This window comes from Schistocerca gregaria, chromosome 2 (genome assembly GCF_023897955.1).
Source record: "Schistocerca gregaria isolate iqSchGreg1 chromosome 2, iqSchGreg1.2, whole genome shotgun sequence".
Lineage (NCBI taxonomy): Eukaryota > Metazoa > Arthropoda > Insecta > Orthoptera > Acrididae > Schistocerca > Schistocerca gregaria.
In genome coordinates this window covers 393,213,341-393,285,429 of record NC_064921.1, presented here as the reverse complement: position 1 = coordinate 393,285,429, position 72,089 = coordinate 393,213,341, and the positions used below count along the sequence as shown (strand labels likewise).

The 72,089-nt window shown below is 40.9% G+C and overlaps 2 protein-coding genes across 2 annotated transcripts; both read right to left on the bottom strand.

The window, feature by feature from the left end:
* Positions 1 to 19,101: 19,101 nt before the first annotated feature.
* Positions 19,102 to 20,398, bottom strand: LOC126321946 (uncharacterized). The gene has a single exon (XM_049994242.1). The coding sequence runs from the start codon at positions 20,396 to 20,398 to the stop codon at positions 19,250 to 19,252; it is 1,149 nt and encodes a 382-aa protein (XP_049850199.1). The 3' UTR covers positions 19,102 to 19,249.
* On the bottom strand, positions 19,102 to 66,805 carry LOC126321962 (m7GpppX diphosphatase). The gene is made up of 5 exons (XM_049994243.1): positions 66,192 to 66,805; positions 65,827 to 65,972; positions 56,014 to 56,238; positions 55,810 to 55,927; positions 19,102 to 20,675 (listed from the first exon to the last, which is right to left on the bottom strand). Exons 1-5 carry the CDS (start codon positions 66,538 to 66,540, stop codon positions 20,512 to 20,514), a joined length of 1,002 nt encoding a protein of 333 aa, XP_049850200.1. The 5' UTR covers positions 66,541 to 66,805; the 3' UTR covers positions 19,102 to 20,511.
* Between the last annotated feature and the right edge of the window lie 5,284 nt (positions 66,806 to 72,089).

Below are 72,089 nucleotides of genomic sequence, written 5' to 3'. Positions count from 1 at the left end.
ACCCGCATTCCTATTTTCCTATTCATTATTAAACCTACTCCTGCATTACCCCTATTTGATTTTGTGTTTATAACCCTGTAGTCACCTGACCAGAAGTCTTGTTCCTCCTGCCACCGAACTTCACTAATTCCCACTACATCTAACTTTAACCTATCCATTTCCCTTTTTAAATTTTCTAACCTACCTGCCCGATTAAGGGATCTGACATTCCACGCTCCGATCCGTAGAACGCCAGTTTTATTTTTCCTGATAACGACATCCTCTTGAGTAGTCCCCACCCGGAGATCCGAATGGGGGACTATTTTACCTCCGGAATATTTTACCCAAGAGGACGCCATCATCATTTAATCATACAGTAAAGCTGCATGCCCTCTGGCAAATTACGGCCGTAGTTTCCCCTTGCTTTCAGCCGTTTGCAGTACAAGCACAGCAAGGCCATTTTGGTTATTGCTACAAGGCCAGATTAGTCAATCATCCAGACTGTTGCCCTTGCAACTACTGAAAAGGCTGCCGCCCCTCTTCAGGAACCATACGTTTGTCTGGCCTCTCAACAGATACCCCTCCGTTGTGGTTGCACCTACGGTACGGCTATCTGCATCGCTGAGGCACGCAAGCCTCCCCACCAACGGCAAGGTCCATGGGGGGAAAAAGTCATTATCATTCTTAAACACTTTCTACCTGTACTGGACTCAATAGATTTGATATACAAAGAGATACCAGTACTACCCAAGCCTGATAGTACACAGATAGTGTCACAGATTTACGGACCAACATGTGAATAACGGACTAGTAGTACAACACTGATGGCAGCCTTACCCCACAAAGACCTTTGGTAATGGTAATCACAATAGCTATGGTAAAAGCCATTAATTAAGGGGCCGATATAAAAAAAATGGGCAAAAACTTAACAGAAACAACTACAAAGGGCAAGTAGCATATGGTCAAACTGTAGAATATGTACAGACACGAGGTACCGGCAACAATCAGCCGATCGCTTGGCAAACACAAAACAATACCAGCCAGCGAATAATCCACAGACACCGGAATTCGGCCAGCAAAGTGACGCACATATGCGGAATAACGCGCAACGGCAAAGAGAACTTTAGTCGAGTAACTCACAGGATACTAATTGGCGTAATCAAACACCAACAGTCCATATACTAGAAGTTACATGTAACCCACAGACCGATGCCACCGCGATGCCAGTAAACTTGAACCAGTCACGATAGATCCCCCTTCTCTGATCTGGGAGGAGAGTGGAGGCACGGATTTGATCGACACTTGCTTCATCAAATACGATCAAGGTAGTGATGTGATAAATGATCTGTATCAAAGTAAAGAGTATACATAGAAAAACTTGACAGAGGGCAAAGTACAAGCTACTATTAAAGCCAAACTATTTGACTTTGCTGTATCCATTGTGCTTGACACAGGTGCAACGACTAATTTGACATACAGGGATTCTTTCAAGAACTGAAGAAACGTGGGTGTATACACACACTGATAGTGCAAAACTGCAATGTACAAACTGCCATGGGTCAGAAATCGAAAGGAGCCACAATAGAAGCCTCAATTTTCATCCAATTGGGACAGTTTGGTTCCTCCCACAGGTGGTTTGAATCCTCCCTCAAGCATAGGTGTATGTGTATTGTTCTTAGATAATTTAGTTTAAATAGTGTGTAAGTCTAGGGACTGATGACCTCAGCGGTTTGGTCTCATAGGTATTCACTCAAGTATGAACATTTTTTGGGACAGTTTTCTGTATGTTTCAATTTTTTGATACTAGAGAAATGAATAGTTGATTGTTTCGTCGGTATGGATACATTTAGGGCATACTAAGTACAAACTGATATGGGAAAGGGCCAACGTCATTTCACTGTGTGCAACCAATTATTTGCAGTAGACCTAATCAGGGGAAGTACTAATAAATGTAAAACTGAAGTTACTCAGGACTTTGAGGCTCCTTTGATAAATCTCATAGTTATGTTTGTCAACACATACAATAACGAAGTCAGCAGCAGAAGAGGTAAATGTCAACACAATAAATACAAAGGTAAGTGAATGAAAGTGTTTGTCTCAAGAACAGCAAGCGGAACTTAGGGAACTGATGAAAAAAAGGACCAGGCATTGTTAAGAATTATATGCACAAAATGGAAGTATATCCTTTTTGTTCTACTTCATACCCTATACTGTGGCCAAAAAGGGAAGCAGTAAGAAAAAATATTAAAAGAGTGCTTGAATGAGACATAATACAACCATCATTTTCCCTTTGTTGTAGTCCTATTTTGGCCATAAGCAAGCCAGATGGCAAGGTGTGCTTGGTCCTCATTGTGCATAACTTTAATAAGATTATTGTACCAGTCTGAACACATCCAGACAATTTAGAGGAACAGCTTATGAAATTGAATGACGCTAAATTTCTTACTATATCTTGCTGCAGTTAAACAATCGAGTACAGTATAAGTGGTAAACTGAATAAGACGTCGCACCACACCTACAATACACTTTATATTTCAGATTTATAATGTAAATAGAGATGCACACATGACAAACAAATTTTGTGATAACACAACAGCACACTGAAGTGAATAAATACATGGTTGAATATATGAAATATGTATTAGTAGCCATCGAGCCTCTACACACTTATCTATGAAGATTTAGCTTTAAGTTAGTATTATTTTTTTTCCTTCTTCTTCCAGGGAACGATGCATCAACACATCTGAAAGTGAAGGATAAATTCTTGTAGAGTGTTAGGTACCATATAAACATAAGAAAGGACCGCGCCGCAAGATGAAATAGTTACAAGTTTATAATACATATGAATGTGATAGCGTGGAAGTATGTGAAGAAGGAAACAGCTGGAATACGTCACTTATCACGATGCTGAACTAAGTTTGAGTAGTATCAAATAATCAAGGGGTGCAAACCTAACTACTGTGAGAGTTGACTACCCATGAAAGCGGCAAACACTTGATTTACACTGAAGAAGCAATTATTGACCAGCTTCCATTATTTTCCTGCCCAGATACGCCACTATTCAAAAACTATGTGCATACCTGTACATAACCACAGAACGAAGTATTGCTTCAGTAGGGAAACATTTAATAACACAGGAAGAAAGTAGTAGGAGTTAAAACAATATAGTAGAGGGACATGGCTGGATGACCACAAGGCGAAGCCAGCTACTCTGCAACACTAAAACTTCTAGCCTAAAAGTTTAGGCCAGAGACCAGACATCATCTTTAAAACATTCGTTACACTTGTCCCATCATTAGCTAAAATAGAGGACAGATCCCCGCAAATATTTGCTTCTGCCCTTGCATCACTAAATAAAATGCACTCTGTTAAAATATGGTGGATAGAGATGTGCATGCCACAAGCATCACAAAATGGGGGATGCTCTCACCGTAGTACAAAGCTATGTGTGAGAGAGCAGTGCCCAATTCTAAGACTTCATTCTCCCTGAGCAACTGGCAGGAGAAACTCCACAGCCAGGTTGTTGGCTACACCAACCACAGCTTATTGGCCGTCACTGCCAACTATTCCCTGTGCCACAAATGCACACACTTCCTTTGTAGTGCAGGAACGACAGCCTCCAAGGGAATAGGACAATATGCCACATCCTGTCCTCTGCAGGTCTCCTTGGCAGCCAGACTGGCCTGTTCAGTTTCACATATCCCTACATGACATGGCACCCAGCAGAATCACAGCTGCTTACTCTGCCGTTGGAGCAAGTACAGTTTGTCATATATCAGCTGGACCACCACCTCAACTGGGTACAGGTTCTGTAACGATTGTAAGGCACTACGGGAATCAGAGCAAATGAGAAACCATTTGGCCCAAACACGACGCATCTGCTCCAATGCCTACAGGATCGCGTGGTGCTCCGCTGAGAAAATGCTATACCCAGCAGGAAGGAGAATCCTGCTGTATGGTCAAGGAACACGACAGAGCAGCCAAGGGATTCCCTTGTTAGGAGCCACCAGTGTACACTACCATGAAACTGTGATGCATATCTAAAAATGTTAAAAAACAGAGATTGAAATGTAAAATCTGATGTACGACCTTCCTCAAAATTCTTTAAGTCTAAAATAAGTCTGGGCCTATGGAAAAGCCAAAGGGGCAACATTTGCTCCCACCATGATGTGAAACATGAAAACCGGCCACATCCATATCTAGGAGGTAATCCTATGCACGAATCTCAGAGGGCCTTCTTGCCTGTTGCTGGTTACAAAAAAGCCTTTCCAGCGGAGTTTGAGCAATGATATGATAGGTGGATGTGTAAGGTGTGGACAGTGTTTTATACACCTGGTGCACCGAAAGTAGTCGTCGCCTGACGTGAACTGGCGGTTCACCAGCCTGTGCGCAGATGCTTGATATCGGGCTTGTTGTGAATGCCCCAATGGCCAACCGAATCCCCTGATGGTGCACCATGACCATCTTCAAATAAGAGGGCCACACAAACACACACACCGTGCACCCACAATCGAACCTGTCTGCTCCCCATGTACTGTGGCCAAGACATTTTAAAATACTTAAAGCCTTCAGCGACATTTTTTCAGGTCAAGATCTGGTAACCACGTAAGCTCAGAGTGAAATATTAGGCCCAAAAGCCTCACTGTATCTTTAAAAGTAAGGTCAGTGTTCCTCATTCTCAACTCAAAGTTTAAAATGGAACGACAGTTAAAAAGAACACACACAAACATCTCGGTTGAAAATGTAAAACCACTCTTCTGCTCTCATTTATCCAAGCGTCGAATAATTAGTTGCAACTGATTTGTTGTCGTTGCGAGGCTTGCAGAAGAGGAAAACAGAGAAGTCATCCACAAACAAAGAACACTGGACAAGACTTTTCGCTATTGACGTAATGCTCTTAATAGCTATGGCAAAGAGGGTCACACTTAAAACGCTATCTTTAGAGACACTGTTCTCCTGCTCAAAGTGATCAGACAGGACATCACGGACTCGGTATCTAAAATATCGTGGCGAAAGGAAGGACTGAATAAAAATGGGGACGCAAATCCAATTGTAAAACTACTCCAGGGTAAGATGCCGTCAAGTAATATTGTAGGCCTTCTCGATGTCAAAAAATGTACCAAGAAGGTGATGCTGGCGTAGGAAAGCCTTTAGTATAGCTGCCTCCAGGTGGGTCCAAGTTATCAAAGGTGGAGTGGTATCTCCTGAACCCACACTGAAAACGACTAAGGAGGTGCCTTGATTCCAAAATCTAGACAAGGCGGCAGTTGACTGAGCTCCAATGTCTTCCCCCTGCAGCTAGTGGGGGCAACACTACGGTAACAACTTGGACATGTATGGTCTTTCCCAGGTTTTAAAAGAGAAATTAAAACTGCCTCAAGTCATGAGTTGGAAAAGTGGTCTAACGCCCAAATGGAATTAAAAAGTGCGAGAAGGGTCGCCTGTGAGGTGCCCCACGAGCTTCAGACACCGTAGAATCCAGCTCCCACGTGAAAAATGGGCAGCTGTAATCTTCATCAGAGGTGGACTGAAATTCTAAACTACAACTCTCAGCAACCGCTCCCTGGAGCTGGAAAAGTGGATCCTGACTGGCTGTTGCAGTAACTGTGACCAAATACGACAACATAGTCTGGGCAATGTGTCTTTGATTGTTTTGGACAGTGCCATTCCCCATTACAGCAGCCATGGGGCACCTGCCTCCTCTCCCAGAAAATCTCCTGAGGGTCTCCCACACCACAGAACTTTTGGTGGAACAATTAATGGTGTTCAGGAACTGTTGTAAAGCCTTCTACATCTACATTTATACTCCGCCAGCCACCCAACGGCGTGTGGCGGAGGGCACTTCAGTGCCACTGTCATTACTTCCCTTTCCTGATCCAGTCGCATAGGGTTCGCAGGAAGAACAACTGCCAGAAAGCCTCAGTGCTCACTCGAATGTCTAATTTTAAATTCGCGATCTCCTTGGGAGGTATAAGTAGGAGGAAGCAATATATTCGATACCTCACCCAGAAATGCACCCTCTCGAAACCTGGACAGCAAGCTACACCGCGATGCAGAGCGACTCTCTTGCAGAGTCTGCCACTTGAGTTTGCTAAACATATCCGAAACGCTATCACGCTTACCAAATAACCGTGTGACGATAGGCGCCGCTCTTCTTTTCATCTTCTCTATCTCCTCTGGCAACCCTGGTACGGATCCCACACTGATGAGCAATACTCAAGTATAGGTCGAACGAGTGTTTTGTAAGCCACCTCCTTTGTTGATGGACTACATTTTCTAAGGACTCTCCCAATGAATCTCAACCTGGCACCCGCCTTACCAACAATTAATTTTATATGATCATTCCATTTCAAATCGTTCCACACGCATACTCCCAGATATTTTACAGAAGTAACTGCTACCAGTGTTTGTTTCGCTATCATATAATCATACAATAAAGGATCCTTCTTTCTATGTATTCGCAATATATTACATCTGTCTATGTTAAGGGTCAGTTGCCACTCCCTCACCAAGTGTCTATCCGCTACAGGTCTTCCTGCATTTCGCTGCAATTTTCTAATGCTGCACCTTCTCTGTATACTACAGCATCGTCCGCGAAAAGCTGCATGGAACTTCCGACACTACTAGGTCATTTATATATATTGTGAGAAGCAATGGTCCCATAACACTCCCCTGTGGTACGCCAGAGGTTACTTTAACGTATGTAGTCGTCTCTCCATTGAGAACAACATGCTGTGTTCTGTTTGCTAAAAATTCTTCAATCCAGCCACACAGCTGGTCTGATATTTCGTAGGCTCTAACTTTATCAGGCTACAGTGCGGACCTGTATCGAACGCCTTCCGGAAGTCGAGGAAAATGGCATCTACCTGTGAACCTGTATCTAATATTTTCTAGCTCTCATGAACAAATACAGTGAGTTGGCTCTCTCATGATCGCTGTTTCCGGAATCCATGTTGATTCTTACAGAGTAGATTCTGGGTTTCCAGTAACGACATGATATGCAAGCAAAATCCACACGTTCTAAAATTCTACAACAGATCGATGTCAGAGATATAGACCCATAGTTTTTCCCATCTGCTCGACGACCCTTCTTGAAGACTGGGGGACTACCTGTACACTTTTCCAATCATTTGCAACCTTCCGTTCCTCTATAGACTTGCGGTACACGGCTGTTAGAAGGGGGGCAAGTTCTTTCGCGAATTGGTATCCCGTCAGGTCCAGTGGACTTTCCTCTGTTGAGTGATTCCAGTTACTTTTCTATTCCTTGGACACGTATTTCGATGTCAGCCATTTTTTCGTTTGTGCGAGGATTTAGAGAAGGAACTGCAGTGCGGTCTTCCTCTGTGAAACAGCTTTGGAAAAAGGTGTTTAGTATTTCAGCATTACGCGTGTCATCCTCTGTTTCAATGCCATCATCATCCCGGAGTGTCTGGATATGCTGTTTCGAGCCACTTACTGATTTAACATAAGACCAGAACTTCCTAGGATTTTCTGTGAAGTCGGTACATAGAATTTTACTTTCGAATTCACTGAACGCTTCACACATAGCCCTCCTTACGCTAACTTTGACATCGTTTAGCTTCTGTTTGTCTGAGAGGTTTTGGGTGTGTTTAAACTTGCAGTGAAGCTCTTTGTTTTCGCAGTAGTTTCCTAACTTTGTTGTTGAACAACGGTGGGTTTTTCCCGTCCATCACAGTTTTACTCGGCATGTACCTGTCTAAAACGCATTTTACGATTACCTTGAACTTTTTCCATAAAAACTCAACATTGTCAGTGTCTGAACAGAAATTTTCGTTTTGATCTGTTAGGTAGTCTGAAAACTGCCTCCTATTACTCTTGCTAAACAGATAAACCTTCCTCCCTTTTTTTATATTCCTATTTACTTCCATATTCATGGATGCTGCAACGGCCTTATGTTCACTGATTCCCTGTGACAGAGTCGAAAAGTTCGGGACCGAGATGTTATCTCCACGAGTCGGTTCTCTCTTTAATTGCTCAAGGTAATTATCGGATAGTACACTCAGATTAATGTCACTCAATGCTCTGTCTCTACCGCCCGTCCTAAACATCTGAGTATCCCAGTCTATATCTGGTAAATTAAAATCTCCACCTAAGACTATAACATCAGAGAAAATTTATATGAAATATATTCCAGGTTTTCTCTCAGTTGTTCAGCCACTAATTCTGCTGAGTCAGGAGGTCGGTAAAAGAAGCCAATTACTAACCTAGCTCGGTTGTTGAGTGTAACCTCCACCCATAATAATTCACAGGAACTATCTACTTCACTACAGGACAAACTACTACTACCAGCTACAAACACGCCACCACCGGTTGCATGCAATCTATCCTTTCTAAGCGTTGTCTGTGCCTTTGTAAAAATTTCGGCAGAATTTATCTCTGGCTTCAGCCAGCTTTCCATACCCATAACGATTTCAGCTACAGTGCTTCCTATCAGCGCTTGGAGTTCCAGTGCTTTACCGACGCAGCTTAGACAGTTTACAATTACAATACCGATTTCTGCTTGGTCCCCACATGTCCTGACTTTGCCCTGCACCCTTTGAGGCTGTTGCCCTTTCTGTGCTTTCCCGAGGCAATCTAACCTAAAAAACCGCCCAGTCCACGCCACACAACCCTTGCTACCCGTGTAGACGCCTGCTATGTGTAGTGGACACCTGACTTAGGCTCACTCATTTTTACTTGGCATGTAACATGGAAGTACAAGTGCTGGTGGTGGGTGATTGTACTCTGAAAAACGTCTGTGTCAAGACATCGCCCTTAAGAACAGGTTTCTGTGCCATGGAAGCACAAGAAATGGTAAAGAATGCAGGTTTCATCGCCTTATATTAGTTTTGGTTGCAGCATAGGTGATCTGCTTCGTGACTTTTAGTTCTTGAATTTTTCGTTCCTCTGCAAAAACAGGACACTCATGGTTCCACACAGGGTGGCTCCCAGAGCAGTGGATGCAGACTGCTGGAGATGGACAGTCAATCCCAGCTTCATGGGCTGCCTTTCCATATTTCCCACAGGTCGCCTGACTGCCACAACTCAGCATTGTGTGACCAAAACGCTGGAATTTGTGGCACGGCATAGGGCTAGGTACGTAAGGCCTAACCTTTAAGTATGAGGAAACCTGCCATAATGTGGTCTGGCAACAATAGAGAATTAAAGGTCACAATGAGGGTAGCAGTCTTAATTTCTCCATTATTCTTGCACATCATTTGCTCTACATCCACTATCCCCTGTAATGCCCATTCCTGTTTAAGTTTGGCTATGTCGGTATCCACAATGTCACGGCATGTGACTACACCCTTGCTACAGTTAATGGAGTTACGTAGTTTTACATTTACATCATATCACCCAATTTTTTGGTCTTCATACGTAGTTCCACCTGTTTTGGCCTGTTAGTCTCAACCAGTAGAGAACTATTCCACAGCCACTTAATGGAGGTCATGCTTCCAAGAAGTACTTCCAAGCCCTTATGAATGTAAAAGGGTGCACTTTTTCAAACGGCCCCTCCTTCCTCTTAATGACCAAAAACAAATTTTGATTTATGACTCCTTGAGCCTTGTTACTAAAACTCAATTGATGCAGGTTGCCATGAGGGCTAGCCTCCCTCATTATTCGGATTGGTGTGAATACTGCCAAGCAGTATACCCTTCCAATTGAGACAAGGAGATGATTATTACGAGGATTCCATCTTGGTTCCACGAGCAGCCTGGAAAGCCCAACATGCCTCTGTAAATTTATACAACTGAAATTAGAATTAATTTAATACCTTTAGCTGCTGACGGGCATTGATATATATACCAACGCCCGTCAGCAGCTGAAGGTATTAAGTTAATTCTAATTTCGTTCTAGATGGCTGCAGGTCATCAATGGTGTCTGTTCTTTTGGACATGTTCGAAAGAACAGACACCAAATACCTATACAAATTATACAACTTAGGTGCAGCAGGTTCCCCAGAGGTTGCCTGCTAATGAATGCTCCACCTCAACAGCCATACATCTCATCAGTGTGCAGCACACCTTGAGATTGAAGGGTTTTTAACATCCTCACGATCAGGACCGTCAAGTAAAGATTTCTATTCCCTGCGCCACACAACATTCCACTGCCGCACCATACAGTGCTCATTGGAGCATGCCCAGAGTTTACAGTAACAGATGGCAGCACTTACCAGCCCACAGCTCAGGAACCCTTGGGTCGCCAAGCCTGTACTCAGCAAACGAATGCTGAGCCCCTAAGGACTAAGCTTCTAGTTATTAGCATATTTTGTTCAAAGTGGTTCAAATGGTTCTGAGCACTATGGGATTTAACTTCTGAGGTCATCAGTCCCCAAGAGCTTAGAACTACTTAAACCTAACAAACCTAACTAACCTAAGGACATCCCACACATCCATGCCCGAGGCAAGATTCGAACCTGCGACTGTAGCGGTCACGCAGTTCCAGACTGTAGCGCCTAGAACCACTCGGCCACTCCGGCCGGCATATTTCGTTCCTATGAACATACTGCAATATGTATCTAGTTGCATCTGTATGTACTGTTATCTATAATTACGACTCCTTATACATACATATGCAATGCTTTTGTATACTGGATCATCACAACACGAATCAATAAATAAAAATCATTACTTGAATCATAAAATATGATATTTAGATTAATATAGTGTGACTCGACAAATCTGGGAATTTCATAGATGCCAGAATCCACTAGAACATAGATTGCATTTTTCTTATCTTTTCGCCTTATCAGGTAGTTCAATTTTTATTTTTAGTAGTCTGTTGAGAAGTTACACATACTCTATCAGTAACGTTGTTCCTTGATGACACCAGGGCGGTGCCCTCCCAGTAATATCCATCACGGTAAAGGTTGCACTATGTACGAACCTTGAATAAAAAATCGACTCTTAATTTCCATATACCACGACCTGTATAAGCAAATTATAAATGTTTTTAGAATGGTTAGACTACCAGCTCCTGTAGGCGAATGATCAACGTTTTTGGAATGGGCGGGTTGCCGCACTGTCTGCCAACCGTCGCAGTGGTTTAAAGCCAGATGATGGACGCATGTGTAACAATGGGGGTGCTGGGAATGGTTGGAGACAGTGATGGCGTCCGCGCGAAGCAGACGAAGTATTAGCAAACGAGTAGCGCCGCGTCTGTGATAGTAGATCTGTAATTTCGTTCTGAATCTGATTTGAAAGTGCGACCTAGTGACTAACTGATGTGTTAGTTTACTGTTTAAAATGAATGCTGTAAATAGTGTAAACAGTATTCTAACTACCAGTAGTCAAAATCTTAATTTTGAGAGAAAGTTGGAAGTGAAAGGTTAGGAACCGCCAGGACCTGATTTCAACTTTATATAGACTCAAAATACGTGCAAATGCAAAAGTATTTTAGCAGAAGATTAACTCATTTTTTTGTATGAACATGCGGACTATTTGTGTGGATGTGAAATAAGAAACGCTTTCTTCTTTTACACGTATCCAGTAATGAATGTTGCAGAACTTGCTTGGACAACAGAGAGGAAACGGACATTGAACACATAGCTAACAAGGTTAAAAACAAATTAATTAACAATTTTGAACATGGTCGATAATGCAGCAACCGTAGACGAAATTTATAATACTACTTGAAAATACAGCTCTTCGGTTGCACAGGTAAAAAATTTTCAACTTTACCTAGGTTTCAACTGCTCTAAGGCAGTCTTCATCAGAAGTAACAAAAAATTAAGATTACCTAGAACAGAGTTTTGGAATAATATAAACATTATTAAACATAAGCTAACTGCTTCGGTACAGTAGACAAAGCATACTTACATAGAGTAAATAGTTATGAAATGGTTTAAAGCAACACTGCTCACGTTAAAGATAAAATATATTTGTACATTATAAAATTTTCCTAGGAATGCACAACTTGATTAAGACGCGCCGCTAAGGGTCGCGTGTGCTGCCGGCACTGTAAGCAGCATCAGACTGACAGACGCGGGCCGTTGATGTTAGCAAGTCGGCACCTCGTATCGCGCCATCTAGTATTGACTGCTTGTAATTTACAGTGACAACAGCTGTCAGAAGCATTGGAACAGGAGTGCACCACGTACTGTGCTGATTACATTATGTCAGATAGTATATAACAGATCGAAAGTTGAACAAAATATGTTGTAAAACGGGGGGAGAGAGAGAACAATATTTAAGGCAGCATAATAGCAATATTCCGCGTTAAGTGATTTTAAGCAAGGGCTTTACACCATCGAAGAAATTTTTATCACGCAATTGTAATTGCTCATTGAGGATTAAATGGCCGTTACGTGAAAAATATTTGAAAATTTCCAACTGTTCAAGAATATCAAATTTCAAGCCTTTCTTTTCCGTATGTAAGATACTAATATCATGAACATCTTTAGGTTTGTATCCTGTGATAAGAAGGTTGTCAGCGAATGACGAATTATGTACGTTCGTACCTTTTTCCCTAATAGATGCTCTTTATATCTAATCGAAAAAGCTCGTCCAGTCTGTCCTATATAGTAAGCTGAGCAAGTGTCACAGGTGATTTTATAAACGCTTGAGTTTTGCAGAGGCGACCGTCTTGGTTTTAAATTATGGATAAGATTATTTTTGAGAGAGTTGTTGGTAGAGAAAACTTGTTGCAGCCATATTTATTTTCAAGGAGACGTTGCTATCTGTAGGTTATTGGCCCTACATACGGTAAAGAGAAGTATTTCTTCAAATCGCTAACTGATGGTGAGTGACGTAGAGGGGATATAAAATCTGGTGCTACAGATTAAAGCTGAGGATTAAATGGGTAGATCACTTTATTAATGAGGTATCGAAATGAAACGAGGAGACCAAAAATTTGTAGCACAACTTACCTACAAGAAGGGATCAGTTGATAGGGCATGTTCTGAGACATCAAGGTGTAACCAAGCAGGTTCAAAAGTTTGTAGGTTGCAGTAGTTATTCAGAGATGAAGAGGGCAGCAAGGGTAGAGTAGCATGGACAGCTACATTAAACCAGTCTTCACATTGAATACCACAAGAACAACAATAACCACAGCTTGCTTTGAATGTTACACTCCTCATACTCTGATATTAGACACACAACTGTAATTTGCACATTTAACCCAAAACCCCTGAAATTTGTGGAATTACACTTTTTTAAAAACCTTGTCAGTTTGATATTCTAAAATTGGAATCTCTGTTTGATCCCATCTTGATGCCGCTCTTATTCTGAATTTTATAGCTCCACTCTAAATATTGACCTGCATCATAATTCTTCAAATGTGTCATCTCTTGCCTCAATGCTTACCTCTTGCTTTTGAGTTGCTGTTGCTATTCTTTCAAAATTCTTAATCTTTCTGCAAATGAAACATTTTTGCCAAAATTAATTAGTTTCTCAATTTCAGTGTTCTCAAGCATGAATTATACCTGTTTCTGTGAATTGCTTGTGATTTCATATTTGTGCAACTTACACTGTTTCATATCCTATTTGTACCCATTTTAACCCCTTAACGTTCTGATTTTTAAAAATTATGTTCCACATATACAAAAAATAGCTTTTGAAGCTCAAAATAATGAGCTACAATTTTCTAAAGAGCACCAGTAATAAAATCCAGAGTATACTTGTGCACTGGTCATCACTAAAACATCCTGAAACTTGAAGTCATTTTTTAGTTTCCATGTAACTATCATGTCCAACCATGTATTTCACAATGATTTCCTGTAAATATAAATTTTGAAGGAGTTGGCTGGGGCACAGTAGAGGTATTTATCTCTCACCACTGGTGAGCACTTCACTCAACCGACTAACTGTTGTCACTGAGTCCTAATGAAAAAACACCACATTCTTCAATTTCTGAGCTGCTAAATTCAATGTGCCAAACTCAGGGTCACTGTAGCCATCCTTGTTTGAAAACATTGCCAAAACAACACTAAGGCTATACATGTACAACCAGATCCTCTACAGCGATTGAACACTTAACTATCACTGCTAAAATAAATGTAAGGAGCGTTGTATTTTTTAAAGGTAGGTCCTTAAATCTACATCTACACTCCGCAAGCCACCTGACGGTGTGTGGCGGAGGGTACCTTGAGTACTTCTGTCGGTTCTCCCTTCTATTCCAGTCTCGTATTGTTAGTGGAAAGTATTGTCTGTATGCCTCTGTGTGGGCTTTAATCTCTCTGATTTTTATCCTCATGGTCTCTTCGCAAGATATACTTAGGAGGGAGCAATATAATGTTTGACTCCTCAGTGAAGGAATGTTTTCGAAACTTCAACAAAAGCCCGTACCGAGCAACTGAGCATCTCTCCTGCAGAGTCTTCCACTGGAGTTTATCTATCATCTCTATAACGCTTTCGCGATTACTAAATGATCCTGTAACGAATTGCGCTGCTCTATGTTGGATCTTCTCTCTCTCTCTCTCTCTCTCTCTCTCTCTCTCTCTCTCCTATCAACCCTATCTGGTACGGATCCCACACTGGTGAGCAGTATTCAAGCAGTGGGCGAACAAATGTACTGTAACCTACTTCCTTTGATTTCGGATTGCACTTCCTTAGGATTCTTCCAATGAATCGCAGTCTGGCATCTGCTTTACCGACCATCAACTTTATATGATCGTTCCATTTCAAATCACTCCTGATGCGTACTCCCAGATAATTTGTGGAATTAACTGCTTCCAGTTGCTGACCTGCTGCCATTCCTTGCACCATGCGTCAATTCGTTACTGATCCTCCTGGATTTTAGTACAATTTTCCAAATGCCTGAGTACAATCAGGATTTTAAGTTTCAATCAAAACAATAAAAACATGGTAGGTCAGGGTCAAACAATGTAAACTCCAGGTAGGAGTATCAACATATAGGAAACTACAGACTGCTACTTACCATAAAGAAGACACGTCAAGCTGCAGAAAAGCACTTACAGAAAGTTTTCGGCCAAAGTCTTTGTCGGTAAAACACACACACACACACACACACACACACACACACACACACACACACACACACACACACACAGATTTGGGGAATGTGAAGGAATACCAGTGTATGCGTGGGGAGAAAGACAAACACCCTCTGGTGGAGCATGCAGGGACTATACTCCCAACAGGTGTAGCATCCGGAGGTTATGGGGCAGGCAAGAGCAAGGAAGGAGAGGATTGGGAAAAGCAGGAAGATGGCTCAAGTAGAGAAGCTGTCACTGAAATCAAGTATGTTATGTTCAGCTGCATGTTGTGGTTCTGTGTGGTCTTCTTTGCTCTTGGCCACAGTTTGGCAATGGCCATTCATCCTGATGGACAGTTGGTTGTGGTGAGCAGCTGGTTGGTAATCACACCAATATAAAAAGATGTGCAATGATTGCAGCAGGGCTGGTAAATGACATGGCCACTTTCACACATCACCTGGCCCCTGATGGGGTAGACTAATCCCATGACAGGACCAGAGAAGGAAGTTCTGGGTTGGTGGATTGCCAGGTCTTGTACGGAGGTCTTCGACAGGGATATGGTACTCGTGGCATGGGCTTTGGATTGGGAGTGGGATAGGGATGGAGTATGATATTGTTGAGGTCAGGTGGGCGAAGATAGACCACTTTAGGAGGAGTGGGAAGTATCTTGGATACGAGAGGCCTCATTTCAGAATTTAATGATAGTTAATCAAAGACCTGGCAAAGGAGGTGGTTCAGTTGTTCCAGTCCTGAATGGTACTGGGTGATGAAGGAAACACTCCTTTGTGGCTGGTTTTTAGTTGTGGTAGGAGAATTGACGGTGTGATGGTAAATGGCATGGGAGATATGTTTGCGGACTAGGTATCGGGGATAGTGCATATCTCTGAATGCCTCTGCAAGACCCTAAGAATAATGAGCAAAAGAATTCTCGTCACTGGGAATATGCCATCCCCAGGTGGCCAGGCAGTACAGGACGGATTTTTTGGTGCGAGAGGGATGCCAGGTGTCAAAATGCAAGTATTGTTAATGTGCCCAGAGGTGCAGATATGGAGTCATCTGGGAGGAGGTGGTCAACATCTGGCATGCTGGGCTGAGAACTACGTGAAGCTGTTGGAGAGAAGGTGATGGGGTTGTGAAGGAATGAAGATATTGTGTCCTGACCTTGAGTCCAGATCATGGAAATATCATCAATGAACCTGAAACTGGTGTTTTGGACGGCTAGGAAGGTATCATCTAGATGGTCCATAAAAAGATTGGCATAGGAGGGTGCCATGCGGATGCCCATGGCTGTGCCGCAGAATTGTTGAAACACCTTACCTTCAAATGAGTAGTAGCAGTGGGTTAGTACAAAGTTAGTAAAGTGTATGAGGAATGACATAGTGAGTTTGGTGCATGAAGGATGTTGGGGAAAGTTAGTGTTCAATAGCAGTAAGACCTTGAACAATAAGGGTGTTGGTGTATAGGAAGGTGGCATCAACAATGACGAGTAGTATTAGGCAGTGGGGATGGCAGTGTGTCAGTGAAGGAAGTGGTTGGTATCTTTGATGTGGGGGGCTAGATTGTGGGCTATTGTTTGGGGATGTTGGTCAATGATGGCCAAAATTCTTTCAGTGGGAGCACAATAACCAGCCACAATGGGGCGTCCAGGGCTGTTGGGTTTGTGGATTTTGGGGAGCATATAGAAGGTCCTTCAGGGGAAGGTTCTGTGAAGGGCCAAGGGCTTTAAGCAGGTATTGGAGGCCGTGTTCTACTAGTGCTTTGAGATCACTCTGATAGTTTGCAGGTGGAGGAGTTAGTTGGCAGAGGCCTTCTGCCAAGTAGTCACTGTGATCCATAAAAACAATGGTGGAATCTGTCTGCAGATATAGGACAGTTAGGTCAGGGTTTGTTTTGAGGTTGTGTGTCACTATTCTTCCTTCTACTGAGAGATTGGCATTCTGATGAAGGGACCTGGGGAAGGATGGTGAAGATACGTTGGAGGTGACCAGCAGATGGTTAGGTGGGTGGATCGCAGTTGGATGGGGGGTAAAACTGGAAGAGGCAGGGTTCAACCATGAAATTAGGGTGGTTTCACTCGAGAGGGCTGGGGTGGTGGTGTAAAAGAAGTACTTCCATTGCAAGGATCAGGAGAAGAACAGTAGAACTTTGACAAGTCCAGCATGGTTAAATTTGGGAGTAGGGCTAAGGGTGAGGTCTTCGGATAGGAGAAAGCTCTGTAGAGTTGAAGGTTTTGGCAGAAAGGTTAACAACAATGTTACAGGAACGTTTTGGCTCTGGATTTGGTGGAGAGTTGTCAGGGAGTTTTGGGTGATGTGGCAAGTTGAAAAGTCAGCTAGGCAGCATGTAACTGCTACGAAGGGTGAATGAGGAGGAACACCATGTACAATAGAAGGTTGGATAGCGGTGCCCAAGCAGCAGTAGGATTTCAGCAAGTTGGATAACTTACTGAGGTAGTGTCTGGAATGCTCCTCCAGGTGCTGGAGAGCAAGGGATTCAATTTCAGAGATTTGATGTACTGAGTAGGGATTGCAGATCAGTAGTACCTTGCGGAGGTAGCAGAAGTGGTTCTGGAATGCCTGTGCCTTGGAGATTTGTTTTTGCAGTAAAAGGTTTGTGAGGGCCTGAGGTTGGCGGAATCTGAAAAGGTGTAGGTCACTGCGAAAGATAGGGTGAGATGCACAGAAAGGAATGTTTACAGTTAGGCCATTTGGAGGGATTCCATGGTTCAGGCAGCATTTGAGAAATAGGATTTGTGGCTGGGTTTTAGACAGGGAAAGGGATACTTTTCTGAACTGTCACAGAAAGATGGAGCAAGAGTCCATTGTGGCAGGAATGGTGTGAAGGAAATGGGAGTAACGAATAATGCAGAAATGGGCAAAATAGGTGTTGATGGTTGTGAGAGGGCAGGATATGTGAAAAGACACCCAGAAGCATGCACAGATATGCATAAATACATGAAACCACATGAAAGTATGCACAAATATGTTAAAACGTACATAAATCAAAATTTTGTGTGGCATGGGCAGGCATAAAAAAAAAAAATACAAATGCTTGAGTAGGTCAATATGAGGGAAGAATTGGGATCAATAGGAATGAATGCAATTTAACTATCGAAGGAAAGAATCTGGGGCATTAAAAGTTGCATCAACAATCTGCACAGTCATGACGTATGTGTTGTGAACTGACGATCGTTGAAAGTGTGGCTTGGGAATAGATGCGGTTTGGAAGGTAGTCAATAAACACAGGAAAGAAGAGAGAGAATGGATACTAAGGAGTAATGCTATAGAGAAGAGTAACGAAGGAAAACACCACCTGGTTCCCTGTGGCACAACATGCAGCTGAACATAAATTTTATTTCAGCAACTGTTTCACTATCCAAGCCGTCTGGATCCTTCCCTCCACTATCAGCTCTTCTGAACTGTGCAGATGGGAGTTATCCTTATAACACATTCTCCACTCCCATAATTATACCCCTTAAACTAACAGTAAGATACTGTCCCCACAACTTCCACACAAGTTTCCACCCCCTCTGTCCTATCATCTCCTTCCCATGCTCATCACCTACCCTGTTTATTTGCAGCCCTCTGCCAACACATCCACCCCTCCTAGTCCCACTCCTTTCATTATTCGCTCTTTTTTCCCACCTCTCTGCCCCACAACCTCCTGACACTGTGCCTATTGGCAGTCTAGTACTTGCACACTCCACCAGACAGTGTGTCTCTCTCCCTATCCATACACTACTATCCTTTCTGCAATCTCACACCCCTCCAGATTGCTACTTGCATCCCACATGATGTTGCTTTCTGGCCTGAGATTCCAGAGTTTGTGGTCATGTGTATGTGTTAGTTGTGTGTACACAGCTGTATATAGCAAAGTATACAGGGATTTTTTTGTATAAAACAAGCTTCTAATGTAGTTACTGTCCACAGTTAGTAATACTACTGACATAAGTACACCATAAAATGTAATTTGTCCTACAGCAATGTGTTACTGCTTATCCAATCAAATAAGAAAGGACAAATCTTAGGGGCTACAACTATCATAAGATACTATTGATAGATATTCATCAATATGGACACACTGAACATACTAAATTCATAGTGTTTAAAATTTCAACTGCACTCTTAATTCTACTCAGCTACATAAAAATTAATAGGGATTATGTGAATAAACAACTACTGCAGCTGTTTCAAGTACATGAGCAAAAAAATTCTGTTTTATTACATTAAGATCGCAACAAACAGTCTGGTTGTTATCACACAACACTGTCACTCTGAAATTAAAAGAGCATTTTAAGGTAATTATATTTTCATCAATGTTGGAAGTAAACTGTATCTACAATTCAATATATGCAACAAAGAAATCTTCAACAATCTTGTAAGGTTCTGGAATGTATTCTGTTTGTTTCATTAGATGCTGTAAACCAGCAATGAACATTTGCTTTGCTACATCAACAGTATGTACATTCCTGTCATTCTGCCATAGCCCTACACAATCTGAAGCACACTCCTGATATTTATACAAAACTTTCATAGTATTCATGGACTGCAGACTTGTTTCTGTTACAATAGTCACAGCACTATTAGTAACTGATTCACTTACAGCAGAATATTTTCCATTCAAATTACAATGTACATTAAGGAATTTGTCTAATGCCCACAGGAGAATATAGTGTGTATTACTATCTGACACAACACACTCAATTAAAACTTTACCAGCAGAGGCAGGCATGCCTTCAAGAGATTCTTTCATTACATTAAGGAAGTCTTCTAGGGGTTGTGATGTTGTTGTCACGGCACCAAATGACACAGTGCAACTCCAGAGTTTTGCAAAATCTTTATTAAGAGTACCTATCCACGACAGACAACGATCACATTTAATTACACTTGCACTACTGACTTTAAGTAAATGTGGCTTAATTAAGAAATAATAAGAACCATACAAGCAGTCACACGAATTACACAAGGGTGGGGACTGGAGATTATTCTGCTGACCATGAGCATGACAAAAATAATCTTCAAATTCCAAGAAACCACTAGGTAATGGCAGAAATCTTTGGAAAGTTACAGATGACACTGATACCATATTAGAGCAACACTTGCAATGAATATCATAAGACTTTCCTTTCAGCAACATTGGAGTGAAAACAAACTCATTATTTTTACAATGTAAATTTACAAGTGGTAGCACTTCTGAAGCAAATGAACCTGTAACAGCATTGTTTGGTTCAGTTAGCAGTCTAAAGCAAACATAATTGCTATGCATATTTAAATTTGACAGACTGCAAGGAATGAGAGAACATGTGGCTACTTTTATTTTTTGTGAAACTGTAGTTTTATCAGCAATCTTTGTCAATAATATTAGTGATGCCTTCACACAAACTTGGAAAATGTCACTCTTCCGAATTTTTTCTTTTAAGATAATATATACATTGCAAGCTCTCAAATGCTCCCTCACCTCAACAATAATGCACCTTGTTAACATTTCCACACACACACACACACACACACACACACACACACACACACACACGAAAGAAAGAAAGAAAGAAAGAAAGAAAGAAAGAAAGAGAGAGAGAGAGAGAGAGAGAGAGAGAGTCACTCAGCAGTTCTCTTTAACAGGTTCTTCTCTTCATACTTCTGGAACAGGCTGTCACTTTCTTTTATGGCAAATGGTATTGTGGCCTTCTGATAGTAGTCTGACATCAATTCTATATTACTCACAACTTCACCCAGAAGATGGGATTTCTCAGCATATATACCTGAAAAGTAAAGAAAAGTATATACGGAAAACCAGATTTTGATATTAATTCTTAGAAAACTATAACACAAATTATGGACAAAAAGAACAGAAACAATTCAATTTGTCTATATTTTCCAACAACAGAAATAAAATAATTTACAGATGAGGCTTCTAAAGATAAGTTTGAGCTTACAACTGCTGCTGAGCACATACTTTATAATGTGTAAACAGTAAATCATTTCTACATGACATTCTGTAAGCAAAGATTTCTCTGAAGCTGTTCACTTCCAGAAAAACTGATTTCTTCCTCCTCTTTTTCTCATCATCATTATGCTCACTGAGTTTCAGCAATGACATGTCTATTTGTGCTCCACCATTCTTTCTCTCTGATTAATGAAATTACTTCTTACACATTGTTTCTTGTTTATACATTGTAGGACATATTCTTCACTTATTCCATCTATCTCCAAAAATCTTATGTAACACCACATTTCAGAGGCCTTTAATGATTTCACTTGTGTGAAATCACTCCCTTTCTGCACCACGACAGAACTATGTTTGAAACTGATAACTTCCATTAGCCTATTTTTGTCTCAATAATGGTACTTTTGAAAGTTCAGAGACACTTCTCTTCATTGAAAGCCCTTCTGTCTTGATGAATCCTTGCTGCTACACCACCATTATTGCATCTCCTTTCTTCATTTATTCTACTTACAAGATAGAAAAATATGTGCAGACCATTAAAGATTCTTTGCCAATATATTTTGTGCAACTGGTGTGCGCCCAGCTTATTAACACACTTTACAGGGGAATAAAAGCAACAGAGCACAAAATAATTACTCTAAGGGGGCAGAAATCTGTAGATGTGATATACACGCACAGACACACAGATGATTGTAATTTCAGAAAAAAATGGACAATTTATTCATGACAAAAAACTTTACAAATTGAGCAAAAACCAGTAATAAGTTGGTTCACCTCTGGACCTTGTGCAAGCAGACACTTGGCTTGGCACTGATTGACAGTGTTGTTCGATGTCGTCCTGAGGGATATCTTGTCAAATTCTGCCCAACTGTCCTGTTAGAACATCAAAATTCCAAGCTAACTGGACAGCCCCACCTAATGCTCTTAACTGTTCTCAACTGGGGAGAGATTTGCAACATTGCTGGCCAAGGCAGCATTTGGCAAGTGTGAAGACGATCAGCAGAAATTCTCTTTGTTTGTGGTTGGACATTATCTTGCTGAAATGTAAGCCCAGGATGGCTTGCTTTGGAGGGCAACAAAGAGGCTTAAGTACCACTATGTTGCAAGAGTGCTGTGGATGAGAACCGAATGGGTGTTGCTATGTAAAGAAATGGCCCCCACGGACTCCTGATTGTCAGGCCATATGGCAGGTCACACACAGGATGGTCTCCCACCACTGCCTAGGGCATCTCTAGGCACTTCTTCATTGGTCATTGGGCTCACTTCAAAGAGGGCCTCATCACTTAAGACAATTATACTTTTTTTTTAAAAAAAATTTATGGGTCTTAACTGCTAAGGTCATCAGTCCCTAAACTTACACACTACTTAACCTAAATTATCCTACGGACAAACACACACATCCATGCCCAAGGGAGGACTCAAACCTCCGCCAGGACCAACAGCACAGTCGATGACAGCAGCACCTTAGACCGCTCGGCTAATCCAGCGCGGCACAATTCTAATCTAGTCAATGAGATTTGAAGGCACACAAGTTAAAGTACACTTACACACTGCATTTTAGATAGTGGCAGCCAATCTAGCTTCAACAGCACAACTGGAAATTGTTGTGAATCACCCACTGACAGCCAATGTCAGTCTTCATTCACTATATCACACTCTTGCCATCTGTATTGAAAACCACATGCAACAATGCTCATTTTATATATTTCGGTTTGAGAGTTTTCTTTCATTTTTGAGACATTGGCCAGTACCAGAAGAGTTCGAAAGGCAACACGTTAATAACTGACATCTGGCCACTCCAGCAGAAGGATACGACGATCTTCCCACTGAGTTACTAACTGGAGCCAATCACTACTGCAAAATTGTTAAGAACACTGCACTGATATGTGTGTCCCCACCATTGGCTTTATTGCCTTCAAAATTCAGATGGATTCCTCGCAGAAGCTTCCCAAGGATTTTTGTAAATCAAGCTGCCATGAACTTCGTAAATCAGCTGTTCACAGAAGCACTTGACACCATTTTGAAGCTTTTAGGACTTATAAACAATAGTAATATGCGACGATCAGTATCGGTCAATGAGTGCGAGAGACTCAGTGCTTCTTGAGGAATTTCTCACTTTCTATTCTAATGAGGTCAGTGAAGACTAGCCTGCCTTTCACAAAAATCAGCAGCCATTCTTTCACTACATTCAAAGTTCCTGAAAGAACTGTAGCACTCTTTCGTTTTCGAATGCAACATTTTGCTGTCATAGCAGATACTACCTAGGCCTTTTTTGCAATTAGTTCTGCATCTAGATGACAGAGACCTGACGACATTTCTTTGGTATAGTGGCCATAATCGCAGAGCATATGAAGCAAAATATAAGCCCTTCCAAGCCTATACACATTTAGGTACCAATATGCATCACAAACTTTAAAGAGGGAAGCACTTGCACCCTTGTTTTTGTGATGCCTCAGAGCAACCATACGGTGCGGTCTTTTACATCCGGTGTACTGTAAATAGTGGGTGTGTAGCAGAATAGCAGGTGGGAAGAAGACATTGCTCCCGCAACTGGAACTATTGGTAGCATTTATGGGAACATGACATCTTTGTTATTATTGCAGAAGTCAACCATCTCGGACATAAGTAAAGCAACTCTTTGGACTTACTCCATGGCGAAACTTGCTTGGTTAACGGGTAACCGCTATAATTGAAACTTATGCATTACCTCCACATCCCAGTGAAGCCATTTTCCAGGCAGAGAGAATCCTGTGGATGATCTGTTAATAGAAAGAATGCCTCATACCTTAAACACGATGGACAGATGGGGGTACGGTCCATCTTGGCTTTCGCAACAGCCCTGCCTCACTGGCCAAATGAGTATCTCGAACCTATTGATTTGCCAGAAACCAATGAAATCCACTTATCCGGATGAAAACCATCAGGTCACAGTACTTTTAATACTACATACTGACATTCATTTACATTATCTTGGAGTCAGAATCGTGTTTTCAAAGCTTAGTCCCTCCTCCTAGATACTATATGCCCATTGCATGATAAAGAAGGTTATTCATTTATGCCATCCATCGAAAATAGCATGCGGTGTTGACAGTCCAGAAACAGGAGCTCCCAGCTGACTTGGTAACACTGCAGAGACCCTTCCAAATGACTAGTGTTGATTTTGCATAGCCACTGCATGCCAAAGTAGGAAATATTGCAACTGAATGCTATACCGTACTGTTTACCTGTGTTGCGGCTAGACTCGTTCATCTAGATCTAGTCAACAACACATCAACAAGTAAATGTCATTGGCACTACGAAGATTTAGATATGGCATTATCTACAGTGACAATGCTCAAACATTCCACACAGCCAACAAAGAAATAACAGAATGGTGATAAAATCCACCAATATCATCTTCAATCAAGCTTAAATTGGAAGCTTATAGCTCCGTGTGCAGCTTGAGGGAGGATTCTGGGAGAGTGGTAGGCTCAACCAAAAGATGTCTCCAAACTGCAATCGGGTGCTCCAGTATGGGCAAAGAAGGGATACAGACTGTGCTCTTTAATACCTAAGCTGCAATGAACTCAAGGCCCACCTCTCAAATTGACAACGAAGTACTTACTCCAACATCCTTTCTCATGGAGGAGACTTAATAGCAATGCCAACGAGACCAGAGCTATCTATCTTAAAAGACAAACTGCTCGTTGGCTTCTGCCTTCAACTCTTCGGCCAATGTTCGTCTGATCATTTTTCTGATGTTTCACTTGCACAAATGGCTGTCACTGTCACTGTTTCACCCTCCATTGCTGGTGGAGGACTGGTGCTGAGCTCGCAGCCGCAAACTATTTGTACCTGGTGCGCCAACATACAAGGGCAGTTCTCTTTCTACCTGTGACAGTCATTCACTGCAGCACAGGAAGCCAGGATCAGTTTACCTTGACGCTTTCTTCTTTCTTGTTGATGCTATTCTCATGTTTACGTATTTCTATAGCTTTCCCCCACAGCCAGAACACCCGTGTCGGCAAATTTTACTACATGGTCAGTCTCACAAAGCATGTGCTCTGCCACAGCAGATTACTCCACTTGCCCCAACCTGCAATGTCGCTTATGTTCTGTGCTCCTGGTGTTGATGGAGCGTCCAGTCATTCCAACAAACTTTTCCGCATGTGCATAGTATGCAGTATATTCCCGACATTGCAAGTGGGTCTCTTTTCTCCTTTGCTGATCTGAGACACACTGACCTCCTTTGTCGGTTTGTAAATAGTCTTTATGCCATGTTTGCGCAATATACGTCTGATTCTGTCCATCACTCTGGGAATGTATGGCACAAAGTCTGTACCTGACATTTCTTTCTCTGATTTGTCACTTTGCCCAGTGTTTGGCTCCGTTTTCCTTCTAATGTAACTTGAGGAGTACCCATTGCTCCACAAAACAATTTCCAAGTGTTGTACTTTGCACCTGAGGTGTTGTGGCTCACGTATTCATCTTGCTCACATTATGAGCGTATTAATCATGCCTCTTTTCTTGCTCAGGTGGTGATATGGTATTTTATGTTGGCATGGAAGCTGTTCAAGGGTGTTAGGAAGTCACTGAGCTGTTCTTCAACATGGCTCCACACAACAAAGCTATCATTGATGTATCTGTACCACACCTTAGGTTTACAATGTGCCAAGTCCAGTGCTTGTGCTTCGATACGTTTCATGAAGAAGTTGGCCACCACTGGACTACGAGGACTACCCATGGTGATGTCTTCCAGCTGTTCGTAGAAATTGTCATTTCACATGAAATAGTTCATGGTGAGACATGCATGAAAGAGCTTTGTGATGTCTTGTGGGAAAATGGAAAAGGTGTGCTCAGAGACATACTGAGTGGCCCAATGAAACATCAGAGCTGACCAGGAAGTCATTTGGTGCAAGTTTTAGTTTCTTCAACTTCTCAATGAAATGTCCCGATTCCTTTATGTATGTGTCAGTCTTCCCCACATGTGGCTGGAGCAAAGAGGCCAAGTGTTTCGTCAGTTTACATGTTAGTGAGTAGAGAAGTGCTAACAATTGGTCTTAGTGGAATATTATTCTTATGGATCTTAGGTAATTCATAAAGCCGAGGTGGTAGGGCTCCTATGTTGTGCCGGTTCCTAGGAGCCGGTTCCTCTGTATGTCCGCTGGCAGAGATGACACTTTGATTAACTGATTTGTATTCCTTGTGATAAGCTGTGGTGGATCTGCGCTTACTTTTTGGTACATCATCGGATCTAATAGGTCCCAGATCTGCCAATAATCTTCGGTCTTCATTACGATGGTTGTATCGGCAGGCGGTACCGAAACATACTTGTCGATATTAATGTTTTAATAGCTTGTACCTCTTCTTTCTTCAGGCTGCAAGCTGGTGGGTTTGCTCAGTGCAGTACCCTGGCTGTTTTGGTGCATATTTTGTCTGCTCTTTCACAAGGAGGGGTCAAAATGGCTGCTTCAGTGTTAGCAATAATGTCCTCCATAGGTACAGTTCTCAGGATGATAGAGAAATTATCTCCATTCTGAAGGAAAGACACTTCCTCTTTGGTCAATTGCTGTTTAGTGAGGTTGACCACTGTGCGTGACATGTCAAGAATCACCTCGTCAGCCTGCTTCCAGAATCTTGCAAACTTTTTCTTCTGTCGCTCAGTGCAGCCCATGAGTTCGTTCTGCATTCTCTTGTGGGTGATGCTGTCAATCTTGTCCCAGTCGTCTTGATGGTCTCTTCCACTTGGTTGATGGAAAAGGCCCAAAAGTTCCTCACCTGTCTTTGCCAAGTCTCTCCGTGTTGTATGAATTCAATCGTGAAGAAAAGGTCGTTCCATTTTGTCGTAGATACGATGTGCTGGTGGAGAGAAGGATCCAAATGGCTCAGGCAGTGAAGCAATCATTGTTATGTTCAGCTGCATGTTGTGCTACAGGGTGGTCTACTTTACTCTCTTCCACAATTTGGCTGTGGACAGCTGATTGGTTGTCATAACAACATAAAAAGCTGTGGAACGATTGCACCAGAGCTGGTAAATGATATAGCTGCTTTCACAGGTGACCTGGCCCCTGATGGGGTAGTATAAATCTGTGACAGGGGAATAGTTAGCGCTTGGTGACGATTGGGCATGTTCTGCACCTGGGACTTCAACAGAGATATAGTCCTTGTCGCAAAGGATTGGTACTGGGACTGAGAGTAGCATAGGGATTGACTAGGATGTTGTGAAGGTTGGGTGGGTGACTGAACACTTAAGGAGTGGTGGGAAGAATCTCCATCAGGACATCCCTCCTTTCAGGGCATGAGGACACGTACTAGCAAAGGGCTGTTCCAGTATGGGGTTGTACTGGTTTATTAAGAGGACAATCCTTTGCGGCTGGTTCTTGGGGGTGATGGAAGGACTAGGGGTGTTAGGGAAAATGGAATGGGAGATCTGTTTGCTGACTAGGTATGGGGGATAGTGCATGACTGTGAAGGCCTTGGTGAGACCCTTAGGATACTGAGCAAGGGATTTTTGTCATTGCAGACACATTATCCCAAGGAAGTCAGGCGGTATGGGAGGTTTTTTTTTGTGTGTGAAAGGAATGCCAGCTGTCGAAATGCAGGTACTGTTTGTGATTGGTAAGTTTAATGTGGACAGAGGTGCAGATGCGGTCACCAGAGAGGAGGTGGTCAGCATATAGAAGGTGGCGTGCTGGGTTGAGGAGGACCATACGAAGATGTTGGGAGAGGTATTGAGGTTGTGAAGGAACAAAGATAGGGCATCTAGGCCCTGGGTCGAGATCATAAGGACATCATCAATGAACTTGATGCAGACTAGGAGTTTGGAATTTTTAGAGTCTAGAAAGGTCTCCCTCCTCTAGATGGCCCATAAACAGGTTGGCACAGGAGGGTGCCATGTGAGTGCCCATGGCTGTGTCATGGTTTTGCTTGTATGCTTTCCCTTCATAGGTAAAGTAGCTGTGGGTTACGATAAAGTTAGTAATGTGTATGAGAAATTACATAATAGGTTTGATGAACAAGCATGTTGAGAAAGGTACTGTTCAATACCAGTAAGACCTTGGGCATAAGCGGTGTTAGTGGGCAGGGAGGTGAGATCAACAGTGACGAGTATGGTGGAGGGGGATGGTGGAGATTTGGTGAAGGAAGTGGTTGGTGTATTTGATGTAGGAGGCTAGATTATGGGCTATTGATTGGAGATGTTGGTCAATGAAGGCTAAAATTCTTTCAGTGGGGCCACAATAACCAGCCACAATGGGGCATCCAGGATTGTTCGGTTTGTGGATTTCGGGGAGCATGCAGAAGGTGCGTGTGCTGGGTGTCATAGTGTTGAGGAGGGAAATTGATTCAGGGGAAAGAATCTGGGAAGGGCCAAGGGCTTTAAGCAGGTATTGCTGATTGTGTTCTACCTGTGGGATGAGATCACTATGGCAGTCTGTAGGTGGAAAAAATGGAAAGGAAGTCTCATGCTTCTTGACAGAGCATAGGGGAACGATGCGGGAGACCATCACCGCCCCACTCGGCAAGGTCCTAATGGAGGTGGTCTGCCGTTGCCTTCCTCTGACCATAAAGGGGATGGATGATGATGATGACACAATAACACCCAGTCATCTCGAGGCAGGTGAAAATCCCTGACCCCGGCAGGAATTGAACCCAGGACCTCATGCTCGAGAAGCAAGAACACTACGGCAAGACCATGAGCGACGGACTTGTAGGTGGAGGAGTTAGTTAATTGGCAGAGGCCTTCTACCAGGTAGTCACTGTGATTTGGAACAACACTGGTGGAACCTTTGTCTGAGGGTAAAGGACAATTAGGTCTGGATTTGTTTTGAGGTTGTGTATGGCTACTCTTTCTTCTACTGAAAAATTGGTGGTCTGAGGAAGGGACCTGGGAAAGGATGGTGAAGCTAAGTTGGAGGTGACCAGCAGGTGGTTTGGTGGGAGGATCACAGTTGGATGAGGGTATGAACTGGAAGAAGCAGGATTCAACAGTGGAATTAGGGTGGTTTCACTTAGGGAGGGGGGGGGGGGGGGGGGGGGATGGTGTGAAAGAAGTGCACCATTGCAGGGATCGGAAGAAGAGTTAGGTCTTTGACAAGTCCAGCATGGTTAAATTTGGCTATAGGGCTAAAGACGAGGCCTTCAGATAGGACAAACTTCTGTAGAGTTGAAGGTTTTGGCAGAAAGGTTAACAACAGTGTTACGGGAATGGTTCTGCTCTGGGTATGGTGGGATGTTGATAGGGAGTTTTGAGGGATGTGTAAAGTTGGAAAGGTCAGCTAGGCAGGGTTTTTGGTTCTACAAGGAGTGGACGAGGAGGAACACTGGGGTAGGATTGGTGTTGGATAATGGTGCCCTGAGGCAGCAACGGGATGTCAGCAGGTTGCATCTGGAATGCTCCACCAAATGCTGGAGAGCAAATGATTCGGTTTCAGATATGTGATGCATGAAGCAGGGACTGCACAGCGGCAGTATTTTGCGGAGAGAACAGAGTCAGTTCTAAGAATACCCATGCCACAGAGATGTATTTTGCAGTGCCAGGTTTTTGAGGGCCAGGGACTGGTAGAATCTGAAAAGGTGAAAGTTATTATGCAACGAGGGTTGGGATTGAGAGGAAGATATATTAATGGTTTGGTCATTTCAAAGGACTCCAAAGTTTAGGCAGCATTTAAGAAATAGTACGTGGGGCAAAGAGTCGACCACAGTTATGAATTGCAGTGACTACCTGGCAGAAGACCTCTGCCAATTATACTACTACTCCACCTATAAACTGTTTCCCTTCTCACCTCTGACACCATGACCACTCACCTTCTACATGCTCCCCAAAACCCACAAACCCAACAATCCAGGACGGCCCATTGTGGTTGGTTATTGTGCCCCCACTGACAGAATTTTGGCCCTCATTCACCAACACCTCCAGACAATTGCCGGTATCTAGCCTCCCACGTCAAAGACACTAATCACTTCCTTCACCGACTTTCAATCATCCCCACCCATTAACCTCCTGGATCCCTATCGATTACTGTTTATGCCACCTCCCTATACACCTACACCCCTCATGTCCATGGTCTTACTGCTACTAAACATTACCTTTCCCAACATCCTTCAGGCTCCAAACCCACAACCTCCTTCCTCACACACATTAACTTTATCCTAACCTACAACTTCAAACAAATTTGCGGCACAGCCATGGGCACCCGCATGGCACCCTCCTATGCCAACCTATTTATGGGACATCACGAGGAGACCTTCCTATCCTCCCAAAACATAGATTGTATCTTCATGATTAGACTCAGGATCAGGACACTGTATCTTCATTCCTTCACAACCTTCTCTCCCAACAGGTTCACCTGGCCCTCCTCAACACAGCACACAACCTTCCTGACAATAACTACCTCCTCTCTGATGGCTCCTTCTGCACCTCTGTCCACATTAAACCCACCAACTGCCAACAAAACCTGCATTTTGACAGCTGACATCCCTTTCACACCAAAAAATCCCTCCCATACAGCCTGGTCACCCAGGGATGAGGTATCAACAATGACAAGAGCCCTCTCGCTCAGTTTGCAGAGGGTCTCACCAAGGCCTTCACACACAGGCACTATACCCTAGGACTAGTACATAAACAGATTTCCCTTTTCTTTTCCCCTTTCACATCACCAACCCTCTCTCCACTCCAAGAAATAGCCACAAAAGAGTGCCCCCTTCATCACCCAGTATCACCCTGAACTGGAACACATCCTTTGCCAGGGCTTTGGTTACCTATCACCATGTTCTAAAATAAGGGACATCCCAGCAGAGATTCTTTCCACTGCTCCTCAAGTGGTGTTCCGTCAACCACCAACTACCATAACATCCTAGTACATACATATGCCACTCCCAATCGCAATGCCAGTGCCAACCACTTGCCACGAAGATTGTATTGTGGAAGACCCAGGTGCAAAACTTGCCCAATCCACCCACCCAGCACTTCCTATTACAGTCCTGTCACAGGATTATCCTACCACATCAGGGGGCAGGCCACCTGTGAAAACAGCCACATCATTTACCAGCTCTGCTGCAATCATTGCAAAGCTTTTTATATTGTTATGACTACCAACCAGCTGTCCACCACAACGGCCACCATCAAACTGTGGCCAAGAGCAATGTAGACCAACACCACACAGCCAAACATAACAAGCTTGATTTCAATGGCTGTTTTACTACTCGGGCCATCTGGATCTTTCGCTTCACCACCAGCTTTTCGAAACTGTGAAGTTGGGAGTTATTCTTACAACACACTTTCCACTCCCATAATTGTCCCGGCCTCAACCAATGGCAACATGCCGTTCCCATGCCTTCCACCCAAAAGTTGCCACCACCGCCACCCCCCCCCCCCCCCCCCCACCCCCGTCGTATCATACTCCCCATTCTTGTCTCCCACACTCTGCTGATGCGCTTGCCCACCTTTCCCTGCCCCACAACCTACTGATGCTGCACAGCCACTGGAATGTTTGCAGCTCATATTGAGTAATGAGTTTGTTTTCAAATAAATTTTATAGTTAAGACTAGAATTTGTCCTCCATTAGAAGTATAGATTACCCTTCACCATTTGATATGTTGGTATGTTTTGTGCTCACTAAATAACTTCCGGAGGAAGCAGTTTATCCGTATCAGCAGGGCACAGCACTGAATATTTGGTTATCCTCACACCAATTGGAAAAATCAAGCGAAGTTCATCTCAGAGGGTACTAATGTTGTGGAACATGTAAAGTTTTATGTATATATTTATTGCTCTAAACATTTCCTTCACAGGGCCACCCTTCAAGACGTCTACATCTATATGGACACACTGTAAATCACATTTAAGTGCCTGGCAGAGAGTTCATTGAACCTCCTTCACAATAATTCTCTATTATTCCAATCTTGTACAGAGTACGGAAAAAATGAACACCCATATCTTTCGGTGCAAGCTCTGATTTCCGTTATTTTATGGTTATCTTTTCACCGTATGAAAGTCTGCATCAACAAAATATTTTCACATTTGGAGGAGAAACTTGGTGATTGAAATTTCGTGCGAAGCTTCCGCTGCAACGAGAAAGTCTTTTGTTTTAATGATGTCCACCACAAATCCAGCATCATGTCAGTAACACCCTCCCCTATTTAGCCATAATACAAAATGTGCTGCCCTTTTTTTAACTCTCTCAACGTACTCCATCAATCCTATCTGCTAAGGATCCCACACCGTGCTGCAGAGGACAGTCAAGTGTAGTGTAGGCAGTCTATCCATTGTATTTTCTAAGTGTCCTGGCAACAAAATGCAGTCTTTGGTTAGCCTTCACTACATTTTTGATGCATTCCTTTCAATTTAAGTTGTTTGTAATAGTAATTCGTATGTTTTTAATTGAATTTTTGGCCTTTAGATTTGAATGATTTATCGTGTAACCGAAGTTCAACCTAACCTTTTTTTTCTGTTTTGGATAGTCAGTCATTTGAATGGTTTGATGCGGGCCTCCACGGCTTCCTCTCTCTCTCCTATGCCTGTACATTCTAGTCCCTGCACATTCTCCCCCCCCCCCCCCCCCCCTACATACAAGCGTACACTGCTAACCCTTCCCCTTCCCCAACTCTTCCAAATTGCTGCTTCCATCCCACACGATTGCTGCATTTTGGCCCAAGCTGCTGGAGTTGGCAGTCATGAGTGCTTGCGGTCTGCTTTCTTGTGTGTATGAATGGTGTTTGTTTCTCCTTTTCTAATGAAAGCTGCGACTGAAAAGTTTGTACGACAGTGTCTTAACTGTGCCTGTCTGCAATTTACCATGTAATGTTCTTGGTAAGTAGTAATCTAACTTTTCAAACATTGTTGATATTTCTACCTGGAGTTTCCATTGGTTGAAAACATTTTTAAGCATTTCTTCACAGATGATCTTTAGTAATTATTTTAGTTAACAAAAAGACATGTATCTGAAATGGTAAACTAAAAAAGGAAACAAAAAACAAAGTGAAAAATGTAAAATAGTAACTCAAAACATTAAACAAAAATAAGTGAAACAAATAACAGAATAATAATGAACATTTAGATATTTTAATTAAGTATGTTAAAATACTAACAGTACATCGTGTACAGCCAAACTTTAAAAAAAAAAAATGTATTTCAGGAACCAGCCATATTAAACAAAAAGTTTTGATTTATCAAAATTAATAAACAGTGGTGGGTATTACAGATAATTTCAAATTATTACAAAAGCTGTTTTCAAGAATGTTAATTATGTTTCGATTTTTATATGAAACATTTTTTTTAAACATCGTCATTTCAAAGATATTCCCTCTAAACATAATATGCCAAATTAACTTTCATTGGGTGCTCTACCCTTTTAAAGTGAAATAGGGCAAAAACAAAAAACTAAGCACTGCATTACATTGAACCCTTCACATACCCACTAAATTCCATCATGATCTTTTATTTACACTTGGGAATTTTCAATTTTGAGTAGTGCCAGTGAAAACCGTAGGGCACAAGAAGAGATCAGACGCGAAGGGTGACTTTTGCAAATAAAATTTTTCATCTGCTCTATTTCAGATGCATGTGCTAGCAAATGAATGAGCCTCAATCGACTGATTGGTCAGGTAGTAGCAGAGCCTCATAATGTATTATGCGCGCTGAAGTTAACCACTACAAGATATGAATGAGGACGTTCCTTGAGGAGGTCTTTCATGTTGCTTTTTCCAGAGGATCATGTGATGGGCACACTTTGGACTCTATTTTTATAATAGAGAAAGAGAACAGCTACAAGTGATATGGAAGTATCAAGGTGGTGCAGAAAAACAAAGGTAATTATATAACAGAGAAGAACCCTGATCAACAAATCTGAAGACAACAGATTCTTCCAAATTGGGTTTACTAGCCAGTCATGAAAGTTCCTTAAAACAGTCTTTCAACAAAATAAAGATGACACAAATTTCTTTTGAAAAGATCGCTGGGGATGAAGATATGGCCCAGTTATAGAGTGCATCTGAAATGGAACGCTAGGTCTCTGTTAACTGTAAGCAAACCCTGTTGCCACAGTGTCATTTTTGCCACAGATGTTCCAATCCTATCATAACAGTGTCTAACAGGTAACTTAACAGCATCATACACATCATTTGCTTACGTGTTTGGTGTATGGAAGTGTCTTATGTCTGTGTAGAGAGCTGCAATATTCATTGTGTAGTACCATTACTATTGTTTTTGAATTAAGACGAATGAGTCAGAATTTTTTTTGAAAAAGAGCGTCAGAATTTTTTTAAAAAAAGGGCGTCAGAAATTAAAGAGATGGAATGTAGATAAGCTGTAAGAACCGAAGATCATTACGGATTTCAGAGAGCATTAAGCAATGGTTGACAACCATGGCACAAGGAATACAAGCAGAAGACAAATGGATAGCTTTGAGAGGTGAATAAATGAAGGCAGTGGAGGATCAAATAGGTAAAAAGATGAGGCCAAATAGAAGACCTTCAATAACACAGCCGATATTGAACTTAACTGATCCCATGAAAAAATATAAAAATGCAACAAATTAGGTAGGGAAAAGCGTGCCTAGAAGTTAAGACTGGCTGAAAGTGAAAATGTCTAAGCAGGAGTGGCTAGAAGATATTAAACACAAGGCTATAGATCACACATGACTAGCCGTAAAGAGAGATGCCTCCAACACACAAATTTAAGAGACCTTGGGGGGGGGGGGGGGAGGAGAGAGAGAGAGAGAGAGAGAGAGAGAGAGAGAGAGAGAGAGAGAGAGAGAGAGAGAGAGATGTGCCGATAGTCCTGCATAGTTTAGTTTTCCACGGTATTTGGTATGGACAGCGACTGCAATTGTATGTGGAAGCGATCAGAGTTGGTGACACTTCGCTCTCAGTTTCAGGCTGTGATGGCTTCGGTTACACAGCTTGAGGCTGCAGTGGATGGGCACCACTGTTGTGGGCCGGCCTGGGGGATCCTACGGACTTCCAGCACATCAGAGTCCTCCGATCGGTCCTCACCGGGTGCCAACCCAGTTACTGCTCGCTCTGAGGCTGACACCTCACCTCTGGTCGAGTGGGAGGTCGCCCTGGGGCGAACCAGGTTGCGAAAGACTTCCCAGGCGGCAGCACGTAAGGCCTCCACTGCTTGTCTTACAAACAGGTTCCAGGTGCTGACTGTGGCTGACACTGTCACTGAGCCGGATGCTGTTGCCTGTCCTGTTTCACAGGAAATAACTGAGCCTGCAAGATCCGGGCAATCGCAGAGGGTGGGACTATTGGTAGTTGGGAGTTCCAACGTTAGGCACTTTATGGGGCCCCTTAGGGACTTGGCTCACAATGACAGTAAGAAATCCAATGTGCACTCCGTGTGCCTACTGGGTGGAGTCATTCCACATGTGGAAAGGGTCCTCCTGGGTGTCATGAAGAACCCTCTCCCTCTCCCTCTCCCTCCCCCCCCCCTCTCTCCCTCCCTCTACATGTACATGGATACTCTGCAAATCACATTTAAGTGCTGGGCAGAGGGTTCATCGAACCACCTTCACAATTCTCTATTATTCCAATCTCGTATAGCGCGCGGAAAGAATAAACACATGTTTCTGTATGAGCTCTGATTTCCCTTATTTTATCGTGATGATCGTTCCGCCCTATGTAGGTCATTGTCAACAAAATATTTTCGCATTCGGAGGAGAAAGTTGGTGACTTGAATTTCGTGAGAAGATTCCATCGCAACGAAAAACGCCTTTCTTCTAATGATGTGCTGGGAAAGTCCTAGAGCGCCAAGCGCTAATAGAAGGCACTGATACTCAAATTGTTACAGACACTGAAAGCTGGCTAATGCCGGATATAAGCTCAGCCAAAATTTTTGCGAAGAACCTAACTGTGTACCGAAAAGGTAGGCTAAACACGGTTGGCGCTGGCGTGTTTGTTGCTGTTAGAAATAGTTTAACCTGTTGCAAAATTGAAGTAGATACTTCCTGTGAGTTAGTATTGGAAGAGGTCATTGTTGGCAACTGGAATTAAATAATAACGGGATCCTTTTACTGACCTCCCAGTGCAGATGATGCAGTTGCTGAAAGGTTCAAAGAAAACTTGAGTTTGATTTCAAACATGTATTCGACTCATGCGATAATAGTTGGTGGTGACTAATTTACCCTGGATATGTTGGCGAAAATACATGTTTAATTCCGGAGGTACGCATAAAATATCATCCGAAATTGTGCTAAACACATTCTCTGAAAATTATTTCGAGCAGTTAGTTCATGAGCCCACGCAAATAGTAAATGGTTGTGAAAACACACTTGACCTCTTAGCAACAAATAATCCTGAGTTAACAACCAGCATCAAAATCAATATAGGGATTAGTGAACACAGGGTTGTTGTACCGAGTTTGAATATTGTAATCCCCAAATTCTAGAAAAATAAGTGAAAAATATACCTATTCAGAAAAGCAGATAAAAATTCACTTGATACCTTCCTGAGAGACAATCTCCACTCATTCCAAATTAATATAATAAGTGTAGACCAGATGTGGCTTAAATTCAAAGAAATAGTATCGGCAGCAATTGAGAGGTTTATACCAAATAAACTAACAAACAACAGAGCTGATTGTCCTTGGTACACAAAACGGGTTAGAACACTGCTGCAGAAACAATGAAACAAACATGCCAAATTTAAGCAGACGCAAAATCCCCAAGATTGGCGATCCTTTACAGAAGCTCAAAACTTAGTGCGGAGTTCAATGCGAGATGCCTATAACAGTTTCCACGACAAAACTGTCTCGAAATCTGGCAAACACCCAAAGAGATTCTGGTTGTATGTGAAGTACGTTAGCGGCAAGGAACAATCAATGCCTTCTCTGTACGATAGCAATGGAGATACTATCAAAGACAGTGCTGCCAAAGCCGAATTACTAAACACAGCCTTCCAAAATGCCTTCACAAAAGAAGACGAAGTAAATATACTAGAATTCGAATCGAGAACAGCTGCCAACATCAGTAACGTAGAAGTACATATCCTTGGAGTAGTGAAGCAACTCAAATTACGTAATAAAAGCAAGTCTTCTGGTCCAGACTGTGTACCAATTAGGTTCCTTTTGGAGTATGCTGATGTATTAGCTCCATACTTAACAATCATATACAACCATTCGCTCGAAGAAAGATCTGTACCCAAAGACTGAAAGTTGCACAGGTCACACCAATATTCAAGAAAGGTAGTAGGAGTAATCCACTACATTACAGGCCCATATCGTTAACGTCGATATGCAGCAGGATTTTAGAACATATATTCTGTTCAAGCATTATGAATTACCCCGAAGGAAATTTTCGACTGACACACAGACAACATGGGTTTAGAAAACATCGTTACTGTGAAACAGAACTAGCTCTTTATTCACATGAAGTGCCAAGTGCTATTGACAAGTGATTTCAGACAGATTCCGTATTCCTGGATTCCAGGAAGGACTTGACACTGTACCACGGAAGCGGCTTGTAGTAAAACTGCGTGATTATGGTATACTGTCTCAGTTATGTGACTGGATTGGCGATTTCCTGTCAGAGAGGTCACAGTTCGTAGTAATTTTCGAATCAGGTGTTCACAAGATAGTGTTATAGGCCCTTTGCTGTTCCTTATCTATACAAAACATTTGGGAGATGTCACTGTCGTTTATCGACTAATAAAGTGCTCAGAAGATCAAAACAAACTGTAAAACGATTTAGAAAAAATACCTGAATGGTGCGAAAAGTGGCAGTTGACCCTAAATAACAAAAAGTGTGATTTCATCCACATGAGTACTGAAAGGAATTCAAACTTCAGTTACATGGTAAATCAGTCTAAACTAAAAGCCCTAAATACCTAGGTATTACAATTACGAACAACTTAAATTGGAAACAACACACAGAAAACGTTGTGGGGAAGGCTAACCAAAGGCTGCATTTTATTGGCAGGACACTTAGAAAATGTAACAGACCTACTAAGGAGACTGCCTACACTACGCTTGTCCCTCCTCTTTTAGAATACTGCAGCACGGTATGGGATCCTTTCCAGGTAGGACTGACTGGGTGTATCGAAAAAGTTCAAAGAAAGGCTGTGAAATGTGGGAAAGAGTGTCACAGAAATGATACAGGATTTGGGCTGGAAATCATTAGAAGAAAGGCGTTTTTCGTTGCGATGGAATCTTCTCTCGAAATTCCAGTCACCAACTTTCTCCTCCGAATGCGAAAATATTTTGTTGACAATGACCTACATAGGGCGGAACGATCATCTCGATAAAATAGGGGAAATCAGAGCTCATACGGAGACATGTGTTTATTCTTTCCGCGCGCTATACAAGATTGGAATAATAGAGAATTGTGAAGGTGGCTCGATGAACCCTCTGCCCAGCACTTGAGGGAGACGGAGAGGCAGAGGCAGAGGCAGAGGCAGAGGCAGAGGGCCTCAGAACATGTCTTACTAAACGGTCCCTTCTTTTTGTCAGTTCTGCCACAAACTCCTCTTCTCCCCAATTCTATTCAACACATCCTCATTAGTTATGTGATCTACCCATCTAATCTTCAGCATTCTTCTGTTGCACCACATTTCGAAAGCTTCTATTCTCTTCTTGTCCAAACTATTTATCGTCCATATTTCACTTCCATACTTCACTTCCATACATGGCTACACTCCATACAAGTACTTTCAGAAATGAATTCCTGACACTTATATCTATACTCGATGTTAAATTTCTCTTCTTCAGAAACGCTTTCCTTGCCATTGCCAGTCTACATTTTATATCCTCTCTACTTTGACCATCATCAGTTATTTTGCTCACTAAATAGCAAAACTCCTTTACTGCTTTAAGTGTCTCATTTCCTAATCTAATTCCCTCAGCATCACCCGACTTAATTCCAACTACATTCCATTATCCTTGTTTTGCTTTTGTTGATGTTCATCTAATATCTTCCTCTCAAGACACAGTCCATTCCGTTCAGCTGCTCTTCCAAGTCCTTTGCTGTCTCCGACAGAATTACAATGTCATCAGCGAATCTCAAAGTTTTTATTTCTACTCCATGGATTTTAATACCTACTCCGAATATTTCCTTTTGTTTCCTTCACTGCTTTCTCAATATACAGATGGAATAACATCGGGGATAGGCTACAACCATGTCTCACTCCATTCCCAACCACTGATTCCCTTTCGTGTCCCTCAACTCTCATAACTGCCATCTGGTTTCTGTACAAATTGTAAATAGCCTTTTGCTCCCTGTATTTTACCCCTGACACCTTTAGAATTTGAAAGAGAGTATTCTAGTCAACATTGTCAAAAGCTTTCTCAAAGTCTACCAATGCTAGAAACGTAGGTTTGCCTTTCCTTAATCTTTCTTCTAAGGTAAGTCATAGGGTCAGTATTGCCTCAAGTGTTCCAACATTTCTATGGAATCCAAAGTGATTTTCCCCGAAGTCAGCTTCTACCAGTTTTTCCATTCGTCTGTAAAGAATTCGTGTTAGTATTTTGCAGCTGTGACTTATTAAACTGATAGTTCGGTAATTTTCACATCTGACAACACCTGCTTTCTTTAGTAAACAAGGGGAAGCTGAAAGATAGAATACTGAGGGTCTACATAATGTGAACAAACTTGACAATATTATAGAAAAGAAGAGGATGTAGGTGAAAAATGAGATAATAAATACAACACTGAGAAAAATATGACAGGGCACAGAAAGACGCAAGTTGACAAGCCCCTGGAGCAGATGGAATCACCCAGAATTAACGACATCCTCGGGAAAACATCCACAACAAAATCTTTCCACCCGTTAAGAGAGGTATATGGGCAAAACAGGTATCTTCTAACTACAGTAGCTCCTCAGACTAGCCCGGACATACTAAAAGAAATGAGCAGGACACTTCAGTTTATACATGTAGCTAGAGAAGATTTAATAAATATTTTTATTTACTTTCTAAAGTACACACATAGTTTTAATCTGCCAGGAAGTTTCTAAAACCTGACTATAACTTGGATTTTATGTTTGTACGCAGTAATGTTAGTCTATTATGCTTTTGATGGATGATGAATGCAACATATGTTCCAGAAAGATATTTATGCTGCATCTTGCCAAATTTCATGAGTCCACTTGCCAAATTTCACGATTCTACATCAAGTACTCTATAGGTTTTGTTAAATGAGTTTCCAAATATCAAAATATGTGACACATGACCGTTATTTTAATTGCACTGACCTAGAAGCTGAGGCTTATTATGCCACCAAGGGACCACAGACTTAGTATGCGACATGAATTTCGACTTGATATGTCTACCTGTTCCAGTGAAAAAGGGGGTTTTAATAGACAGATGGATGGTCAGTCTGATAACAAATTTTTGGTTTATGCAAGGGTTGAATTAAACGTAATGCCTCCATCTTCTTTAACTGGGTTTGGACGGGAATATTTTAATAAATCAAATGCAGAAATAATACTTAGAATGTGATCTTTAATTACCAATATTCACTTTACCCCATAATCACCAGCCAATCCGATACATTTCTGCCAACAATGAGCAAGTTTTCTGAAGCTGCCACAGAGGAAGTCAACACACTGTTTCCACAACCACAGCCTCACAGTTCTCTCACTGTCTTCACAAGAAACAGTATTATGTCCCTGCAGATTGTCTTTCATTATCGGGAACAGATGGAAGTTAGACTGCACTATATCTGGACCCTATGGAGGATGCCATATGATGGTGACATTCAGTCTCTGAAGTTCTGCTGTAGTGGCACGTGAAGTGCGTGGTTTTGGATTGTCATGCTGCAAAAAAGCATTTCCCTTTTCCTTTTGGACCTTTGTTAGCCATCATTTCAGAGTTCATAGTGTTGTGACGTAATGCTCTGAATAACACCATCTGCGTGTACATGATTTTTCCAGCTGAGGGCTGAGTCTTTAATTTCTATTTCAGGGGCGAGTCTGTGTCGATATTCCATAGACTGACATTTCGTCTCTGGGTACCCACATTTCGTCTCTTGTCACAATTGAATGGAGCAAGGCGTCGCCTTCATTCTCGTAATGCAAGAGGAGTTCCTGGCAAATTTCACATATGTGCACTTTCATTTCAGGAATCAGCACCCGAGGTACCCATCATGCACAGATCTTCAGATAGCCAAGCAAAGCAATAATGTGATCCTCACGTTCTTGTGAAATGCTGATTGTGCTTGCAATTTCTGAGTGATACGACGATCATCCTGAATCAATCTGTCAACATTTTGCTTGTGAAACTTAGTGGTTGCTGCCACAGGATGTCCAACTCTTCATTTGTCGTGCAGGTCAGATGTTTCCGCCTCAACATCTTTAACCACACTCGACAAATGACGCACAGTATTCACATCAACACAATCACCACAAACTGCTTTCATTCTCTGATGAATCTCCTTTGGGGTGATACCTTCTGCTGTCAAGAATTCAATTACTGCATTTTGCTTAAATCACACTGACTGACCGTCTGCGCATGGTTCCATACTTTACACTGTAACAACACAACCGTTCAATGCTAAGTCTTCCTGCCAACTGGAGCTGTAGAGAAGTGATTACTGAACAATCAAGTATCTGCTGCGTATGAATGCTGTCAAATGTTGAAGAACTATCAATTTTTGGATTTTTTCCCCTTTACTTTACTGTGAAACCTTGCTTCTTGCCGAATTTCATGATTCTAGGTCAACAGGAAGCACCCTACACGTTTTGATTAGAGAGTTTTTCAGTGTCAAAATATGTGACATGAATGACCATATATTTAGACTGCATAAACTCAGAAGTTTGAATTTTACAATGCCAAGGGTTAGTTGTTAAACTTTGTGTTATTTATTTGTAGATCGGGATAGTGAGCCATTTATTTTCTTGGGAGGGGGGGGGGGGGGGGCAAACCTATTGAGTACTTTTTTCCTTCAAAAAGAGGGCTGATGGGACAGAATGGATTGAGAATCTATGGTCTTAGAGTGTAGCCTTGTACCAAAGTGAAACATTGATTATAAGCAATTCGGACAAATAGACAATAGTAGCTTTCAGAATGCATTGCTGTAGAAGAATGCTGAAAATTATACAGGTAGACAGAATAACTGCTGAGGAAGTACTTAACAAAACAGTGGATGAAAAAAATTTACACCACAACTTGGCCAAAACAAGGCACTGGTTGGTATGATACATTCTGAGGCACCAAAGAACCATCAATTTGATGCCTCAGTGTGTCTTACCAAACAATGTGCTCTTTTAGTCAAGTTGTATTGAAGGGAAGTGTGAAGAGGAGGGGTAAAAAAATTCAGACCTTGGCATGAATATAACAAGCAGGTTCAAATGGAAGTATGTTGCTATAGTTATTCGGGAATGAATAGGCATCCACAAGATAGCTAGTGTGGAGAGCTGTATCAAATCAGACTTCAGAATGGAGACAGATATGTGAGATGGGGACAGGCTTACCTGCAAGCAAGCCTATACTGCCTTAGCAGATGGTTAGCAAGCAAAAACACACAGGCTTTTTGAAGAATGGTGGGTTGGCAACAGTCCAAGAGGTGTTTGTCTCTGGGTGATTCATTGAGTTGCCGTAAGTTGCACATTATACTGGAATAGGAGAATGCTAATTGGTCTCCAGGTCTCATCAACAATGACATTGCTGCATTCAGATTTAAAAAAAGTTCACAAATGCCAACTGCATGGAGCCATCAATAGTATCCTTTGTGGAACTCTGCAGCCTTGGATCTTGTAGCAACCCTGATATACAGGTTTCCTTCCTCCACAGCGAACCATTGTGCCTATACAATCATTGACACCTCTCATGTAAAGGAAGTGACCAGGAGACAGCTGGTCTCCGTTTCCTTTATCTGTTTTGTTTTCACCATAACTCATAGCTTTTATGTATTCAATGATATTTACATTCTCACTACATACTGTTCGGAGAATGTTTAGTTCATGTTGGAGGTTATCTGTATTGCCTGTCTGGTGAATACCTTTTGCTAGCAGATGTACCAATTTTCTTTTGTGTTGCATGGTGGTGAGGCACTGTTGGCAATTACATGTTGGTATACCATGTTTTTATACACCTAACTAGCGACCCACCGCAGCTTCCCCACAGGTAGAACTATGTATCCACAGGCAGACAACTTGCGCAACATAGCAGTAATATTATTTACATGCCACTGCATAGAATTTTGATTTAAGTTCAGATAACAGCTTTAGACAATTTAATAACATCACTTCTTTACAAGTTAGATGATACATGCAGAACAAACCATGGAAGTTCTAGGGAGGCACAAACATTCTGTGTTCCATATTTAATTGGCATTCAGAGTGACATCTTATGGAAATGGTGGAAACTGTGAGATACCGTGCTGCTCGCCCATTCTGAATCAGTGTATTGGTGAAAATCATATGAAAATTCATGCCACAATTCCTGAGATTAATCTCCCCATATAGAAAAATGCAGCAGGTTTCTTTAATTTATAAAATGTGTAGAACAAGGAGATATGTACAGAGTCCGATAATAGTTTCGTGTGGCTCAATGGCATTATGCATGTCTTGCAATTAGATCTACTTTATCACCATATTGGACAATGTTTTCAAGGTGGTGACTGACATGAATTCATCATAGTTCAGGCAATTTGCACGAAATATCTGTAATTTATATACATAAACCTTCCTTGTAAATGATACTACCTATTCCTGAAACTATTTCAAAATCTCTACAGATTAGTCTGCACATACAAACAGAAACATGCAGGAAATTTAAAGATGAAGATTGGGGGAGGGAGGGGGGATGTATCCCACCAAGATAAAAGGAAGCACTTGGCTGAAGCTGGATATGTCTCATATTGTAACGAGTATCGCAATGCAAATGATCAGCAAGGAAATAACATGTACAGTCTAAAAGTTTAAAATATTCCTTCATGCATACAAGTAGAAGACATCTTACAAGGCATCAAGGTTCTGCTCTGGAAATCACCTTGTGCAGAAACAGAAATATGACAAAAATGTTAGAATCCTAGTGAATGCAAACTATCAAAGCAAAACATTTAATGAAGAAACCGCTGGTCTGAACAGTCTCAAGATTAACATAGACAATGTGAGTTTTAAAGGCAGAGAAAGTAAATAACACAGTAATAATGGACTATACAAGATATGACGCCAAAACACGTGAGTTGCTGATTGATCTCGAATATTAAGAACTGAAGAGTCATCAATAGCGGAGACAATATGGAAGATGTAGGCCCTAATTAAGGGTTCCAGGATAAAGGCCAATACAAATAAGGGTCTTAAGCTGAATATCCCAGTGCCACCGATATATAAGGTAATGAGGTACAGTCTGTGACAAAATTTGCTTGACCACTCGCCTTAATGTTACGATGAACTATATAGTTTTACTGCCTCTGATACAGCATAACAACCAAGGTGACAAAGTGCTACTGGAGTGCTCTGAAGGTGGGTGACTCATTGTCCGTCGAGGCAAATCAATTATATGAATGCTTGGTGTCTGTTTTTCTACATGCCAACAATTTATCAGTTTTAAAAAGAACATTTGTTTGCAAAATAGGTGGTTATTGAAATAATTAAATTATCGAACAAGAATTCACAAGGAAGATGGCTACAAATTGTCAACAGTGCAGTTACCAGCTTTTGCAATTCAATGGGTCACAAAGTTTATCTGCCAGCAGCTCCTTAACATTTGAAGTCAACCAACTTACACAAAAGGACTATTGTGAACATTATGTTTTGCTGCAGGATAATGCTGCCCCGGGGGACAAGATGCCGATTCACTACTGCATGCCAATCTCTGTTGCAGTAACAAGAGTAAAGATATAGTTTGAAAGCTTTTGTATACTACTACACCACGAAGGAGTAGTGATAGGTACGAGGGCTGCTATATATATTTCTGGCCTAGGCAACACTAAGTGTTGCCAGGTGCAATCTGACATTTCCATTGGAAAGTTTGACATTTTTTAGCATAAATGTACTCACAACTTTTTGACTTACGACATTTTTTTTTCTTTTACAGGGACTTGAAGAAATCAATTTGGCACAAAAATGGAATTAACTCGTGAACATTTTCGTGCGATCATTTTCACAACTTTCGACGTGGATTATCACGACAAGAGTGCATCGATGAACTTAAATCTTTGTATGGCGACGAAGCACCATCCTATAGCACTGTGAAAAACTGGTACAACGAATTCAATCGTGGCCGACGCTCGCTCAAAGACGAATTCCGTGAAGGTCGTCCAAAAAACAGCCGTTGTGCCAGAAAACATCGATGCCGTACGTGAACTGATAATGCAAGACAGTCATGTGACATACCGTGAGATAGAGGCATGCCTAGGCATTTCTCCCACCACCATACATTCGATATTGCATGAACACCTGGCCGTAAAAAAGGTTTGTTCTCGTTGGATCCCGAACAATTTGACAATCGCTCAAAAGAAAGCTCGTGTGGATTGGTGTAAAGAAATGCTGAAAAAATACGATCGCGGTGCTTCAAAAGACGTTTATAAGATCGTCACAGGTGACGAATCATGGATCTATGCGTATGAGCCCGAAACAAAACAGCAATCGACCGTGTGGGTCTTCCAAGACGAGCCAAATCCAACGAAAGTTGTTCGTGGAAGAAGCACTTCGAAGCAAATGGTCGCCTGTTTCTTCGGCAAAACTGGTCATGTGGCGACTGTTCCGCTTGAGCAACGTAGGACGGTCAATTCTGAGTGGCACACCACCATTTGTTTGCCTGAAGTCTTCGGAGAAATTCGAAAAATGAACAAGAGAAGACGAATCATTGTGCACCATGACAATGAGAGCTGTCACACATCGGCTCAAACCAGCGCCTTTTTGACCGGCCAAAACGTCGAAGTGATGGGTCATCCGCCGTACAGCCCTGACTTGGCACCCAATGACTTCTTTTTATTCCCACACATCAAGAAAAAAATGCGTGGTCAACGATTTTCGTCGCCAGAAGATGCTGTTGCAGCATTCAAAAACCATGTTTTGGAGGTGTCTCAATCGGAGTGGAAAAAGTGCTTCGAAAATTGGTTTGAGCGCATGCAAAAGTGTATAAATCTTGATGGAGAATATTTTGAAAAACAATAAACCATTTTCGTTGATAAATATTCGTATTTTCATTATTAGGCCAGAAATATATATAGCAGCCCTCTTAGGTGAGCGAGAACAACGACTAATGAAGGCTGAGGCCAGGAGGGTTACACCAACGTAGGATAAATTGCAGGGAGAGTTCCCACCTGTGCAATTCAAAAAAGCCGGTGTTGGTAAGGATCCATATGGCACAGATTGTGAATCAGCCATTAATATGAAAAATGTTGTGATGGACAGCATTCTCAGCAACTGGTTGGTCCAGCTCTCACTTTGCCACAGTTTATTGGTGGCCATTCATGCTGACAGACAGCTTGTTGGTTGTCATGCCCATGTAGAATGCATCACAGTGGTTTCAGCTTAGCTTGTAGATCACATGACTGGTTTCACAGCTAGCCCTGCCTTTGATGGGATAGGTGATGCTTGTGACCAGACTGGAGCAGGTGGCCATGGTGGTGGGAGGATGTATGGGACAGGTCTTTCATCTAAGTCTATTACATGGCAGGGCAAGTGGTAGTCAACACCTTGGTGGAGAATGTGATTTAGTTGCTCCTGTCCTGGGTGATTTAAGAGGGGGTATGCTCCTGTGTGGCCATACTGTGAAACCCTGAAAGGTAGTGGGTGCCTGGAGAGACAAGGCACAGAAGACCTGTTTCTATACAAGACTAGGAGGATAACTGCACTATATGGAGGCCTCAGTAACACCTCTGGTATATTTTGAGAGGGACTGCTTGTCGCTACAGATGACGGCCACGGGTTGATAAGCTGTTTGGAAGGAAATCCTTGGTATGAAATTGTGTTTAGGAAGGATTCCTCTAGATGGCCCCATAATAGGGTGGTGCCATGCAGATGCCCACTGCCGTACCCCATATTTGTTTCTAGGTGATTCCTCCAAAAGGGAAGTAATTTTGAGTGAGGATGTAGAGGAAGCAGATTGTAGGTTTGGAATATGTAAGGCATCAGGAAAGGTAGTGTTTAATAGCAGTTAGGCATGGACATTAGGGATTTCAGCTTAAAGGCAGGTGATATGAATAGTGATTAACAGGGCACTCTGTCATAAAGAAACAGGAATTGTGAGTGTCAGTTATGGACTTCAGGAAGCATGTAGAAGGGAGTAGTGCAGGAAAGTTAACAGGGAGCGATTAGGGGGCAGTGGGGGTTGATCACATTTGGAAGGAGGAGTGCTGAGTCAGGCATTGTTCTTAGGTTGAGCCTGATTGGAGGAGTTGGTGACAAGAAAGTGTTTTCACAGTAGGAGCCTGGAGAAGGGGCGAAGTTCTTTAATTTGAGAGTGGGGCAAAGTTGAGGCCTTTGGAAAGGACTGATATTTCTGTGGTGCCAAGGCTTTTGGAGGAAAGGTTCATGACCGTTTTTCGGATCTGTTTAGGTTCTGGATTCTTGTTGGTCGGAGAAAGTTTTTGAGGGTTCGGTAAATGTAGCACTCTGCAAGGCAGGGTTGCAAAGGTCATCCACACTGGTAGTCCAACACAGGATTAGGTAGTGAACAGGCTGGAGAGTTTTTTGAGGTGGCCTTTTGCATGCTGATCTAGTTCCTGAAGGGTCTAACTGTGCCCTCCATCTAACCTCCTGACTGCATCTAGCTGTCCTAACCTCTCTCCACCTCATGCCTGTATGTTCCCATAAACAGCACTTTACTGTCTCATACCCAAACCCTGCCCCCCCCCCCCCCCTCTCTCTCTGGTCCTCCCTGCCCCAGCATCCTCCTTACCCCCACCACCCAGATTGCTTCTCCCATCGTGTGCAGTTGCTCACAGTCTGGAATTGCCCACCAAGCAGTGGTATGTGTGTATGAGCTATGTTTGAAAGAATGTGCATGTGTGTGCGTGCACGCGTGCGTGTTAGGAAAAGGCCTTCTGGCTGAAAGCTTACATGTTCATTTATCTTTTTGTTGCATATGTCTGCGACTCAACATCTCCACTATACGGTGAGTAGCAACCTATCCCTTTCATAGTAGAGGCTGTATCAAGAAGAATCATTTGATTTTTAAAATTTTTTAAGTATTACGTTATCTGAGATATGTGCGTGAACAATGTACTGTTGGAAAGAGCAAACTATTAGAGTTTTACGTGGTTCCTGTTAGGTAGCAGCAGTGAGCGCTCAATTGAGTTCTAGTAAAAATGGTGTTGGGACAACAAAAAGCATTTTGTGTTCTATGTTTTCTGCAGTGTGGGTCAGTAACAACTGTCCGGCGTGACTTTTGTACTAGGTATGGTTGGATCCTCCTACAGCACAAAGCATTAGATGATGGCACTAACAATACCTAGAAATAGGTTATTTGTGTACCGGGCAGTCCCCAAGTGTCCGACACAGACGTCAAGTGCATCCGCCATAATTTCACAAGGAGTCTGCAGAAATCCACTTGCCATGAATATTGACAGCTCAAGATGCCTCTGATGTTTGTGTGGCACGTGTTTTGTTGACATTTACACATGAAATCGTACAAAATTCAGCTAGTATGACAAACAACAATGTGTTGAGTTCATTGGTTTCGTTCTTGGCAAGATGGAGGACGAAATTTTTCTTACATGCTTACTGTTTAGTGACGAGGCAACACTCCATTTAAAGGCACAAGAAAACTGCGGAGAACAACCATGTGAAGCTGTACAACATGAGAGGGACTCTCCAGAATTGTGTGCGTTTTGTCCAGTGTCACGGGAAAAGATGTATGGTCCATTTTTCTTTGTCGTGAAAACTGTTATAGGAAGCACATTATCTCGATATGCTTGATAACTTATTTTTCCCCACAGTTGGATGATGATGATTGGTTTGCGGGGCACTCAACTGCGCGGTTATCAGCACCCCCACAGTTGGGAGACTGATTTGAATGACTTCATTTCCGAACAGGATGGGGCACCACCACATTGGCATCTGGAAGTGGGGGAACTTTTAAATCAAAGGATTTCTGAACAATGGATCTGTCACACTGGACCAAAAGATTTTGCCTTACGTTACTGGCATCCATGTTCACCAGACCTGGCTGTATGTGAGTATTTCTTGTGGGGGTTTATAAAAGACTTTATATGCCTCTCTTACTAACAACAATGAATGACAGACATCGCGTAACATCAGCTGTGGAAGCTGTAACTCAACACATGCTTGCTGCAGTTTGGAAACGATTTGAATGCTGCACTGACATGTGCAGTGATCTCAAATGGGAGCTTATTGAACACCTATGAAAAGGTATGAAAAAACTTTCTGGTTTTCCCATTAATAAAAAACAAAATTCATTGTATGTGTTTACAGTTTCAGAAATATAGACGTGCCAAATTGGATGATTCTTTTTGATGTGCCTGTATTGTAATTATTCCATCCCTGATTTTCCATTGTTCGATCAAACATGTTGCTAGGCAGGATAGTCTGCTTTCTCAAATTCTTACCAGCTATACTCAAAGCCTTTGCCACAGATCGTGACCTTTAATTCAGAGCCCCTTTTGTCATGTTTATCATGTAGTGTTAAGAACCGCTGTTTGTTTCAGCACAGAAATCAAATTTTCAGTATGCAACACCAATGCCCTCCCCCACCCCCTTCCCCTTAGATAATTTGATGCAGAATCTTGGCACACGAATAGTAGTTGCAGTACGAAAAGAATTTTTATGCTTGGTAAGGTAAACTAATTATCTTTTACAACAGACTGTTTCAGCTCAAGTGCCTGACAGCAGGCAGCCACACAGAGAGAGCTTGGCAAAATGCTGACATGAGCCATCATGGTTGGGGAGGAGGGGGGGGGGGGGGTCCTAACTGTGATGCTTTGGTCCCTTGTGCCCAGTAGAACAATTACTCAAGGGAACGAAGAAAAGAAAGATGAACAAGAACAGGAGAAAGGAAGAACCGAAGAACGCCAGGCGGGCAAACATTACAATAGACAAAACAGGACAAGAAAACGAGAGACGCAAAAAACAGGGAGAGGACATTAAAAACAAGAAAGCAGACTACCATGGCTGGCTGACCATAAGAATAAAAAAAGGAGAAGCCAGCCACTCTGCAACACATTAAAACTTCCATCCTAAAAGCCCTCCTGTGGAGGATACAGAGGGACAAAGGACATGCGCTAAAACTCTGATCAAATGATAAAACCCACCCTCATGAATAAAACATACATCTAAAGCTGCTGCAAGTTGTCATGCAAAAGCTCATGTGCCTGTTCTGTGACAGTTGAGTGCACGCGATCAGGGCTGACCACATGGTTAGTGCATGCGCAGAATGCATGTAATAGGGTCACCTGGGGGCCTATTCAGTGTCTTACCGCCATTTTGCTGACCAGTTCAGCACATGAGCGGATCGGATGTTCTTGTTTTCGAAACAGAGCCCCGATATTATTCAGTAAGCATTTTGAAAGTGACGAACGGTCCTACTGAACCGAAACACTGTTGTCAGTTCTCCTCGCACCTACCAATGAAAAGCAATCTGCCTCACATACGTAATGCAGCTTCACAAACTCAAAGTGGCTAGCAGCCAACACAGGCATGCCATTATTCACAGTACCGAAAAGTGTGGTTAGAGTATGTGATACTGTTCACATTTTGCTGACCACGAGCTTCCACCAATGCATGATAATGATAGAATATTGACTGTGTTCTGGAAACTGTCATAAATGTCACATGTCATTTTATTCTTATTCACATCAACGTCTTTTGTTTTGGATTTTATGCTTTGGAATATGAGTTTGGAATGGAGTGTAGGACTACACTGTACAAATACATCTATAGAAACACCCGAAAAATTTATCATTTATTCTGGTTTTCCGTCATTAGTTGCTTCAAAATTCATGGAGGTACATTCCATCTATGCAACTAATTGAAGGCTGGCCGTTTATTGCCATACGTGTTTCGCTTCCCTTATTTGTGATGGTTCACAAATAAAAGAAGCGAAATGCCTATGGGAATAAAATGCCTTCAATTAGTTGCATAGACAGAACACATCTCCACCAACCCTAAAAATTGTTTAAGAGAGTGTCAAAGAATAAGACGTTGCATAGAATGTGGTTGTAGCTCGCTCCTACAGATCCAAATGGTGAAGTAGCCTACTTCTGTATACAATACATCAACAATTTGTTTCAAAAAATCAAAATTTTAAAAATCACCTTTTCAAGAGCATGTGGCGAGTGCAGCTACAGAAGTTCATTTTAGTTTAAAATAAACATCTGATGAATCAAAATGTTTCATATATGATTGCATAGTATGAAAACATTGTGGTGGGAACCTTTCATCTCTGTCTACTGTTGTTTAGTTTGTCACAAGTATTTATCTGTGATTGAACACTTGAGTATAAAGACGATTGCTGGTTGTTTCATTTGCAATACTTTAAGTTGTGCTCTTAGATTCTTGTCTGACCACACTCTCAGAAACTGCTACATATTTCGGAAAGAAAAGGTGAATTATTTGGGAGAAGAAATAGTATAAATGTCATTGCAATTGTTTTACATACAGTAATTTCATCTTTCATTTCATAAACATATGTAAGGTACAAAACCGAAGATACTCGTTACTGAAAATGTGCACTCTTACGTGTAAATTACAACAAATATTTCAGAAAAATGCTTAACTTTGATGTTTAATGAAGTCTCAGAATTTGTTGCAAACACGAAGAGGGAAACCTTTTTTTTCCTTCCATCCAACACTATACAAACCTATGGCCTTTGCCACGGCAGTTCGTCGCCTTAACAACTTCGCTACTACAACTTGCATGCTGTTGGTGCTTATTTCATGTAATTCCATTCAAAAGAGAATTCAAGGAGACGGAGGCTGACTTTTTTGCTGAATGATGCAAATGTAAGCCATAAATGCATGAAGTTTTGGAAGGTTTCCTCTTATCAGACTTCATTAACTTCCTTTGCATTGTAGCTTAAAAGTTTTAAGCACATTTCAATAATTATTAAGTTAACCATATGCGGAAAAGAGTTCGCGAAGCCACTAGTAATTCCATCTAACACTCATGTAATATTCGTAAGCAGAGCCGATATCTTGATATTTTATGATCTATAACTCTTAATTGCATAAAAATAACAGGTATTTTGAGAGAATATTGAATGAAACTTTTTTTTAAAAAACACGTGTATTTTAGATTGTAGTAAGGAATGTTCAGTTTTTTTTGTGTCTTTGCTATAAACTGCTCACTTCAAAACTATCTGAGCTTGAAATGTATTTGTCCAATGTTAGTAAAATTTTAATATTAGTAGTGGAAATCTCAAGTTGGAGAATTTTTCATTCACCCCCAAAGAAGTTCTTATGATTTTTCTAAAGTAACATTTTCCCATCCCAGGATAAACACATAATAGGAGGTGTGGGTTTGTTCTGAGGTCTCTTTTTGTGGTTTTAAGAAGTGACTATACAGTGTAATGTTGATTTCATAAAGAGCGATATTTAATACTGGTTCTGTTCTAGCTGAACCTCATGATTAACAATGTGCACGGCTGTGAAAACAAATGTGCCGTTGCCGCAAATCTCTGAGCTGTTGGAAAAAATTTCCTTGCAACTAGAAACATAACACCTGATTCCACCACTGCAACCAGTGTTATTTATTCCCATGGTCCAGCATACACAGAACCAGTCTGAAATACCACTCTTTATAAAATCCGTATCACAGTCACAGTGGTTGTAGCTTCTTTCAACCACAAAAGAGACCTACAACACGAACCCCACACTTTCTGTTGTGTGTTTATCCTGGGATGAGAAAAAGTTACTATAGAAAAATCGTATTACCTTTCTTGGGGGGCAACTGAAGAACTCTGTACTTTGTGATTATATGTACAATTACAATTTCATTACTTCTGACGAATACATTTAAAGTTATATAGTTTGAAGCGAGCAGTCCACAGCTGAGACACCAAAAACCGGACCCACCTTACTACAATCGAAAATAAAAAAAACTTTAGAACCAAACGGCTTCATACAGCTCAACAGAGAAAAACATTAGTTCAACTGATTTTCCGACAGGTTGATCGGTTCACTCTTAATTAAAGCTTTAACTCTAGTCTCCATAATAAAACATCCGATAGCAGGTGCTGTCCTTTTCACCTTTCTCCAGGCTTTGAATAGACTTACCCAGCCAATTACAGGGAAACTTATAGTTTTAAACAGATTGCAAATCTCAGAAATATCAGTGCAATCTGGCATTCTTCAAATTAATGAATCACTGCCAAATGTGAAAGAAAAAATAAGTGACATAAAAACCCCATGCCCCACTGAGGAGGTAGGGGGGGGGGGGGGGGTGAACCCCCACACCTTTGGATTGGTAGTCCAGCATTTACTTACAAAACCACCACAAACACTAATTATTTTAAATGTAGCTGTTGTCCACAGTCAGTGACTTGCCATCCTTGCAAAATGATGGAACATGTTAACAAATTTGTGAAAATGGTTTTCACCTATGTGCACGAACGCACGCTCACACCCTCACCACAATGCTTCAACATTCACGAGAAACATTACGCAATTTCAACATTGTTTGTGATGAAATGTTGTGGCAAGACAGAAACATGTTATACACATGGCCGACTGGTACAAGTCCACTTAGTGTGTCCGCAACAATGTGTCTACACCGAGGTCTTCCGAGTGCACGCTGTGTGCAATTCTCACACATTATCAAAATTGTAACAATGCAACTGCATATGGAAGATGTTAAATGTGGTCACATTGTTGATGTCTTAAGTGATGGGCCACAATTAACAACATGTAAGCTAGGACTTTAATACTGCCAGGAGCACAACTTTGTTGCTATGGAGAATTTATCAATTGAGATGAAGCTTCAGCAGTACTATCGGCAAGGTTGATTATATGGTACAACATGATGTGATTCACGGACATGCCACCCACAAGTTTCTATCACTAGAAATCTTTTGGGTGTGTGGGTCACTCAACTCCTATCAGACTGTGAATTTTCAGTGTTAAGAGATGACTCTGTATACTTTATGATTTGTCAGACATTTCCTGTCAAAGGCACCACATGTGTCAACAGATAGGGTACCACCACACTAAGAGTGATCCAAAAAGAGTGATGTAAAGTTCTCACAGATGAGTGTCATTTTGCCCTGGTGGGAAACAGACTCAGCAAAGATTACAGTACCGTCCATTTGCTTTGATCCATGACATAACTGTTGCACTGTGTAACATCATTGTGGTTTGGTGTATTTCAAATGGATTGTATTTGCAGGCAGTGTGTTGGCATATGCAGTGGTGCTCTCTATTGCAGGCTGTTTCTGTTTCTAAATTGTTTGTTGGTGATGTTAGTGAGTCCCTGAACTCTGTGAATCCTACTTGAGAAAATAATATTGGAAGAGTCTGTGATGGCTTGTTGTTGAGTTATTTTGATGTTGGGAGTTAAAGGCAGTTCTTAGATATGGAATCAATAGTGTGTTGTGTTGTTTATGTATGGAGATCTGAGCCATGTTTTTTTGTTATGAATACGAAAAATGAAGCTCACAAGTACGTTCCTAATGTCACAATGAGAAATGATGTTGACTGCAATTAAATTCCTAGTTTTTCTGGATTATTGTTGAGTATGTGAAATGTTATGCTTGTGGAAAGGGTATAAGATTGTCTAGAGCACCTGCATCGCTGTCTAAGAACCAGTATATATGGCACTGGTGGTAACACAAAGTATGGTGTTCAATCCAGAGGTGTTCATGATTTGAGAAGTCGAGGCTGTAATATCAAGGACAAACCAGTGTTCTTGTCTGGGATGGTATTTACTTAAGAGCAAATATGCTATAGCACATTTTTTGTAATGGGGCGATAATGGTAGCGGCAGTAGAGATGACAATCTGCAGCAGCACGTGATACCTTTTCTATGGTGCATATTTATCAGGGTTTCATCTGATAGGGAATAAAGACAACACAGGGTTGGCCTTGTCAACAAGTACCAGGTACGTAAGAGCAAGCATTGAGAGAGACCCAACTAAATGCATGACTTGCTCTGCTAACCACCAGACTGAATTTGTCTAGCAATGGAAGGTGCTACCACAAGCCATGTTGGATGGCCTGATCCACGTTATGTGGAGCTGTTTCCATGCGTTGTGTGAGAGTACATGTTTAAGTTCTTAGGTGGCCTACACATGTAAATAAATATTCACGCTGTCCCCAAGCGGCAAAGACACCATAGGAAGGTGTGATTAGATGAGTAAGCCGAAAGAAAATTGAAAGCTATACTACCAATTTTTTTATCTCAATTGTTTTTTCACTAATTTTGGCGTGTAGCATTTTGAATTGGTGAGATAAAGACATATGTACTTGCACTCTCCCAATATTGTTAATTAAGTTATAATGTGCAGAAGTCGCGCGTTTTCATTCTCCAACCAAGTTACGTTCTAATCTCCACATCCCGATGTGGTGAGGACTTGCTTTTTTAAATGGACCTTGTCAGAGACTGAGTCAGCATGAAGAGAGAATAGCCACTGCAGCCATGCCCTGCCGGCATTGTTGTACATCGTTGGGGAGGCAAGAAAAATACCAAGCTGCACACCAAAACTAAAAGGAATTAACAGTGAATTAATGTTACAGAACTGCCACAATGTTTCTTAAAAACACACACACACACACACACACACACACACACACACACACACGTTTCTGGGCACAAAATTTCTTGTGTGGCTAAATGATAATCACTTCATCTCTGAACGATTCACGTTATTTCCTCTTCCCAACCACTATAAGCACTACATCCCATACTATCAAGATGCCAACAATGGAGGGATACCACATACAGTTAAGTCCCACCCACGAGACACTCCTGTAATTGGTGTGCCTGTTTCATATGTTTTGACACTGCCAGATGCCTTTTTGTACACATAGCAACCTGCTTCATGCTTTATGGGTCACTAAAATCCCTTAACATATGGACTGAGAGTGCAAAGACAAAGTAAGTGCAAAATATCCATCAGCATACATTCACATACCTGGGGCATCATATTGCAAATTTGTAAAATGCACGTGAAGATGATAAAATGATGGTTGATAGTGAAGATAAATACGTAGTTGCGTCTCAGGAATTTTATATTTATCCTTTATGACATTCTGAAACAGATTGATGGGAAAGCTGCTTTTAAAAGTTACTGTTGAGAGTAAATTACATTGTTATGTACTGTTCTTCAGAAACTTACCGTTCCCTTTTCCTTTATATTTTTCAGAAGTAGTAAATGTTCACTTGTCAAATCACGTAATGATAGAATGCCAGATTTTCTAACAATAGCCACTAGGTACAAGTCTTCAATTTGCTTGGTATCCCATTTTAAATCAGGAAGCAAAATGAATCCTGTTTCAGGATCAGGATCTTCAAATACTATACGATCAGTCTCAGATTTGTGATCTAAAATATTAAAAACCCACTAGAAAATGAAAAAAAAAAAAAAAACAAAGAACATTAACTATGATCATACAATGATTAAAAGTCAGTAGTTTCATATCAAAAATATTTTCTAGAAATATGAATTTGTAAGCAGATACAAAAATACATCAAAAATTATTCCTAGTGAACAGCAGTCACTCAAATTTTTGAAGTATACAACAAGTTATGAAACAATAACAGGACAAACACTTTAACAACAATTTAAGAAAATGATAAGATTGCTACTTACTGTACAAATGAGACACTGAGTTGCAGACAGGCATAACTAAAACATCGTTACACAACAGTGTGCTCTCTCTCTCTCTCTCTCTCTCTCTCTCTCTTTCTTTCACTCACTCACTCACTCAAACCTCTCATGCTCTGACCAGAATTACAGTATGAGCTGCTAAGCTGCCAGAGATGTGTGAAGGGTACTTGCTTGCTTGAGTGTTTCCCTTTCTGATGAAGACCTTGGCCGAAAGCTGTTGTGTCTTTGCATTGGCCCATCTGCTACTCAATGTATCACCTTCTCACTGAGCAGTAAGCTATCATTCCCTTATATTGTTAGTGTTCCAACCTGGAATTTTGATTGCTTAAACATTTTAACAAACATTCTTTAACTCTAAGTGGTACGTGGGGTGTTCAGAACACCCCAGTCAGACTTATCGATGGATTATTACATAATGGACAGGAGTATAACGTCATGTTCTTTGGTATCTTTCTAGGACATAATATGAAAGCTTTGAGAAACAACAGAATCTACAATGGAAGCACAAGTTCCATGAAAACACGCAACAATGTGCCTTGGAGTGTTGTCGACACCCTGCGCAGCTATGTTGCAGTGCTGTGAGACAGCGCACAGTCGTGTTCCGTAGCAGCTGCTTGTATTTTGTTGCTCTGTGCAATTAAAACAGCTACGGATCACTACGAAATAGAATGAGAAAGAGTGCAGAAGCTTCTGGATCAGGTTTTAGACGAAATATTTGGAGGAGGAGAAGAGGAGGAAAAACAGTTGTGAAGTTCTCTCTCATCACAGTGACACGAAAACGGAGGATGAAGACAACCTGGAACTGGAAATGCAAGTAAGTGTAGCAGATAATGAAAGCAAGCACACTTTATTTTTTTTATTGGAATGGATAAGGTTACAAAGTGGATGAAAAGTTGTCCTACTAGAAGTGTAGACCCCATTATTCATCTCCATGGAGTAAAAGCTATTGCAAAATCTGCGAAAACTGCTGTGGACTGTTTTTCGATATTTATAAATGACAATAATTACAATGGTTACATCGTGCACAAATATTTACATACAACACATTACATCAAATTTCACAAGAGACTGCGATGCCAAACCAACAAAAGAGGAAGAAATCAAATCTCTTCTGGATCTGTTGATATTGGCTGGGCATTAAAGGGTAGGACACCAAAGTCTGGAAGACTTATGGGGGACAAATGGTTTTGAAACCACAATATTTCATGCAACAATGAGTTTACGGCGATTTTGTTTCTTGTTGCGTTGTTTGAGATTCAATGATATTCGAGACAGACCACAACATAGAGAACTTGATCACCTAGTTGCAGTCAGAGAAGTGTGAATTATTCATGTCAAACTATGTCAGTAATTGTACTAATTCGCAATAATACAAAACGAGCCGACCTACTTTGAAATTTTTCAATATCATCCGTCAGTCCCACCTGATACAGATCCCACACCACACAGCAATACTCCAGAATAGGGCGGACAAGTGTAGTGTAAGCAGTCTCTTTAGAAGATCTGTTGCACCTTCTAAGTGTTGTGACAATGAATCGCTGTCTTTGGTTTGCTCTACCCACAACATTATCTATGTTATTGTTCCAACTTAGGGATTACAATAACAAATAACCTAAGTATTTAGCTGAATTTACAGCCTAACAGAGGGCCTACAACACTTCCTTGGGGAACACCGGATATTACCACCTCTGTTTTACTTAATGACTTTCCGCCTATTACTACGGACTGTGACCTTTGTGACAGGAAATCACAAATCCAACTGAGGCGATATTCCATAGGCACTCAGTTTGGTTAGAAGACACGTGTGTGGAATTGTGTTGAAATCCTTCTGAAAATCTAAAAATATGGAGTCAACTTGCCATCCCCCGGCGATAGCACTCATTACTTCATGAGAATAAAGAGCTAGTTGTGTTCCGCAGGAAAGATATTTTCTGAATCCTTGCTGACTATGTGTCAGTAAATCGTTTTCTTCGAGGTACTTCATAATGTTCGAATACAGTATATGTTCCAAAACCCCACTGCAAATCGAAGTTACTGATATGGGCCTGTACTTCAGTGGATTTCCCTTTTTGGGTATTGGTGTGACATGAGCAGTTTTCCAGTCTTTAGGTATGGAACTTACTTTGAGCGAGCAGTTGTATATAATTGCTAAATATGGAGCTATTTCATCTGCATACTCTGAAAGGAACCTGACCGGTATACCATCTGGACCGTAAGCCTCGCCTTTATTAAGTGATTTAAGCTGCTTTGGTACACCGAGGAGATCTACGTCTATGTTTCTCACCTTCAAAGTTGTTCTTGATTGGAATTCGGGAATATTTACTTCGTCGTCTTTGGTGAAAGAGTTTCAGAAAAGCATGGTAATAACTCTGCTTTGGGGGCACTGCCATCAGTGACTTCACCATTGTTGACGTGCAGTGAAGGTATTGATTGCATCTTGCCACTGGTGTGCTTTATATATGACCACAATCTCTCTGTGGTTTTCTGCCAGATTCTGAGACAGAGTTTCAGTGTGCAAATTATTAAAAACATCTCACAATGAAGCACGTGTTATATTACAAACATCTGCAAAACTTTGCCAATCTTCAGTATTTTGCGAAATTTTCACCTTATGTGACACAAGAACATGGTATACTTTGGGGATGGAAATCTATGTTGGGAAACAGCCAGAGGGTCCCTTTGCACTGTCAAACTCTCCTAAGGAGATAGTAAATAGACTTGTATGACCTATTGAAGGTACAGGACGCAATGTGGCACTAGACAAATGGTACTGTTCCATACCACTGGCTCAAGAGCTCCTTACCAGGTGTACCGTTTGGCAAGATCACAAAGATGTGGTGTATGATGAGCTAAAACCTGGTGAAACTGAATATGAATCTTTACAGACAACAAATGACCAATGTGAACTATGCATTGATCGAAAAAAGACCAGAAGGCATGCCTAAGTAATTTTTTTTTTTACACGACAATGCACCTGCACACAAAGCGAAACAGGCTGGGACCTGCTACCCCACCCGCCTTATTCACCAGACTTGGCCCCTTCTGACTACCATTTGTTTTCATCAACTGGAACACGCATTGGCTGAGGAACACTTCAGTTCCTAAGAAGAAGTCAAAATTGGGTATCTGGTTGGTTTGCTTCAAAAGACAAACATTTCTATTGAAGTGGTGTCCACAAATTGCCAGAAAGGTGGTCAAAATGTATAGAAAGCCAATGGTCAGTACTTTGAATAAAATGTTTTTACTTTTCAATTGAAAATTAGTGTTTCATTTTCACAAAAAATGCTCATTTCACACTGGTACACCTGGTAAACAGAAACTTATAGTAGTAGGAACTCTTAGAAAGAATAAGAGGGAGGTCCCCCCAGACTTTGTTTGCATGAGAGGTCGTGAACTTAGAAATCAGACTTTTTGGATTCAGAAAGTATATCACCATAGTTTCATATGTGTCAAAGACAGGAAAAAACATTATTCTCTTTTCATCTTTGCATCACGACGGTGCCATTGACACTAAAACAGTAGAGGGAAAGAAACCAGAAATTATATCAATGTACAACAAGACCAAAACAGGTGTGGACACAATAGATGAAATGTGCGCTACTTATTTTTTTTAAAAAAAACTAGATGCTGGCCACTTGCCATATTTTTCTGAATGATTGACATTGCTTGCATTAATGCTTTCATCATATACACAAATAATAACAATGAGAGGATTTCCCGAAGAATGTTTTTACATGATGTCGGAAAGTCATTAGTAAATCCCATAGTATGCGAGAGCAGCCACTCACTCCCTGCCTAAACAAGTTAGACAGAATGCCACTAAAATGGCGGAAACTGAAGACAGCAACCTTCTGAACAATAAATACTTAAACCCAGGTGTCCTATGAGTAAAGATATAAAAGTTAAATCGCACTGCGCTCGATGATTTAAAGTTATGTGTGTGTAAAACACATGAGAAATGTGTGTGAAAAGTGTTACCATAACGCATCCCTTGCAGCCAATGATAATGACAGATTTCATAAAGAGTTTGTATGAGTTGACTAAACAAATGTTTAATTATATTTATAGTGTCTTATACCTGTAATACAGCATTAAGAATAACGGAAATAAATAATTAAACAAAATATTGTAAGAAAATGGGCATTATTGCATATGTTTCAAATAACCGAATCTAATACTATAGTAGTATTAAATAAAACGATAATGCACTGGGAGATAACATTCTAAATAGCCATTTGTGAAGTAAATATTTTCATATAAGTGATATTCTGCACAACAATGTCATTATAGCCACTTTTATTATGTGTTAGCAACACCCTGCGCGACTATTAACATTACAAAAAGGGTTAACATCATTTACTTCACACATGCCTCCACCAAATCTTAAATATTACAACAGTAGCTTAATATGTTTTATTACAAACATGTTCCTCACAATATTACATAACCCATGTTTGTAGCTACAATTACCTGGAAATTGCTTTTATTACTTTGCAGAATTCATAAATTGAGTGAATACCTTCGTACTACTATTTGAGAAATTAATTGTATGCTGTTATTACAATGCATTGAACTCTTATATAAGATTATAGAATACATCATAGCAAAGTTATAGTGGAAATTTCAGAAATATCATTAAGATTGGCAAATAATTAACAAACCTAGCTTTGCAAGTGTCACAAGCAACTACCATATTACAAATTTATACATCCTCTGGGTTATGCAAGACTGCGAACATGATTTAACTACAGTTGCATTCCAGTTATTGAATGAGAAGCAATATCAGCAGCAGCAAGGGCAACTAGGAAATGAAAGTTTAGGTTTAGCAACCTATTGGTGAAGAAGTCATTAGGAGGGAAGAAAGATTAGGGCTTAACATACAGTTTACAATGAGTCATTAGAGATGGAGCACAATCAAAGGGTTGTTTCAAGGATGGTGAAAGAAATCCACTGTGCCATTTCAAAGGAACCATCCCGTCATTTGCCTGGAGCGATCTTGGGAAATCATGGAAAACCTAAATCTGGATGGCCAGAGATAGATCTGAAGCACTGTCCTCTGAAATGCAAGTCCAGTATGCTAATCACTGCTCCACGTGTGTAAACACAGTTGGAACATCATCTGTCATCACTGACATGTCTTAACTTTGTTGTTTTGTTTGACACCACTGTGGCACAGTGGGATTGAAATGGAACATGTTTGCAGAGGGCATGTTGGTTAAGAAGGGCTGTGTTCTAGTGTGGAATGCTTACATTCCTGAATAGTTTCTAAGTAATATTAATGCAGAATTGGACATAGCGCTGCATGTTACTTGGTGCTCCGATTTGTCACTAAATTATTTCAATCTCATTAGTTATTGTTTACTAATTTGTTTCAGTTTCAAAACTTATGTTGTCATGTTTTTAATAGTTTGAAAGTATTTTGTTTTTTTATGTTTTTTTTGGTACTAGGCATGGCTCTTACTCATCATTGCTGCTATGTGTTATGGCATGGCATCTATAGTTAAATTTCCATATCATATGGCCTCAAAACAGAATGTGTGAAGTGTCAGTAGTGTGTAGAATTTATGAAACTGAGCAAAGCCTGAGCCTCAAACTAGAGACAAGAGTACTCAGAAGTGTTTTCGGTAGGTTTCAGTAATGGTTACTGTGGTATACTGGTGTGCAGGTCAGCTGATGTTTGGTGCCAACTACATTTCTTATGTACTTCTAGTCTTTATTGTAAGAAGTGTAGTGTGTTTCTTTATGTTTGTAATTTTTATTTTGAGATGTGGGAATACCAAAATTCATGCTAGAATAGATTTTTATGATTTTCTGGTTTGTGTTGTCAGCTGAAGTTCATATTTTGAGGTTTATAGTGATGGGTATTGCTTTTTTTTTTTTAAGAAAGATTTTGAAAACAGTTAATTTTGCTACGAGGGTCGGTCAAAAAGTAATGCCTTCCATTTTTTTTCTACTTAAAAAAAATTAAGTTAAGTGAAAAATTTGAATTTGGCGCCATTCCTCAAACCTTCTTCTGCAATCCACTGCAGTAGTAACTTTCTGTGTCAACAGGTGGCAGCACAGCAGAAGTTTGTAAGATGGCTGACATCGATGTTCGTTTTAGACAGCGTTGTGTGATTGAATTCTTGAATGCAGAAGGTGAAACGCCCATACGCATTCATGAAAGACTGAAGAAGGTGTATGGTGTTGTGACAGTGGATGTCAGCACTGTTAGACGATGGGTTCGTCGTTGTAAGGAAGCTGAAGGGCAAACACCATTGACTGACGAAAAGCGGAGCGGCAGGCCGGTGAGTGCAGTGACTCCACACAACATTCAGCAAGTTGATGACATCATTCGTGGTGACCGTCGGGTGACTGCAGATGAAGTGTGTCCCATTATTTCTCTTAGTAAAGGCAGTGTGATCACGATTATTAAACAATTGGGGTACTCAAAAGTTTGTGCACGGTGGTTTCCAAGAATGTTAACCAATCAGAATAAAGAGGCAAGGAAAACAATAGCCTCCCAACACTTGCAGCGCTTCCGTTTGGAGGGAGATGAGTTTCTGAAAAAAATTGTGACCGGGGACGAAACATGGGTGCATTTTTTTGAACCCGAATCAAAGAGGCAGTCAATGGAGTGGCGTCACACAAGCTCGCCGAGGAAGAAAAAATTCAAAACTGTGCGATCGGCAGGGAAAGTTATGGCAACAGTTTTCTGGGATACAGAGGGTGTGATTCTGGTTGATTTTTTGGAGCAGGGATGCACAATAAATTCTGTTCAATACGTCACAACCCTCAAAAAACTTAAAGCACGTCTTCAGCGAGTTCGCCCAACAAAATCAATGGCAGATGTTCTTCTTTTGCATGACAATGCAAGACCACACACCAGTCGTCACACCTCTGACGAGATTGTCAAAATTGGATGGGAAGCTTTGCCTCATCCCCCATACAGCCCTGACCTGGCACCATCAGACTTCCATCTGTTCGGGCCACTAAAAGAAGCTCATCGTGGGATTCATTTTGAAGATGAGGAGGCCGTCAAAACATCCGTGCGTCAATGGCTTAGGAAGCAGAGCTGTGATTTTTACCGTGCTGGGATACATGCCCTTGTTCAAAGATGGACCAAAACTGTAGAGATGGGAGGAGATTACATTAAAAAATGACAAAATGATCCTCAATGTTGTGGTTTTCAACCTATGTAATTGCATTTAAATTTCCTGACAATTAAACGTAGAAAAAAAAAATAGGAGGCATTACTTTTTGACTGACCCTCATAGTTGTAGGTTACTGGTATCATTGGCTTCGTGCGAACTATGCAGATCAAGTGAAATTTGCTGTAATGAGTTTTTTGAGTTGTATGCTAATTTCTAGTATTGTTTTCTTCTTCTTGGGAGGGGGTATTTGTTGAGGATTTTGTGTGTATCATTTTTCGGTAAATACTTGTTTGGGAAGGCGACATGATTGTTATTGTCATACATTTAATTTGTTCTGTCCAAACCCCATACTTCCTTTGGTTTCAGTCTATTGCTGGAGTTAAATATTTCACGTGTTATTGATGTTTGCTCACAGGTGTAATAAGTGATGTTGCAATCATCCTACTATGTGTGTCTGCCATCTGTAAGTCATGGCAGAAATCTGATAGCCAATATCACAACTTGCAGTAATTCCCTAGTGTTCTCTAAATATGAATCCAGTCCCTTTACAATGTACCACCTTGCTCAATGAAGATACAATAATCACCTGTCAAAGAATGAGAAAACAGGAGTCAAAGAACAAATGGAGAAGGAAGGAAGATTAAATAAAGAGTTTAGTGGTTTGGTGACAACACAGTCATTGAAGATGGAGCACATGCCCAAATTAAGAAAGGAGAGGAAGGAAACTGGCCACGCTTGTTTCGAAGGAACCACTCCAGCATTTGCCTGCAGCATATACAAAAATCAAGGAAGGCCTAAATCTGTATGACCTAACTGGGATTGGAGCGACTGTTCTCCCAAATGTATGTACAATGTGTTAATCATTATGGCACCTTGCTCACAATCGTCAGATTCAGTGGTAAAATAGCACAGTAGATAGCTCGTCAAAAACAAAAAGGCAGTGGTAAAATAGCACAGTAGATAGCTCGTCAAAAAACAAAAAGGAAGTGTATTGCAAATGTGAAAGCAAGAAGAAAGTGTACTGAACTGTGACAAAAGAAGTGAAGTAGAAACAGAATGGTCGAAGCTCAAGGTGTGCAACTTAAGAACCATGGTCTCATGGTTGTGTGGTTAAGGCATTGGATTGCAAAGCAGAAGACCTGTGTTCAAACCTCTCACAGAAATGAAAACAACAAATGAGTGTGAACTATGTTACAACAAAGACATTCAAAAGTGAAAACTTTCAAAACAGATCCCAAGAGGCATAACACGCGGTACTTGGATAGAACAAATTGGAGGTATGTACGTTTCGCGGTCCCTTTATTATACGTTCCTGTTGCAAATGGACACTACACCACAATACATAAGTCACGGAATGAACGGGAGCTGTTTGTGGTTTCATGGACTACGCGAGGAGTAAATTAAAAAGTCAATTCTTTCAATGCCGTAATGATGCTAAGCGGTGATTAAGGCACCTGGTGGAGCAACAATGTATTAAAAGCAACAGTGTGTTCATATGAGGCAATACAAACACTAAAATCCATCAGTGTTATGTTACAACATTAATATGCAGTGTTTCTTTGAACATTAGTACTTATTTTTCAGAATAGCAAACAGAATAGCTGACATATCCACTTACACCCACTTTTCGAGAAAGTGTTAAACTATGAACAACAAACATTTTTATAGAAACAAAAATTAAGAATAAAAACAAATTGACAAATATTATTGTGTATATTCATTTCTGATATAAATCAGGCAAATTTAGCTCAGTTATTCAATGATTGTAACAAGAATTGTTAATTGTAAGAGAGATGAAGCAATAAATATTTCCACCACTGTAGTCTTCAGATTGAATGCAACAACATACACAACACAGAAGAAATAAATAGAGAGTAGGGTGGAAAAAGTTATTCAGTGTGGTTACCGAAACTATCCTGTGCACACTCCTAAGTATGGTGTTCACAAAGCTATTACAATCAGCAAAAAAGGCTTACATAATGACTTGAAATTTTAGAAAAATTTGTTAACAGCAATATGATGTCACAAAAGTTTACAGTGTATTCACACCGAGTCGATCACCAGCATCTGTTCCATTGAATACCAATTTGTGTGGACCCCAAACTTCAAACCCACCTACTTCTCTACTGGCGCTCACCGATGAAGAAAGCATCGGACACCGCCCAACAGGGAACCATCTACAACTTACCTGAATGCCGAACTGGTCCGATTTTATATGAGGCAGTGTTATCTCTTGGTAGTAACTCGGAGTTTCTTCAACAATATGCAATATCTGTCGCTCATATTTCTTAATATGTTTTTCTGTTGCGGGATGTATGATCGTCGCTTTTATACCTGGAACATTTTGGAAGTACCATTACACACACAACATTAATGTTTTGAAGAACTTTCACAGCATTATATTAACAAGCTGTATTACAAGCTCACAGTAAAGGCAGCAGATCACGATACAAACGAAAAATTTAATTCAACTCATTGTGGCTATATGAACAATCACAGTAAGCACGTCACTATTTGTTTTCTGAATGTAGTTCACTCAAATGCTTCACTTACCGTTGAACTGCACACTAGGTAAACACGTGTAACTGGCGTACACGTCATTTACGAACTCCTGTTTCAATGAACTATGAGATGATAATATTCCATTAATACTTTGTTCATTAAATGGCCGTTTCTCCAACAACACTACTGCGATACCCTCTTTTCCCGCGAATGTACCTTCAACACACACACTCTTTCTCTGACTGTTTTCGTTTATAACCCTAGAGAGTTTAAAATCCCCAAATGAAATGCATTCATCACAAACACCTTCCGAGCGATCATCTATTTCATCTAGCTTCCGTACTTTCGTAGGCGGAATGTCTGTCTTGTCTTTTAATTCAGGTTTCCTCGTACAAGACATTTTAAACCACTCCGCCGAAGCTTCTTCCTATTATTATCTTTATTTCGAGAATAATGCAGTTCCCTACTGTTGGCGCCACTCAGATATACATACATCTTTAACTGGCACGTAAAAACCACGCAGTTATAAAAACAAACACTTTGATTCCCAGAGTGCGCAACACATGCAGTCTTCCTACACAACATCCATTCGGACTTTTGCCCTTTTCCAGTTTTGAGCTTATAAAGCAACCACCAGTATCCGGTACAGAATTTCACGTAAAGGCGCTTTCACAAACGCAAAAAAGACGCATTTTCCAATGGCACACCAGCTGAATATTTTCGGTGGCGTCACTGCAGTGGTGGACTTTCTGGCACGACACTAAACAAAAAGTAAAATTCAGTTGTACTGGGTGACCAGAAGTCCCATATTTTACGGAATCGTCCCTTATTTAGCTTACGAGTCATGACTAAATCATATAGCACACATATTTTCTCGTTTTCCGTTCCCTGTAACGGGAATTTTGAAATACCGTGTTTTTAAGTAACGTGTAGCAAAACCAAATGAGCTCATACCCAAACAGCCATGTTGGCAAGGTGCCAAATTGTTCCGCTACATTAAAAAAATACAACTGACATTTATGTACTATAAGGTGGTTGTTTGTGTTATTGCCCTGGATGATAATTAGATGAAATATTTGTCAGGATTTGTAAGCTGTGGGTCCTTGAGGTACGGCAATACGGGAGTACGAGAAGTAAGTTTAAATAGTTTTATTAACAAAGGCTGATTATACAACACGCAAGCTATGCGTAACCATCATCACTGTGTCTGACATCCAAATTACGGTCGTAGCGAAAGCCTTCATCGTGAGCTAAGGAAAGTTAATACGGCGCGCCGCGGACGTAGGCTAGTGGCTTACTCCTGAATCGCTCTGCGGTCGGAGACACACGTGTACTGGCCAAGCAAATTGTCAGCACTCCAGACAGGTCGGCTGGCGAACGTTCGTTACGTACCATACAGCTGCGTGCAACCCGTACAACCTTACATCACGCTCCTCAAAGAAAAAGAGCAAACATAGGAGCCTCAAAACGACCTCCTGGGCGTTATGAAACTATTTCGCCATTTGTGGCATCAGACGGCATTGCAACAAGTATTTCATTTGCAGACACAGTAACATTAGGTACAGAGAAGAGTGCCTTCAAGATGACAATTTCATACATGACAAATGCAGTTGACAAACTAATAAAAACGATAAACACACAATACTGACAGTCAAGTGTTCGTTAACATTGCTGGATGAATCGAAGACCTTAATTCTATCTGATGCTTCAGTGAAGTTTAACTCATTATTGGAAGAAATCAAATTTTCGTGGATGTTCTTAATTAAATCATTGTCTTCAGAAAAACTATAAAACAAAGTTCACATGATAAATCACAATGTGTGGCATTTAAGATTAATCCACTACTATTCAATTTGAGTGTAAAGGGTAGCTCAGGTGTATCATAGTTATTACATGTAAATGTGGCATCAAGGGTGGAGTTAAATGAGAAAATTATACCTGGAGAACATCGTGAGAAATGGACGATAAAGATGTGTTAAAATTCTAGAGCAATGATCTATTTGGTGATGATTCATAAACAATTCTTTCTCACAGCACTATACTCCACTATCTAAGTATATTGCCAATTCAGGGCAAATTAACTTATGACTACGTTTACACACATGCAAATCATTTTCATTTGGGGACACAAAATATCTTCGATCCTTACTGATCAGTAGATAATCATTCAGTACATATTTTACATGAATACCTGCCTGTCTCAATTTCATAGGGTAATTATGAATCTAGAATTGGAAGGAAAATCAGCATTGGCCGTATTTTGCTGGGTTTTTTTTCAGCAAAATCGATTTTCGGTCACTTAGTGACCATCCTCAGTGCCGTAATATACAATTAAAATTAAAATTGATAGGCACTGATATCAAGCTATAACCACATGCTTAAAGATATCACATAAATGTGATCGCTCTACCCATTTTAATTGTATATTACAGCACTGAGGATGGTCACTAAGTGACCGAAAAACGATTTTGCTGACAATAAAAGAACAAATTACGGCCAATGCTGATTTTCCTTCCAATTCTATCCACTATTTGGTCGTGGTGCACACAACACGCCATGGAGTCGCCAATCAAGTATGAATCTTATGCATTTCAAAATTATGCTTTGATCTAGCAATGGGTATAGAAACAATAACAGTTAATTCATTTTCAATCATTAAAGAGTGTGTGGTGGTTAACTTGTAGTAAGCATATAAATTGTTAGAGTTAACATCTTAAATCATAGTATATGTTGCATTTAGCTTCTGCTCAATTGATAGTAGGATTTGTAAAAATTGATCTGGATGTAGTAGTACACTGCTCAGACAATCATTTGAACTACTTTCTAAGGGTGGTCTTAAGTTACGGGCATCAATTCTAGCATTTGATAAACTGTCAGTAATCCTTAATAAAAGAGTGTTTAAATCTAAGTGTGCACTCACAGCATTTAATCCTTGGAATAGTTCTTGGTTTATTTGCCTTAGTTTCATTGCGAATTGCGTGGAAATGTGAGATAAATTGCTTTACAATCTGTTAAATGAAAAGTGTGTGGTAAATAATGGTTCTTCACATATTCTTTAATGTGATAATTTCATTAGAGAGGTTAGTTAAATCTGTACTGAACTGTTGTTCAAGAGCTAATATTTTGTCTTTAACTTCCAGTAGATCTCGACTAGTTAAAGTACAAAATACAGTACAAAGGGTACTCCCTCCAAAATCAAACCAGGCACGTTCATGCCTAATTAAAGTTTTGTATGGCAAAAGCTTTAAAAAACAGTAAATCTCTTGTTCATAATTAGCAAATGTAGACGCTACCTGCATTTTGGCTGTGATCCAGTTATTATACCAAAATGTACCCATTTCCAAAATTGTATCGTTACCCTTAACGGAACGAATTAGAACAATTTGCTTGTTTACAGAACTGAACTGTTGCTGGTTTGACTCAGATTGTACTTGAGTACAAGTTTTGCGTTATGATACTTGTTGAAACTACCGTATCTGATCGTGGTTCAAACAAAACACCTGTACTCTGTGGTACTATTACTACAGCATTAGTAGAATACGCTATCATAGCAAACATTAGAATAAAAATGAACATGGTTAATTAGTTCTAAATACTAGAGTTAACAATGAACATAAAATAAATGAGTTTCTTGCGGTAATGTGTGGAATGAAAGGTTTAGTTTCACTGTGTACTGGTGCAATAGATTCAACACTAATTTTTCACAACACATTCACATAAGCACATGGCTGAAATAAGCACACGCATTGCACTCTCACACACTACACACGTTTACACAGATGGTAGGGGTGTCTGGAACAGGATCGCTCGGAACGTGGCGATGCATTGGCCTCGAAGTCTGGACTGCGACCTCGCGATTCTCGCTTCCTGGGTTTGAGGACAGCATTTCTGCCTCTCGGTCAGTCCTCGTTGTCTTACGATACTACAGGAAATCTATCCAGAAATGGTTTTACACTATTGACATGGACGGCAATCGAACGAAAGAGCAGTTAGAGCTTAAGAGTGACTGGCGACAACACTTCCAAGATTGGATATGGTTCTTTCCAAAACTTCTTAAACATTTTGATTTGACTCTTCTTTAACACCACGTTGCTCAGGTACTCAAAATCTCCAACTCGATACTGTGACACTGCTGCTTGGCGGTGGTGTTGTCTTGCCTGATGGAGAAAAGATTGATGATTTTGCTGTTTCACTTCCCTCCATGTTTCCTTTAGTTTGCTTGCTAGGTCCCTTATCTGTTCATTGTTGATTCCGTCAGTTGAACATGCAAAGTCCAAGGCTGAATGCATTCTTCTTCTGTAGACGATCTCATATGAACTTAGGTCAGTTGAGCTATGCATTTTGGCATTTTGATAACTTACCAAGTATGGTAACGAGACATCCCAGTTGTCGTGTTTGCTGCTCACATAACGGCTAACCATTTTAATAATTGTCCTGTGGACTCGCTCGATTCTTCCCATTTCCTTCAGGTTGTGCTGGTGTAGTCCTTAATTGAGTTATTTTCATGAGCTTTTAAGTCTGTTTAAGTAATTCACTCATAAAATTCGTTCCTTGATCACTAATTATACTCAATGGTGCTCCAAACTTAAGAATCCACTCTTTTACAAAAGCTTTGGTTATAGTCTCAGCACTCTCATCAAGTATTGGTATCATGAGAAAGTATCTAGACAAATGATCTAACATTGTCAATATGTATTTGATTCCATCTTTAGTCTTAATTTTCGATGTATAAATTTCTATCCCCCCTTATGGCTCCTGGTGCACTGAAATCGCAAACTTCCACGTCAAATCCATACCTTCCATACGCCCGTACATAGTCGTTTTATTTGCACTTGTTGGAGCAAATACCACAGTAACTTTACACTCCAACACAAACTTTATAAACCCAAAGATCACAGAATATCTATCATAAATACCCTATTAAGTATAATATCTTGCCAATAACTGACTGCTGGTGGCACCAAACAATAATGTGCAGAAATCCATGATGGATGGACATGCCTCTTTTGTTTTTCTTGTGAATGATACCTGTGTCTCATTTAGGAAGAGATACATAATTGTCTTATAAGTGGCCAGATGTTAAAAACGTGATCATAACAACCATGTTATTTTCAACCTGCGCCTTGGTTCTACATGCACATATGAGTATTGCTAACGATATCCATGTTAAAAGCTATACGTCCTTTATGAATCAAGGTATGGTATTGCTTCCGGATTAAGTGGTCTTCCACACAAATACCGTGACATTGAATAAAGATGAAGATTGCAGGTTGTATATCAATAGAACAAAAGTGTGCATACATGTGGCCAGCAGAGTAAACTTGTAATAAGATCACCCACATCACAGAATTTAAAGTGTGATTCGGCTAAGGAACGTGGTATTAAGCCAATATCTGCAATTCCCTCTCGCCGCTGCTAGATATTTCCCACACTACAAACAGTATTTGTAGTGCATTCTATATCGACACCATATAGACACTGTAGCAGAGTTTCTGCAACACATCCAAGGGGCTATAAGCGAGGGAGGAAAATGATTGGTTGAGAGGGATCACATTCCCATATAGGGTGTACTGTGTGAGGAATCACTTAAAAACGATACTCTAGATTGAAGTCGTAACAAGTGTATAACATCCTATGGCCAATGCACTAGATTTTCCGATCTATTGTGTTATGCTTTATGATTGAAATGCTCTCTGCGATTTGGAATTGTGACTACTCATACAACCATATACTTGCATTGTCACTAGTGAGCCATATTCGAAGCAATTTCATATCTTGAAAAGAGTCACCTATTTCGAACGTAGCTGCTAAGGATCCATACAACAAAACTCTAGCATTGTTTTGTAGACAGTCTCTCTGCATCTCGTAATTGTTCCTTAATCTCTGCTCTGCCCTCCCTCCAGCTTCGTGCGTGTGATCTGCCAAATTTAAGTCGTAACGGAACAGAAG

Excerpts from the sequence above, each read along its gene's own strand:
- LOC126321946 (XM_049994242.1), bottom strand. The coding sequence starts at position 20,398 with ATGTTAACAAGGTGCATTATTGTTGAGGTGAGGGAGCATTTGAGAGCT.
- LOC126321962 (XM_049994243.1), bottom strand. The coding sequence starts at position 66,540 with ATGTCTTGTACGAGGAAACCTGAATTAAAAGACAAGACAGACATTCCG. Across the intron at positions 65,973-66,191 it reads ACCTAGTGTGCAGTTCAACG|GTATAAAAGCGACGATCATA; the intron begins GTAAGTGAAGCA and ends AAAATGTTCCAG. Across the intron at positions 20,676-55,809 it reads TTTGCAATATGATGCCCCAG|GTATATATGCTGAGAAATCC; the intron begins GTATGTGAATGT and ends TTTACTTTTCAG.